Raw genomic sequence first — 72,089 nt, forward strand, 5'->3', positions numbered from 1 at the left:
GATTCACTGTGAGCAGTGAGAGTAACGAAGGAGAAGCAGCGCTCTTACGAGTGCTACGGCCCAATCAACACAGCTGAGCGGCAGGAATGTTGGGAGTCAGACCCCCACCAATCAGATATTGATGGCCTATCCTGAGGATAGGCCATCAATTTCTTATGACAGGCCAACCCCTTTATGCCACAATTTTTCCCTTGGAAGTCAATATTGCTGTACTTTCCACCAGGTTTAGCTCGACCAGTGGTGATCCGCTGGTCACTTGTGCTGGCTGCATTTTGCAAATGGCATGTTCAGTTTGGGCAACCCCTTGAAGCTGCATAATCAGGGGGCGCCAGCGAGTTATCGTAACCTAATAGAAAAGCATAGGCCTCGTGGACATTGCAGAGCCCTGTGCACGGAGGCTGTATGGCTCTGTTGGGAATGATATGTACGGAGATATTCTCCCTTAGGCTACTTTCACACGACAGTGAAAAATAGCCAAGTGATGGCCGTATTGTTAACGGCCGTCACGTGTTAATTTTCAGAACAAAGAAGTCCTATGGGTGTATTCACACAGTCGTTTTTCTAATGGCCCGTGAATACTGTCCGTCAAAAAATAGGACATGTTTTATTTTTGGCCGTTTTCATGGCACCACGGCTCCCATAGAAGTCAATGGATCAGTTTTTAATGGCTGTTTTTCAAAAATCAATCCTTGTGACGGCAGTTAAAAACTGATCCTGGCCCTCACAAGAGGACTCCCCGGGCACAGCGCTACTTTAAGCGCGGAGTCCGGGGAAGCCCTTGACGTCACTGCCCATACATGGACAGTAATGTCAGGGCTTTCAACTACGGAGTTCCCGGCCATAGCATCGCAAGCTCTTTGGCTGGGGACTCCTGTCTTAGGAAAGCCCTTGATGTCAATGTCCATATATAGACAGTGACGTCAGGGGCTCCTCCTGGAGCGGAATCCTTGGCCAGTGCGTTGGCAATGCTCTAGCTGGGGATTCCGCTCCTAGGAGCCCCAATGGCGCTATCTATAGGTAGGGAGTTTAGCGCTATCTACAGGGTGGAGTTTATGCGGCTATCTACAGGGTGGAGTGTGTGGGGCGTTATCTACAGGAGAGGTATGGCGCTATCTAGGGCGGGGTGGTGTGGTTATTTTCAAGGGGGGTATGGCACTATAGGGGCACTACCTACACGGGACACTGTGGAGCTATCTACATGAGCACTGTGTATGTCACTATAAACATAGGCACAGTAGCACTATGTGGGGACTGGCATTTTATGTGGGCACTATGGCACATTATATGTGAGCACCGTGGCACTTTGTGGGCACTGTGACACTATGTGGGCTTTATCTACAGTGGGCACTGTGGCACTAACTACCTGGGCACTGTGGTGTTTTCAGGGGGTTGGGACAAAAAAAAACCCTGACAAATGAAATCCATCAGTTTTAACGGCCATTAAAAACGGACAGAAGAACTTTAAATGGATGAAAATTTGGAGACACTGATGCAAAACGGCCATGAAAAACTGACAGTTGATCAGTTTTTAATGACTTTTTTAGTCATTTTAGGCCCCATGCACGCTTCCGTTGGCCGTCGTATGGCCGCTAATGACGGATCCGTTCACGGACCAAATGAATGAAAAGGGCGAGACTGTTCCGTCGAAAACGGACAGGAGTAGAACCTCTCCTATTTTTGTCAGAATGGCCACAAGGTTCCGTTAAAACAATGAAATTGTGCACGGCCCCATAGAAATGAATGTGTCAGGAAGATATCAGTTAAAAGAACGGATAACACTGAAGAAAATAACTGAAGTGGGAATGAAGCTTTAGAAGTAATACATATTTGTAGGACATTTTATTCACGTTTTGCAAAAAACCCTGCTGTTTTTTTTTTAAAGGTAATGTGCCCTTTTTGCATTTTTTTGTCCCCCCCTTTGACCTAAATTTTTAAAACTGCAATTTTGTTATACAAAAAAAACCTTCACATTTGTACTAACCCATGCAGTGGCAGTATTTACCACCACGCAACCAGCACAATTGCATTCGGCCCCCGGTGAGCGGGCCCTTCAGCGAATCAACTTTCAACTGTATCACCGTCCTCAGAAACAATTGATTACAATGGTGGAGCAGGGAGTAGTTAGCTCTCTGCTCCACCATCCATTTACTGACCCATGACCTCAGCACAGACTGACGCTATGACATCATCACACCAGCCTGCGCTGAACCGCTGACTGCACTGGCCTGAAAATAGGCTGCTAAAACGGCACTAGACTGGGTGAGTAATAATTGTATTATGTCAGTGCCAAGGGGCACTATTTCTTGGGGGGGGGGGGGGGGCACAGGAAACCGGGCACCACCACTACTATGTGGGGGACACAAACAGGGCATCACTATTTTGTGGGGGCCACTAAGGGGGCATCATGTGTGTGGGGAACTAACAGGGCATCACTACTGTATGGGGTACTAAGGTGATACAAGATGGGTAAATATTGTATTTTGAAATAAAAAAATCAAACAAAAAAAAAACATGTCTGATTAGGGCCCCCGGACATAACTATTCTTAGGGCCCCAGAAATGCCAAATCCGCCCCTAAACCCATGTACTAACACTTTCACCCTGCAGTTTTGCTTTATAATAAGCCTAACCTAAAGCATGATGGGATTTTAAAGCGCTGATCATAAAAGAAAAACCTGTAAAAATGCAATGTGTGAACAGGACTGGCAAAATAGTGCAGCCTAAATCCGCATAGGAAACGCTCTGGCTTGAATGAAAATATCGCATGTTTTTCAGACTTGAGGACGGGTGTCATCTCCGGCACGGATACATCTGTCAGGTAGATTTGTTTTTCCCTCCCCCGTCAGCCCGCCTCACAAAACACATCCCCCAAGCGCCATGTTCGGCAATTTCCGTCCAGTGTCGTCGCTCGGCTCGCCCAGCACTCGGCAGTTTCCGTCCCATCGGGCGGCGCCATTTTGTTTATGTGTGGAGTCGGCGGCTTAGGTGCAGTATAAGATCACATAAGGAGCGGTGACCAATCCGGCAATGGACGGGTAGGTTTTTCTTTTTTATTTTCGCCTGTGTTTACATGTAGGTGTGTGGAGTGAGTGTGTCTCTGGTGATAACGTCTATCGGTTACTAGTGTGTGATAAGCGGCGTAGTTACCTCAGGGCATTGTGTATCCCGTTATGGCGGGAAGGAGTAGTGCTTTTTGTTACACACTCCGGTATAGGCGGTCGGGAAGATGCTAGACATAACAGCTGGTGTCTACGGCCAGTGCTGAGGTCTGTGGGGGAAAGGTGCCAGGAAAGCACGCTGGAGGCGGAGGCAGGGGACAGGCCTCATGTGAAGGCCGCCTGTGTCCATAACCCTCGCTGTCACGGCAGAGCATCTTCTGCTGGACGTAGCCCGTGTCTCCTGCTTTGTGTCATTGTCTGGGCCTTCTCTTTACCCATCGTGTTATCCAGCGGCCACTTATTCTTATCACCGCAGCTCCCACAGGATTAGATACGCTGCCGACTTCACTGAACCGGATCTATTGTTCTCTGGGAGCAGCCGTTTCGGACGATGCTGACTAGTTACTGGCCTTTGTGATTAGGGTTACAGTTGGTCGTAGATCAGGATCCAATGTATTTTGGTCAATCCACAAATAATCTGAATGTCCCAGATTAATCGTGAATTGTGAGGTTACAGAGCATTATTATATAGGCGACCTGAGGCGTTTATGACGTGGATCTGACATATTCTGAGTCACATTGGAGGTAATGATGTAATAACAGGGCACAGTCTCCATTGTTGGGGGCCTCATTTCCTACATTGTGTTGCGTCTGATTGATCTGTCATAATAGTTGTTGAAAAGCCTTTAAAGAGATTGTGGCACCAGGCATCGCTTGGATTTCCTAGTCCCTATAATCTGGGTGGTGCCCACTGACACCCCCCTTAATCCTCATTTTTAGGGGTCACATAAGTGAGCATGCTCTGTATGGCACAGTGCGTTCCTGTCTGCTGATTCGTCAGGAGGAAGCATGTGATTCTTGTTAGATTCTCTCCAATCATACTTCGGATCCATTCACACGTTGAGGTGCGATTAGAATCTCATGTAAAAACTGTATGCGTCTTTAGCGTGATTTGGTGTGTATTTTTTTTTTTACCGGAACCGCACAAAATCGTAAAAAAAAAAAGCAAACATGCGGTTTTCGGATGTGTCTTTATGCTGCAGTTCTAACCGCCACGTGTTTATGGACCTTTGTCGTGGACTATCGCTGCGCAATGAATTAGCCTCCATGTGCTTTTGTCTCCGCTCAGCAAAACTGCGTGTTGTACTGCAAATCGCGGCAGATTTAAGATGCCGGTTTTGGGCACGTTCTGTGGATACATGTTCTTGTTTCACCTGTAGAAGCCGGCTATTCGGCTCCTTGAAACTGAAAAGCGCCAAAAATCGGCACCTCAAACGGCTTGCCTTTTAAAATCTGCCTCCATAATCCACCGGTAAAACAGACTTATTTTGGAGGCAGAATCGGCAAGTTTTGTTTTTTTCGCTACTAAAAAAAACCCTTAGGCCGAAGTCAGACGAATGTGGTATACGTTCCTGTGACGACCGTTGAAACAACGGCCGTCACGGCGGACACATGTATTTCAGTGGAGCCGTTGAAAAAATAATTTGTCCTATCTTGTTCCGTTTTCACGGATCCCTCGATCGAGACTAATCTACGGGTTCCGTGAAAACGGGAGGCACACGAGGGCTACTCGGACGTAAAAATGGTCGTTTTTCACGTCCGAGTTTCCCCACGTTCATCTGAATTCGGCCTTGCAGAGAGTTATAGCGGAGTCGCAGGTTGCCGCGTGCAGGTCACTGTTACATGATTATGAACCTTCTGCTTTCAGTTGACCATATTGTTGTTTTTTGGCGACTACCATAAAACTTCTCACTTCTTGGTTTCTTTTGCACAAAATCTCTGAGTTGTTGGGCCCCTTCACACGAGAAGGAAATGCTGCAGATTTTCAGTACGGAAAATCCGCAGCGTATTTTACTGTCCCAGCCACGTGGATGAGATTTCAGCAAATCTCATCCACATGCAGTTTAACGTTTTCCGCGTGGAAATCAATGTAGGGGTCAGTTCACCCGTTACGTAAATTCCGCAGCAAATATAGTAGCAGCAAAGGGGATGAGACCAAACAAATCTCACCCACACGCTGCCTAAATACTGAGTGGAAAAAACCGCTCAGAAATTGACCTGCGGTGCGAAATGTTATTCCGCAGCATCTCAATTGTTTTTGCGTAAACGCTGCATTTTTGTTTCAGGTTTTTCCATGTTGAATTCAATGGTAAAACCCGCAACAAATAGCAGTTGCGTTTTTGGTTTCGCAGGGATTCCGCCGCAAAAATCGCAACTCAGAAAAAAATAATCTTATACTTACCCAGGAGTCTGTGTCTTCCTCCTGGGATGATATTTCATCCCACGTGACCGCTGGAGCCAATCACAGGCTGCAGTGGCAGTCACATGGGATAAAACGTTCTCCCTAGAGGTTAGCTTGGATGATGTCACAGGGCCGACCACCTGGGATGATGTGACCGGCGCTGCAGCGTTCTCCTGGGATGCAATGTCATCCCAGGAGGCAGGCCAGCTAAGTGTTGCAGTTTTCTGCAGCAGACATTCTGGGCGAAAAATTGCACCACAGTTTGGTGCGGTTTTTCGCCTGGAATTCCCTGCGGCGCACAGGGGTGTACATGCTGCGTGCTATTACGCAGCGTATCTGCCCCATGTGAACTCAGCCTAGAAGGTTTGAAATCCGATGTGGAAAATCTGCAACAAAACTGCTACGTGTGTGGGGTACCCTTATATGACAGCCATAGGTGTGTGTGGTGGGTGGGGTACCCTTATATGACAGCCATAGGTGTGTGTGGTGGGTGGGGTACCCTTATATGACAGCCATAGGTGTGTGTGGTGGGTGGGGTACCCTTATATGACAGCCATAGGTGTGTGTGGTGGGTGGGGTACCCTTATATGACAGCCATAGGTGTGGGTGGGGTACCCTTATATGACAGCCATAGGTGTGAGTGGGGTACCCTTATATGACAGCCATAGGTGTGTGTGGTGGGTGGGGTACCCTTATATGACAGCCATAGGAGTGTGTGGTGGGTGGGGTACCCTTATATGACAGCCATAGGTGTGGGTGGGGTACCCTTATATGACAGCCATAGGTGTGAGTGGGGTACCCTTATATGACAGCGATAGGTGTGTGTGTGGTGGGTGGGGTACCCTTATATGACAGCCATAGGAGTGTGTGGTGGGTGGGGTACCCTTATATGACAGCCATAGGTGTGGGTGGGGTACCCTTATATGACAGCCATAGGTGTGGGTGGGGTACCCTTATATGACAGCCATAGGTGTGAGTGGGGTACCCTTATATGACAGCCATAGGTGTGTGTGGTGGGTGGGGTACCCTTATATGACAGCCATAGGTGTGTGTGGTTCTTCGGTACCTTGTATGCCTCCTGTTTTGCACAGAAGTTACTTTTGCGGAATCTCTATGTATCTCATAGGAAAATATTCTTAGCATGATCCATCTGGCGAGGTATTGCTTCTATGGGAGAATATCTCCCTAATAAGGTGTCCTACAAAGGAAGACGTGGCAGCGTACACCACGTCTGTGGCTCCGTATATTGTTCCTCTGTACAGGCTTTGTGCACACAGCTCTTCAGTGTGTGTGTGTGTGTGTGTATAAGGCCTCATTCAGACGAGTCTGTCTGCAAAAAACTCACTGTATTGTCCTTGTATCATCAGTTTTCCTCGTCCGTTTTTCTCTTTTGCAAATACCTTCTGATTTTGCTATGATCTTTCTGCCTTTCTTTAGAAACTGATTTGTGAAACACGGACAGCGCACGGATGTCAGCAGTGTACTGTCCATTGTCTTCACACAACCATTGACTTCAATGGGCGACGTGGTCCACAAAAATAGACTAGAATAAGACATGCAGTGAGTTTCTCGCAACGGATGTGTGAATAGCCCCATTAAATTGCATGGGTCAGTGTCCTGTCAGTTATTTCAACGGACAGCATACTGACGTGAAATACGCTAGTCTGAATTAGGCCTAAGGGTATGTTCACACGGCTTGTATACGGACGTAATTCGGGCGTTTTACGCCTTGATTTACGTCCGAAAATGCGGCTCGATGGCGTTGGCAAACATCTGCCCATTCATTAGAATGGGTCTTACGATGTTCTGTGCACACGGTCATTTTTTTTACGCCCCGCTGTCAAAAGGCGGGGCGCAAAAAATACGCCCGCGTCAAAGAAGTGCCGGTTGTAGAGACTTCTATGCTGATCTGAGTTCAGTACGGTTGTGGTCGTATTAGGGCTTTAGTCAAATGGTAACGTTACTGTTGTTGTTTTTACTTTTTGACATACAGCTGGTGTGTGTTCTGCATACAAATCGGCTGTATAGTTCGCTAAACCTTGTTCGGGTCCGGTACGCTCGACTAGCTGGTTCAGTGAAAGCGGGTCCTGCGTGTCTGACACCCAGGATCCACGTCTCATCCATCTCATCTAACTTCATAACTTAGATGTGATCAATTACAGGTGGATCCTGCATGTCAGAGACTAGCAGGACCCGCTGTCACTGGACCCGGCAGGAATGTAAAGTACTCTAGCCATGAGGTGGGATAAGGAAGAGAGAATTGTGTAAGATGTATAGCGAGTAGTGCCATTTTGTCACAATTTGAGCAGTTTTCATAGTCTCATGAAATTATGTGTTTTTCAACATAAATTTTCCCCCATTGACTTTTCGGCTGGGAATAAACAAAGTTAGAATTAGAATACCTGGCTATAGTAATTGTCTGTATGCAATTTAATGTATTCCTGCGAACTTTGAAAGTCTCACTACAAAAAGTGTAGCCCTGGACATTATTCTAACTTTGAATGCAGTAGTTAAACATTATCCATCGACCCTGTTTTTGAACCTTCTCACAATTTCTGTTAGGCTTTGTTCACATCTGCGTTGGGGTCCCGTTCTGACGTTCCGTTGGAGCTTTCCCTCAGAACGGGACCTTGAACAGACACAAACGGACACCAGAGGTTTCTGCTTCCATCACCATTGATTTCAATGGTGACAGATCTCGTGCCCACGGTCTGTTTGTCTCTGTTGTGCAGCAGACCCGTCATTTTGCCAGAAGCAGTAGCGTAGTCGACTGGATCTGTCACCATTGAAATCAATGGTGATGGAAGCGGAAACCTCCGGTTTCCGTTTGTCTGTTCAGGGTCCCGTTCTGACGGAAAGCTCCGTCGGAATGTCAGAACGGGAACGCAACGCAGATGTAAACGAAGCCTTAGCTATTGTTTACACAGTGCAGATTTTGCCTGCATTTTTGTAAGCCAAAGGCAGAATTGGAGCCAGGAGAAGAGACCTATAAGGCCTTACATTGTGTGTGTCCTCTGTTTAGGTTCCGTTTTTGGCCCAAGGGCTTGTTCACATGTAACGGAATTGTTGCAGAAAATTTCTGGAGCATTTCCGTTAAAACGAGTAGACGTTACGCTGAGAAAAAAACCACACCATTTTCTGTGTTTTTTTTTTGTTTTTTTTGCAGAAAATGGTGCAGATTTTGCCGCTTGTGTGTTTTTTTTTTTTGTTTTTTTTTAATGCTGTGAGATGGTGGCATCTTCTCTGAAAAACCGCAGCAATTCAGTCCACTTTCCACAGTAGGAATTGACATGCTGCGGTCCAAAAAATACACACTGTAGGTGAATTTCTGCTCGGAAATTTTACGCAGCGTGTGGATGAGATTTGTTAAAGAGGCTCTGTCACCACATTATAAGTGGCCTATCTTGTACATATGATCGGCGCTGTAATGTAGATTACATCAGTGTTTTTTATTTAGAAAAACTCATTTTTGACAGTTATGACCTATTTTAGCTTGATGCTAATGAGTTTCTTAATGGACAACTGGGCGTGTTTTACTATATGACTAAGTGGGTGTTGTGGAGAGAAGTGTGACGCTAACCAATCAGCGTCATGCACTTCTCCCCATTCATTTACACTGCAAATAGCGACCTAGCTATGTGCAGTCACATAAACACACTTTAACGCTACACATGTGTCATGACAATGAATATACATTACCTCCAGCCAGGATGTGATGTGTATTCAGAATCCTGACCACTTCTGTAGCGTCTCTGATTTACAGCATAGCAGGTGTAGTCTCGAGAGATTACGCTGTAAGCTGTCATTCACAGCGAGATCTCGCTGTGCTGTAAATCAGAGAAGCTACAGAAGTGGTCAGGATTGTGAATACACATCCCGTCCTGGCTGGAGGTAATGTATATTCATTGTCAGGACACTGCAGTAATGTTAGTGTGTGTATGTGGCTGCACATAGAGATATAGCTATATCGCTATGTGCTGTGTAAATGAATGGAGAGAAGTGTATGACGCTGATTGGTCACTGATTGGTCAGCGTCATACACTCCTCTGTACAACGCCCACTTGGTCATATAGTAAAACACGCCCAGTTGTTCATTAATAAACTCATTAGCATAAAGCTAATATAGGTCATAACTACATCAAAAATGATTGTTTTTCTAAATAAAAAAACACTGCTGTAATCTACATTACAGCGCCGATCACATCATGTACAATATAGGCCACTTATAATGTGGTGACAGAGCCTATTTAAATCTTGTCCACTTTGCTGCTACTGTATTTTTCGTTTGCAATTCCGGATGGAAAATACGCAGCAATTCCGTTACATGTGAATAAGCCCTAAGAAATACACGCCAACTCTGTACTGTGTGAGCAAGGACTGAGGATGCAGTCACGTGCGGCAGACTTTGTTGCAGAAATTCTCCGTGACTGAAAATAATTTCCATACATCGGAATGGGGTTGTTTCTACAGCAGGTACTTGGATTTCTGCAAGTTCCATTCAGATGGATGGAACTGATTTTCAGTCGCAGAAAGACTGCATCCTTAGGGTTAGTTCACACGGAAAATCCGCAGCAGGATACAGTAGCAGCAAAATGGATGAGATTTGAATCCACAGCATGTCAATTGTATTTGCGTACTCACTTCTTATATGTTGCGGGTTTTCCCCATTGAATTTAATGGGGAGATAAAACCTGCAACAAATGTCAGATGTGTTTTTTTTTTTTTTGTTTTTTTTATCGGCGGAAAAGCAGCGATTCTGCCGCAAAAAAACGCAACTCAGAGTAAAAGTAATCTTATACCCAAAATCTGTTTCTTCGTCCAGGCAGGACTCCTTGGATGAAACATCATCCCAGGAGGCCGGGCTGCAGGACGGCGGAGGGACACGTCACCATGGCTACGGAAGTATACATTTTTTTTCAGGTGCAATCTGTTGCCGTTTTTCGGCCTGAATTCCCTGCGGTGCACAGGGCGGATACTATTTGTTCTTTTAGCGCAGCCTTAGGCTAAATGCACACATTGCGAAATTTGATGCAGAATATCCGCATCTAAACCATAGGTAAGTCCGCAGGTAAAATCTCCACCTAATAGTGCGGTCTTTACATTTTGATGTGGAAATAGGTGCGTTTTTATTCCTTGGATTTTGGTGTGTTTTAAAAAAAAAAAAAAAAAATAGTCAATTACAATTCGCAAGCAGAAACGCAAGATAAATTGACATGCGGTGGATTTTAAAATACGCAACCCAGGTCAGTTTACGTGCGGAAAACAAATGCAATGTGTAGATGAGATTTCTTAATCTAATTTACTTTGCTGGTACTGTATTACGCTGCGGATTTGCAGTACAAAAATAAGTGCGACAAGCCGCACATAATACGCATTGTGTGCGTTTGGCCTTAATGATACAATCACGGGACTTCTGGTAAAAACTGCTGTTAGGCCTTATTCACACGGACCTATGTAATTCAATGGGGCTGGTCACATGGCCGCCGTTTCAATGGACCGTGTGAAGGGTCTGTGGGAAAATAGGACATGTCGTATTTTATTGCGCTTCATGCATCTCTCCATAGACTCTCTAGTCTTTGGGGGATGCGTGATAACGCAAGCCACAGCGTACAGCACGGATGCACCTCGGACGTGAAAAGCGGCTGTTTTTCACGTCCGAGATGCGCAACGCTTGTGTGAATCTAGCCTAAGACAATGTCAGCATTGTCTTGAGAAACCAATCGGATCCCAGCTTTCATCTCACCAGAGCGTATGTCAGAGAGAAATGATTGTGTGCTGTGGACAACACTGACTGTCGTAGAACAGTATTTATGGATGAGATCCATCGTATCTACTGCCAACCCATCAAAGTCAGCAATGCACACAAGCTATACTAGCAACATCCGGCAAACATTTTTCCTGTTGAAATTTGTTCTTATGTTTTCAAATATCTAAATAGTAAAAAAATGTAAAGCCGACTATGCACATGCTGTGGGCTAACAGTTATCTCTCCTATTAGCAAGCATTTTAATAGATCATGGAGGTTGAGTGACTGGGGGAAACAAAGGATCTGATGGGTAATATTCCAACCTTTATTCCACCTCTCTAAATGTCAGGGAACTGTCCTGAGTCCCCACAAATGAGCTTTTCGCCTGCTTTATATTAGGCGTCATGCACACGACCGTAGTCTTGCGGCTGTATTCTATCCGCAATTGCGGAACCACAATTGCTGATCATATAAAACAAATGCTAACCGATGAGCCAATACACACGACCATCGTTTCTATGGTCCGTGCATTGCCCGGGAGACCAGACGGCGAAAACAATAGGACATGTCATTATACGGTCCGCAATTGCGGTCCAGGCTCATTGAAATGAATGCCCATCTTGTGTGTGCACGGTCCGTGATTGCGGACAGCCTGCGGATGGCACTCCGCTATCCATCCATGCCTTAAGGACCGTGCAAACACCGCTACGACCGTCTGCAGGGTGCCTTACTTTGGGGCACGGTAGTCTCCTGCTCAGCATCCCCATTACCAGGAGCTGCTGGAAAAGATGCCTCCTGCTATGGCGGGCTCTGCGAGAGCGTGTTTTACATAGTTAGGCCTCATGCACACGACCGTAGTGTTTTTCAGGTCCGCAGATTCCAGGACAGTGTTCCGTGAAATGTCCTCCGCAGTTCATCCGTATGTAATCCGCAAAATGCGGATAAAAAAAAAAAGCCTAGGTAAAACAGGATGACGACAGAACTCATTCCCGGTCGTCGCCTAGCAACACATCCGCAAACTGCGGTTGACACATGGAGGTGTACTCGCATTTTCCATGGGCCCATTGACTTCTATGGGCATGTCCGCATCGAATTTGCAGGCCGTAATAAGACATGTCCTGAGTTTGTGCGGCACGGATTTGCGGACATGCGTGGACCCGTGAAAACACGGATAGTAATGAACACCCATAGAAATGAATGGGTCCGCAATTCTCCCGTGGATTTTCGGGGGAATTGCGGACGCAAAAACACGTTCGTGTGCATGGGGTCAAAGACTGAATTTGGCTCAGGATGGAGGACGATGATGGTGGTTTAGTCTGGGTTAGAATAATTATGTAAGAAAAGATTCTGCTCACGTCGGTCAGGTGTCGGCACATTGGCTCTATATATGCGCCTGTGTGTTGTGCACTGAAGCCGGTCAATGTTACTGAAAGTTTTTACAGAAATGCATAAGATATACTTCCACCCAGCTCAGAAACCGTATCAAGAGGCAACGTTACTACTTCATTTTATTTTTCCAACATATTTTTTTTTAAAACGCACATAGAAAATTCAATAGGATATGAATTTTAAGACGTATTCACGCCGCAATACCTGAGAATCTACCGTGTGAACATGGCTGTACTGTGTACCTCGATGTATTTAAATAAACAAGCCTTTAGGGTGAGAACACAGCTCGGTGGCCGAAACCGTGGCCACACAAATTTGCCTGTAGAACTTTTTGGTATTGCGAGCAAAATCGTGCGCCCATTCACCACCGTATTCAGGCGTGGTTTCGGCCGTCAGCTGCTTGCGAATTCTCCAGCGATCAGTAAAGTTTGGGACGGCTGCACTTGCTAAAACGTGTTGGACGGGTTGATAATGACCGTGTAGGGGGCACTAGTGAGCAATTGTTACAATTCGAATAACTTATTTAGGGTATGATCACACGGCCTATTTTTCATCTGTAAATGAGCCTATAGTAGACAAGTGGGAGGTATCACCAGTGATTCTCCTGAGGTGGAGCCTCCCCACAGCCTCTGACACTGTCCTATCAGCATGAAGCTGCTTCACACAGTGTGAGACATTCTAGAGGGAAGGGGGATCACTTCAAACAGCCATATATCGGGCTGTGGACCACCTAGAACAGCGGTTCTGGTGTCATCAAAGATCAGATTCTAATCTTTCATATGCCATCAAGATCGCCGTTCTAGTGATACAACCGTAGATGTCACCAGTTGAATACACGCTCAGGAATGTAAGCTGTATACTATATGATAACGCTTTATGCTGATTGGACAGCGTCATAGAGAAGACCTTATACCGCCCAGAGTGGAAAGAAAGAGTCTCCTCCTATTTGTCTATTAAAGCCACATCAGCATATTTACAAAAATGCTCATAACTTTGCAAATGGTTTTTTTTTAAAAACAAATTACACTGCAGGTTATCAGCATCAAAGCACCTATTAGATTAGTTAGGAGATAGGACTTTAATAAACTAGTGACAGATCCTCTTTAAACCACTATAATCAGGATGTTTTCATCAGGTTTCTTATTCACCTTGCCCTGAGTGACAAGCGTTTTGACATTAGATTGGAAATAATGACGAGACAAAGAGAAGCTTTTGGGAAGGTCCAATACGTTTTCTAACCACTGGATTAGGTTTCAGAACCACTTATTTTCTCTGCATAGACGCACCATTCATTATATTTACAACACCTACTTAACGGTCAGTGCTTCATTGAGGGTAACTTCACATGTGGCGAATTGTAGTTTCTTTTCTCCGTGTGGCTAATTATTTAAAACTTGTTTCCCCGTGGCTATTTGTGGTAAACCGTGCATGGTGTTGCGGAGCGGCAATTTGCTGCAAAGCATAAAAAAACAAAAACCATATCATTCACATGTAATGTTACCCATAGCAGATAATTTCCATACACTTTTTTTTTTTTTTTTTTTTTTAAATGATCCGTCTCAACCAATGCACATGTGTATGGCTGGTTTTTGATTTATTAATAAAATTGTATGTGCAAAAATACAGGTTTGATCATTGTGTCAAGTCATTCTTTTGTTTGTTGTAGATATCTTGCAGTGTTAGACCACTGGGCAGGTCAGAGGGAAATGGACCAGTGTATGTTCCCTGACTTAAAGATGCTCTGTCACCAGATTCTCAAATCCCTATCTCCTATTGCATGTGATCGGCGCTGCAATGTAGATAACAGTAAAGTTGTTTTTTTTTAGTTTTTTTTTTTAAAAACGTAAATTTTTGGCCAGGTTATGAGCTATTTTTTATATATATATATATATATATATATATATATATATATATATATATATATATATACACACACAAATGAGCTTTGAAATGGACAACTGGGCGTGTTTTTTTTCGTATATCCAACTGGCCGTCTATTTGTGTTTTTAACTGGGCGTGTTTACTTGTTTTACTAACTGGGCGTTGTGAATAGAAGTGTATGATGCTGACGAATCAGTGACCAATCGGCATCATGCACTCCTCTCCATTCATTTACACAGCACATAGTGTTCTTACTAGAACGATGTGCAGCCACATACACAAGTGTCCTGATAATGAATACACATGACCTCCAGCCTGGACGTCATGTGTATTCAGAATCCTGACACTTCTGAATCTTTTCTGTGAGATTCCAGCAAGCCACTCGTAATCTCGTGAGATTACGATGTAAACGAGATTTCGTTTCCCTTGCTGGAAATCACACAGAAAAGTTTCAGAAGTGTCAGGATTCTGAATACACATGACGTCCAGGCTGGATTTCATGTGTATTCATTATCAGGACACTTGTGTATGTGGCTGCACATCGTTCTAGTAAAAACACTATGGGCTATGTAAATGAATGGAGAGGAGTGCATGATGCTGATTGGTCACGGATTGGTCAGCATCATACACTTCTATTCACAACGCCCAGTTAGTAAAACAAGTAAACACGCCCAGTTAAAAACACAATACACGCCCAGTTGGACATACGGAAAAAACACGCCCAGTTATCCATTTCAAAGCTCATTTGCATATATATATATATATATATATATATATATATATATATGCAAATCTTATAACTTGGCCAAAAATGAACGTTTTTCAAAAAAAACAAAACGTTACTGTTATCTACATTGCAGCGCCGATCACATGCAATAGGAGATAGGGATTTGAGAATCTGGTGACAGAGCCTCTTTAAAGAGGCTGTGTCACCAGATTATAAGTGCCCTATCTCCTACATAATCTGATCGGCGCTGTAATGTAGATTTTGAAAAACGATCATGTTTCACAAAGGTATGAGCAATTTTAGATTTATGCTAATTAGTTTCATAATAGACAACTGGGCATTGTACAGAGGAGTGTATGACGCTGACCAATCGGCGTCGTACACTTTTCATTGGTCCAGCCCATTGTTCCAGCGTGATTGTGCAGTGAAAGAAGCTGGGCTGGAACAATGAGAAGTGTATGATGCTGATTGCTCACTGATTGGTCAGCCTCATACACTCCTCTGTACAACGCCCACTTGGTAAAAAGTAAAAACACGCCCAGTTGTCTATTAACCTGTTGCCGACATAGGACAAGCATTCTCGTCCTGTGTGAGAGCCGTCTCTGCGCGTGATCGAGAGCGGGACAATGGCTGTAATACACAGCCATGGCCCTCCTCTGACAGTGGAGAGAAGAGAAACATCCTCTCTCTGCCGTTCACCCTTTGAATGCCACGATGAAAGCTGGTTGTGGCGTTCAAGAAGAGGGGACTGCACTTTGATCGCGTCACAGAAAAGAACTGACGCAATCAAAGCCCATAACTTGTATGGCCAGACAGCCCAGGGTTCATTGAAGGACCCCAGGGCTGTCTGAACATATTTCCTGTTAGGGCATACTGAGTTATGTCCTAACAACTGCCTGTGTACAGTCACTACACAGGCTAATGTACTGGCATATAGATCTATGCCAGTACATTAGTTACAAAATCAAAATGAAAAATCCCTTTATGGGATTAAAAAAAAAAAAAGTCCCAAAACATGAAATAATATAGACATATTTGGTATTGCCACAACCTGTACAACAAATGTATAACATTATTTATGATCGGTGTATGGTGTAAAAAAAATTAAATAAATATTAAAACTGCAGCGGAACCGTTTTTTTTATTTTTTTCTTCTGCATTTTCGCCAAAATAAAAATGTATATAAATTAAACGATAATGTATTTGTACCAAAAAATGGTACCTACATAAAGTACAACTCGTCCTGCAAAAAACAAAGTCTCATACAACTACGTTGTACAAAAAATAAAAATGTTATGAGTGTCAGGATGCAAAGAGGGAAATATAAAAAAAATTGTTCTGTCCTCAAGGCCAAAATTGTCCGTGTCCTTAAAGGGAACCTGTCACCAGCATTTCACCTATTAAACCGACTATACCTGGTGGTAGTGGGTGAAAAATCATTTCTATATAACCTATAATTATCTTCTTAGTTGGCTCTGTAGCTTTAGTATTTAGCTTTTTAGTGTTCCCGCACCATATGCTAATGAGCAGAAAAGAGTCAGATCTTCATTTGAAAAGTCAGATCTTCATTTGAAAAGAGTCAAATCTTCATTCCTCAAGTCTTTCCGAGTTTACCCCGCCTCCTTACTTTTGATTGACAGCTCCTCGCCTTCCCCCAGCACACAACATCCTGCGCTTGTGCATTGATGTCCTCCTCTGGTGTGTGCGCACAAAGGCACACTGGATTATTACGATAAAAGGCGCGAAACGTTTGCAGAGCGTTATTTACAGTCGGAGGAGGAGTTTAGGAGAGGGGATAACAGCAATGAACTTTTTATAGCAGCAGCTAGTGAGAGAGAAGTAAAGTTCAATAGGTGAAATGCTGGTGACAGGTTCCCTTTAAGGTGTTAAAGTCATTAGCATAAATCTAAAATTGCTCATAACTTTGTGAAAAATGATCATTTTTCAAAATAAAAACCACTGCTGTTCTCTACATTACAGCGCCAATCACATTATGTAGGAGACAGGGCACTTATAATCTGGTGGCAGAGCCTCTTAGCCCCATGGAGGATGCATATTATCTTTGTCCAGGGCCTCTCTCGCCCTATTGTTTCCCAGTATCTATAGTAAAATGAAAGGCAGCAGCTTTATCTCTGCACAGTGTAATCCTGGCGTTTGGATATGATATCTCCTTTTAACACATTATTTGTATAATCTTATGGTTTACTCTCAGTAAAAAAGATATAGTAAAAGGGAAGCTTTGTTTTCAGGACCGTGTGGTGATGGAAGTTTCAGCCATATGGAACTGGTCCTTTGTATCCTGGCATTGATCCAGAGAGAGCAGTCAGCACATTACATAGCTCTGTCTGATGATGGAAAGGAGGAGGAGGGGGTCTGCTTATTGTGACCAGTGCACCCGCCTTAATAAATGCAGCACGATGGAGATAATTGTGCCTTGTGGTGAAAAGACAGACAAAACAATGGCCTTGGTAAGATTAGGCCTCTGAATTCGCTGTAATAACCGCTATACATTACATGGGGGTGAATGTTTTTTTTTTTTAGTTCGACTTGGACACATGAATATACGTACTACTATACACACACCCACCGTATTTCATTACATACAATGGGGTTATTGGCAGGGCATATATAGAGTTCTTTGTTCTCACTCCTCATCCCTGGATATAAACAGTGCTATTCTTGTACCAGGCTTGACCTATCCTGGTACAAGGAGCCAGGTCGCTAATACACCTTGAAATTTGCTCAAACCCCCCCCCCCCCTTTTTAATTTTTTTTTATTCTCTTCAAATTTGTATTTTTTTCTCCTATGGAGCGGCCACTAGAGAAAAAATAAGCAAAAATGATGTGTGGTGTATCTGGCACAGTTCACACAGATTTTTCAACACGGAAACTGCGTCGGAACCAGCGCGAAGAATGGGTGAAGTTGCCCCTATTGATTTCAATGGGAGACAGAGGTGTTGTCTGTTTTTTTTCACATCATGCTTTTGGCCGCTCATGGGGGGGTGGCATGTTCTCTTTTGCGGCAGTTTCAGCCTCTGATCTCTCTTTGAAATCAGTGGAAGGCAGAAAAAGCATGATTACAGTATTGGACAGTCTTTTTGTGGAGAGGCAGGGACTCCTATAATCATACATAACTATGATGCGAGGAACTCTGGCTCGCGGAATTATTTGGTCTGGGAAATGCGGCCGACATACGTAATAGTCACCTACTAATGTACTGTCTGTAGCTAAAATGCCTCTGTAAGGCTGGATTCACACGAGCATGTTCGGTCCGTAATTGACGGAACATATTTCGGTCGCAAGTCCCGGCCGAACAAACTGCAGGGAGCCGGGCTCCTAGCATCATAGTTATGATGCTAGGAGCCCGGCTCACTGCAGTGTGTTCGGTCTGGGACTTGCAGCCGAAATACGTTCCATCCTTTATGGACCGAACATGCTCGTGTGAATCCAGCCTAAGGCTTCGTTCGCATCTGCGTTCAGGTTTTCCGTTCTGCTTAGTCATATGAGTAGAACCATAATAATCCGGAGCCGCCAGATCAGTTGCGTGACGAGAACTAAAGATGGTATTACACGGCCCACGTCAGGCATTGATCCGCGTTCGTTTGCTCCTTTCACAAGGAGCTATGTATGGGGACGAGCGCTCGTTACTCTGATCGCTGTTCCCCATACATTTCTATTCTGTTTACAAAGGGAGATCTGCTGCCGACAACGATAAAAGTTTCTGCATTTAAAACTATACAATCAACCGGCGTTTTCTCATTCATCGACTGATCGTTGCCCTGGTTACACTGGGCAATTATCGGGAACGAGTGTTCTGTGAACGCTCATTTGTCCGATAATTGGCCAGTGTAAAAGGGCCGTAAGGGTGCCTGACGGACCCATTGACTTTAAAGAGGGTTTCCCGTAATCATTATTTATCACCTATCCACGGGATCCGTGCAAAATATCTGATCGGTGGGGGTCTGACCACTGGGACTCCCACTGATCACAAGAACGGGCTTACTTTGCTGTTCCTGGGAGCCCCATAGGAAAGGAGCATGCTCGGCCACTGCTCCATTCACTTCTATGGGGATACCGAGCACTATCTTCAGCTGCAGCTGTTTTAACAGAAATAGTTGGACTTTGGTAAGGGTGTATTTACACGAGTCATTTTTTCTTTGTCATGGTTTTGCAGCGGTTACAAAAATCGCGGCAAAAACTGTGACAACTCTGCGTAAATACAACCTAAGGCCGGATTTACACGAGCTCATGCGTTTTGCGCACGCAAAAAACGTGGCGTTTTGCACACGCAAAAAACGTGGCGTTTTGCGTGCGCAAAAGCCACTTAACAGCTCCGTGTGTCAGCCCCGTATGATGCGTGGCTGCATGCTTTTCACGCAGCCGCCATCATTATGACACTCTGTATGTTTGTAAACAGAAAAGCTTGTGGTTCTTTTCTGTTTGCAATCATAGTGTTACTGCTGTTGCGCGAATCACGTGCGTCCCACGAAATATAGAACATGTCGTGAGTTTTACGCAGCGGACTCACGCTGCGCAAAAATCACTGACAGTCTGCACAACCCCATAGACTAGCATAGGTCCGTGCGACGTGCGTGAAAAGCACGCGCGTTGCACGGACGTATTACACGTTCGTGTAAATCCGCCCTAAGGTTGGGTTCACTTTTTTTTTTTTGTTGTGTTTTTAGCATGTTGTTTTGGGAGATAAACTCCATGTCTCTTTATGGAAGTTCATCAACCAAAACAAAAAATGCACAGTGTGAACCAAGTATAGGGCATACAGCAATCAGCCTTAAAGAGGCTCTGTCACCAGATTTTGCAACCCCTATCTGCTATTGCAGCAGATAGGCGCTGCAATGTAGATTACAGTAACGTTTTTATTTTTAAAAAACGAGCATTTTTGGCCAAGTTATGACCATTTTTGTAGTTATGCAAATGTGGCTTGCAAAAGTACAAGTGGGTGTGTTTAAAAGTACAAGTCCAAGTGGGTGTGTATTATGTGCGTACATCGGGGCGTTTTTAATACTTGTACTAGCTGGGCGCTGTGAAGAGAAGTAACATCCTCTTCTCTTCAGAACGCCCAGCTTGTGACAGTGCAGACCTGTGACGTCACTCACAGGTCCTGCATCGTGACGGCCACATCGGCACCAGAGGCTACAGTTGATTCTGCAGCAGCATCAGCGTTTGCAGGTAAGATCGACTTACCTGCAAACGCTGATGCTGCTGCAGAATCAGCTGTAGCCTCTGGTGCCGATGTGGCCGTCACGATGCAGGACCTGTGAGTGACGTCACAGGTCTGCACTGTCACAAGCTGGGCGTTCTGAAGAGAAGAGGATGTTACTTCTCATCAGAGCGCCCAGCTAGTGAAAGTATTAAAAACGCCCCGATGTACGCACATAATACACACCCACTTGGACTTTTACTTTTAAACACACCCACTTGGACTTTTGCAAGCCTCATTTGCATAACTACAAAAATGGTCATAACTTGGCCAAAAATGCTCGTTTTTTTAAAATAAAAACGTTACTGTAATCTACATTGCAGCGCCTATCTGCTGCAATAGCAGATAGGGGTTGCAAAATCTGGTGACAGAGCCTCTTTAACAATACAACTACTGACAGGTGAAGTGAAAAATGTATTATCTCCTGTAAAGGGATGGGATTCATTAAGTAGGCAGTGACCAGTCAGTTGTTGAAATTGATGTGCTGGAAAAATGGGCAGTGTAAGGGCTCTTTTACACGGGAAGATCCCTGCCGGTAATAAGTGCCGATCTTCAATAGTGACATGTCGATCGGAGCTCATGAATCTGATCGACTTTGACAAGGGCCAATTTGTGATGTCTAGACGACTGGGTCAGAGCATCTCAAAATTGGCAGGTCTTGTGGAGTGTTCCCGGTATGCAGTGGTTGGTGCGTACTAAAAGTGGTCCAAGGAAGGACAACCAGTGAACCGGCGACGGGGTCGGCGCTGAACGCCAGCCAGTCTGGTCCAATCCTCCAGAAGATCTATTGCAGCACAAATCGCTGAAAAAGTTAATGCTGGCTATGATAGAAAGGTATCAAAACGCACAGTGCATCACCGCTTGCAGCAGACAGCTGACCCCTGTCCATTATCGAAAGTGATTACAATGGGCACATGAGCATCAAAACTGGGCCATGAAGCAGTGGAAGAAGGTGGCCTGGTCTGACAAATCACATGTTTTGGTTTTAAAAAATTTTCCCCCTCATGTATATGCATCATGTGTGCGTTGCTTATCTAAGGAAGAGTTGTATGGGACGAAGGCAAGCCAGTGCACTGCTATAGGCAATGTTAATCTTGTGCGTCGGGAAGTCTACTAATGTCCATGGGGCTCCATTAGCCCGACAGGCCTTTTTGTTTTTAATGTAATGGCGTGGTAGACTACGCTATCCCAACCTGGGGGCCCCGCTAGAGAAGTATACTGTGCGGTAGGGCTGGGCGATTTTTGCCCAAAAATAAAATCCTAGATTTTTTTTCAACACTTTGGGAGATTTTCGATTTGAATCTCGATCTTATTTTTTTTTTTTTCCAGTTTATTTAACAGTAATACTAAGAGATAATTTAATAAACTATTTTCGTCATATAAATAACTTTTCAACATATATTCCTATTATAATTGTACGTAACTTCACAACTTTTGACCTCTACAAATACTTTATCAGAAATACAGTTGGAGTAATGTCTATCTAACTGATTATAACTTCTGTGTTCCCTGGCAGGGAACAGGTTAACAGAATCTATATTATCTTATATCTAATGATACACTGTGTGCACTAACCTCCCTCTCCGGCCTTCACCACCTCAGCCGTTCTCCGACATTGCAGGCGAGAGCAGTGTAAAGTGCAGCAGGGCCAGGCAGATAGCGCCGAGCGGGCACTCTGGGGCGATATTACATTAGTGTCTGAAGTGTGGGCAGGACCCTGTGTAGTACCGGCCCCACCATGGGGTGTTAAATGAAATTAAAGGGGTTGTGTCACAAAACACATGTATCCCCTATCCACAATATAAGGGATACATGTGTGATTGCTGGGGGTCTGACCGCTGGGACCCCCAGCGATAAGGACGGGGGACCCAAGGTCCTCCGAAGTGCTTCATGAGAAGCATGGGACTTCCGGGGTCTGTGTTCAGCTTGTGTCCGGAAGCTCCATAGAAATGAATGGAGCGCCGGTCACGCATGCGCACAAGCGCGACTGGCGCTACATTCATTTTTATGAAGCTTCTGGAATCAGACCCCGGAAGTGCCATGCTTCTCATGGAGCACTTTGGGGAACTTTCGGTGCCCCATTCTCCTTATCGCTGGGGGTCTCATCGGTCGTACCCCCAGCTATCACACATGTTTAAAAAAAAAAAAAGGATTGATGGATGTAGGTGTGATCTGCAAGGAGGGTTGGTGGTGGTGCTGCGATCTGCAGCCGGGTGCTATCACTCTATACTAGGAGTTCCTGCTTCCCCGCGGAACTGCTGTTCTGTACTGTATCATTTTGTTCAGTACACAACAGCAGTTCTGTGGGGAAGCAGGGACAGAACGAGGTGGACCAGGCAGGTGGCGGGTGGAGCTTCCTCCTGCAGCACGGCGCCACTAAAAAAAACGCTAGTTGAATTCAATGGGGATCTAAAACAAGCAACAAACAGTCCGTTAAATGTATGTAGTAATGGCTAAAAGAAAAACCAAACAATTTCTGATGTATTTTCCTAAAAAAAATTGGCTCGGTTTTAGAGATGCAGCTTCTATATGTAAAGTGAATGCTTAGGCTCTCTCTATTCACATGACAGGGTCCGAGTGTCGGTCCGTTTTTCTCGGCCATTTTGCATCCGTTCCATTTTCGTCCCAGGTTGTTTCCGTTTTTAACGGCCGATTTTGACACGTTTTGCGTCTGTTTTTTTCCCTGTCCGTTTTATTTTTAAAATGAATGAATTTCATTTGTAAATTTTTTGCCAGGCACTTCCCTCTGTAGAAAATGCCACACGCTGCCCCCTGTAGGTAGTGCCACACAACACCCTTTTACATAACACCCCCCCCCCAAAGATGGCACCCCCTACCTTCCTGTAGATAGCGCCACTGTAGGGGACCGTTCCAGTAGAAGTCTGACTTCAATGTCCATATACGGAGAGTGAAGTCAGGGACTTCTGGAGCGTAAACACCGGCCACAGTGCCAGGGATTCCGCTTCAGAAGTCCCTCTGTCCATATATGGACAGTGAAGTCAGGGCCTTCTCCTGGAGCGGAAAAACACCAGAGTAGGGGACCGTGCCAAGAGAAGTCCCTGACGCTGTCCATATATAGACAGTGAAGTTGGGGACTTCAGGAGCGGAATCCCCGGCCACAGCTTCGGCAACGCTGTGGCCGGGGATTGGGGATTCTGCTCCTACAGGGAGCTAAAAAATACCCTCCTCCTCCTCACATGCACTTCGCACTGTGAGAAGGAGAAGAGAGCGAACGAGCGGCAGAAAGCTCGGCCGTCACTCTGATCACATCCGAGTGACAACCGTGCTTTACACGGCCCCATAGACTTCTATGGTAGCCGGGAGAGCTGCTGAAAATAGGGCATGCTCCATTTTTTGACGGCCCGGTTTACCAGTCTGTCAAAAAATCGGCCGTGTGAATAGCCCCATTTGGGGTCTGTTGTTCCTACTGCGGCCGTTCAAAAAACGTCCGTCGCACGGCCGGGAATCCCGGTCATGTGACTAAGGCTTTAGAAGGTGCATCTCTAAAAATAAGCAACATCGGTAATAATAATATATTTGTAATGTTGTTTGCCAATAATACATTTATTTTAAAAAAAAAAAGTGCCCTCAAAAGGTTTACGTAGCCATTAAGGGAGGACATATCTAAATAATGTGTGTAAAGGGTTGTACAGGATTCAGAAAACATGGCTGCTTAGTTCCCAAAGCAGTCCCATCCCTGTCCACAGGTTGTGTGGTATTGCAGCTTAGACCCATTCACTTCAATGGAGGTGAGCTGCAGTACCAGACCAACCTATGGACATGTGTGGCGCTGTTTCTGGAAGAAAGCATCCATGTTTTTCTAATCATTTTAGATGTTTTGCACTTTCACAAAATATTATGCACAAACGACCTCTGTGTCGTCTTTGTTCATAGAATCCTCTACTGTCTTTTCTAAGAAGTTTCCGATCATTACAAGTAGACGCTCTAGAGATGATCAGACTCTAATTAGTCAAAAAAAAGTGTGTATGTATATATATATATATATATATATATATATATATATATATATATATATATATATATATATATATAGCATTGGGATTACATAATGTTAATTTCATTATTTCTGATTGCTGCTGATAGGAAAACTTTTTAGGCAAAAGCAGCCAAACTCATAAGGCTACATGCACATGTTGCGTATTTTTCCGCAGAAGATACGCACCAAAACCGCAGGAAGTTAGCAGGTAAAAACCGCATCAGATCACACGTTTGCATTTTTCGGTGTGGTTTTTACATTTTGATGCGTACATCGGGGCGTTTTCATGCTGCAGGTTTTGGTGCGATTTTCCTCTGCACTAGGCAGATAGAATTCGCAAGCGGAAACGCAAGATAAACTGACATGCTGCGGATCCTAAAATCCGCACAGCAGGTCAATTTACGTGTGGGAAAATACTGCAGTGTGTACATGCGATTTCCTGGAATCTCATAGTCTATGCTGGTACTGTATTACGCTGCATTTATTTTCCGCACCCTAATACGTGTGGCAAAACCGCATGTAGTACGCATCGTGTGCATTGACCATAATGAAGTGTATCGTCTTCTGTACCTCCATGTGCAGTGTTTCACCTGTCACCATTAGGGCTTATTCAGATGAACGTATAATACGTCCGTGCTATGCGAGTGATTTTCACGCGCGTTGCACGGACCTATGTTAGTCAATGGGGGCGTTCAGACTGGCCGTGATTTTCACGCAGCGTATGTCCGCTGCGTAAAACTCACGACATGTCCTATATTTGGCCGTTTTTCGCGGGTCACGCACACATGTGCCGCGCGTTACAGTAGTCAAAACTGAATGAAAACTGAAAAGCACCACGTGCTTTTCTGTTTACAAACATAAAAACAGAGTGTCATAATGATGGCGGCTGCGCGAAAATTACGCAGCCGCGCATCATATGCTGCTGACACACGGAGCTTTTGCAGAGCATTTGCGCGCGCAAAAAGCACACACGTGTCAATCCGGCCTTAGACTGACTTGGCAATTTAATTGATGTCTGACCTTGTGCTGCGGTAACTTTGCTTTATAGGCATTTGTGGGTCACTGGACGTGATCATGTTTGAGTAGTCTCTGCTTCTGGCTGGTAAAAGACCACTAATCTTCACTAGTTTCTTCAGTTGTCATAATGTAGAAGCTCCCAGTCGTTCGTTGGATGCAGAAAGACACAGTATTATATTAGACACAGTGTTGTGTACCCACCGGTTCACAGTGATTTACTTGCTGTTTAATGGGCAGAACTTTCTGCCAACACAGGGCTCTGAATTGCACATACTGGCTGCAATGTAACTTCTATCAGGTCATTTTGCCAAACAGAGATTTGGTTTGTGATCCCGGCTTCTATTAATCAGGGAGTTTAATGCATTCTTTTCCTGCTGTTTTACTTCCTTGGCTCCTGTACAGGTTTGTATTCCTTTCAGATTTGATCAGTCATTGTGTGTATGGTCTACTTTAAACCTTGTTGAGCTTTTATAATAGAGGTTTATTGTTTTGGGTGTAGACGTCTTCTTCTGTTAGTGACAGTAATGTTAATATTGTTGCGTAAAGTTAAACAATAATTTTTTCTCTCCTTTTTCTTTTCTTTTACAGCATTGTTACTGATGTTGCAGTGGGCGTTAAGGTAAACATGATTTTTATTTGCTCTCGTGAATCTCCTGACTTAGGGCCTGTTCACATCACCGTTCACTTCCGTTCCGGGGTTCCGTCGGAGGGTTCTGTCGGGTGAACCCCGCAACGGATAGTGAAACTGACAGCACAGCTTCCGTTTCAGTCACCATTGATCTCAATGGTGACGGAAACATCGCTAATGCTTTCCGTTCGTCACCATTCCGGCTGGTTTCCGGTTTTCCGACGGAATTAATAGCGTAGTCGACTGCGTTATTGATTCCGTTGGAAAACCGGAAACCAGCCGGAATGGTGACGAACGGAAAGCATTAGCGATGTTTCCGTCACCATTGAGATCAATGGTGACTGAAACGGAAGCTGTGCTGTCAGTTTCACTTTCCGTTGCGGGGTTCTCCCGGCGGAAACCTCGGACGGAACCCCGGAACGGAAATGAACGGTGATGTGAACAGGCCCTTACCCATATTGTGTTCCATTCCCCCAGAATATATGCAGAGATCCAGGCATAAAACATTATTTGGGTCTAAGTTTAGAAGTTTAGGATTCAAATGGGTTTTTCTGGTTGCCAAATTAAAAATCCGCAGTGGCAATAATTTTAGTAGCCAATAAACATTTTTGGGCGCTTTTGCGGCCATTTTAGTCATTATCTGGCGCCCTAATTTCTCTTTTAGAAGCATCACTTTTAGAGAATAATTTATGCATGCTTTTAGTTATATACTTACTGAGCCATGAGCACAGGAACACTGGGCGGCCTGCAGTATATTTCAGCCACTCAGCGCTACTTTTTGCTTGCATTAACTTTTAAAGGGAATGTGTTGCTAGCAAAACATGTTTTTTTTTTTTTTAGTTAAACAGTTAGTGTGTAGGTGATTAAACATTGTTCAATTTTTTTTTATTTTTTCACGAGTCAGGAAATATTATAAATTAGATTCTAATTTATAATATTTCCCAGCGCTGGTCACTAGATGGAGCTATTCCCAAAATTGCAGCATTGCATGTGGTAAAGCAACCACATTGCTTTTTGCTGCAAAATTGGGATAAAATAACTCGCTCTAGTGAGCGCTGAGAATCCCCCCCCTCCTTTATCCTGGCTAGTGCCGGGAGAAACGAGGGTATTGAACTGTCTAACCTCCTACACTGTGTGTCGCCATTTTTTGAGCTAACACACAGTGTAGTAGGTTTACATACAGTAGTAAACACGAACATACATAGAAATCTCTTACCTGCTCCTGCCGCCGCGGCTCCCTCCGGCCCGTCCGCTCCGTCTGCTGCCGCTGCTTCATGTGCACAAGTCCGGAAGCCGCGACCGGAAGTAGTAATCTTACTGTCCGGGCGCGACTTCCGGCCCACAAGAAAATCGCGCCGGACGGCGCGTATTTCAAATTGGTCTGTGTGGGAGCGGCGCATGCGCCGTTCCCACACAGACGGCGTACACAGAAGTGGATGGGACGGGGCCCGTTCGCAGTCCCTATGGGACTGTGGCTGCCGTATTCCATGTCTGTATGTGTCGTTAATCGGCACATACAGAAATGGAAAAAAAAATGGCAGCCCCCATAGGGAAGAAAAAGTGTAAAAATAGAAAAAAGTAACACACAAACACACAAATAAATAAAAACGTTTTTAATAAAACACTAACATAAAACTGACATGAAAAAAAAAATTTTGGCGACACTGTTCTTTTAAGTTGCCACTTGGAGCTGTGATATGTCAGTTACCTGATATTTTTCTTCTCGTTGGAAGTTTATTTACTTATAGTATCTATATCTATCCTTGTTGTCATTGAAATAAGCTGCACTATCTGGTAAACTGGTGTTAGATTTGTGTTTATATACAGCAACCAATCTGAGTAAGTGTATCTGCAGTGTAAAGCATTGGGGATGGGCAGAGCAGCATGTTGAGAATCCACACCCCTACAAAGAACTTTTTACAGCATTCTTAAAGAGGCTCTGTCACCAGATTTTGCAACCCCTATCTGCTATTGCAGCAGATCGGCGCTGCAATGTAGATTACAGTAACGTTTTTATTTTTAAAAAACGAGTATTTTTGGCCAAGTTATGACCATTTTTGTATTTATGCAAATGAGGCTTGCAAAAGTCCAAGTGGGCGTGTATTATGTGCGTACATCGGGGCGTTTTTACTACTTTTACTAGCTGGGCGTTCTGACGAGAAGTATCATCCACTTCTCTTCAGAACACCCAGCTTCTGGCAGTGCAGACACACAGAGTGTTCTCGAGAGATCACGCTGTGACGTCACTCACTTCCTGCCCCAGGTCCTGCATCGTGTCGGCCACATCGGCACCAGAGGCTACAGTTGATTCTACAGCAGCATCAGCGTTTGCAGGTAAGTAGCTACATCGACTTACCTGCAAACGCCGATGCTGCTGCAGAATCAACTGTAGCCTCTGATGCCGATGTGTCCTCGCTCGTCCGACACGATGCAGGACCTGGGGCAGGAAGTGAGTGACGACACAGCGTGATCTCTCGAGAACACGCTGTGTGTCTGTGCACTGCCAGAAGCTGGGCGTTGTGAAGAGAAGTGGATGATAATTCTCGTCAGAACGCCCAGCTAGTAAAAGTAGTAAAAACGCCCCGATGTACGCACATAATACACGCCCAGTTGTACTTTTACTTTTCAACACGCCCAGTTGGACTTTTACAAGCCTCATTTGCATAAATACAAAAAAGGTCATAACTTGGCCAAAAATGCTCGTTTTTTTAAAATAAAAACGTTACTGTAATCTACATTGCAGCGCCGATCTGCTGCAATAGCAGATAGGGGCTGCAAAATCTGGTGACAGAGCCTCTTTAAAGTAGAGCTTCAATGTAAGCAGATTCTAGCTGCACACGTCCAGGAGAGGGCTTCTTACCTTTTACCATTCATTTCCCTTTTAGAGAGGTTCCGACGAGCTGCTTTCTGGAAGTGTTCTTAATGGTCCTAGTTCTAACATGACCAGCATCGTTGTGACAGGTAAGTAAACAGTTATGTTTTAATGATCACAAGTCTTGTTCTTTTGACTGTGCAAAAGTAGCATGGGTTTATAAGAACATCCAGCCTTAGTAATAAAATGGTGTTATCCAGTTTGGCACCTACCTCGGCTTCTCACACAGCACGTGGACACCCTATTCCAAACGAAAACTCTTCAGGACTCTTTAATGTAAGATTAGGCTCAGCTCACACCTCGTTTTCAGGCACGTCAGAAGGAGTATTCCCTGACGTATACCTTGATGTATGGTAGGTGTCCTTTTGGCATACGCTGCTTCGGCATACCCGTTTTACAACTGTATAGAAAAGCATGGTCTACCACGCTTTTCTATGCAGGCTAACCGTAAAAACACGTATACCACGCTTAACACGTATAACGTATGCCTCTGACACATACCAGTGGCGTGTCAGAGGCATATGTGGGGAAATACTACCGATATACACTCCGTGCCTTAAGAACAAGATGTGAACTAAGCCTTAGGCCGGATACACACGAGCGTGTTCGGTCCACGATATACGGTATGTCGGCAGTATTTCCCGGACTGAACACACTGCAGGGAGCCGGGCTCTTATCGTCACTGTTATCTATGACGCTAGGAGTCCCTGCCTCGCTGCGGGAAAACTGTCCCGTCCTGAAAACATGATTACAGCACAGGAAAGTTTTTCCCGCAGCGAGGCAGAAACTCCTAGCGTCATACATAACTATGACGATAAGAGCCCGGCTCCCTGCAGTGTGTTCGGTCTGGGAAATGCATCCGACATACGGACCATATATCGTAGACCGAACACGCTCGTGTGAATCCGGCCTTAGGCTGAGTTCACACAGAGTTTTTTGCAGGCAGGAAATTCTGCCCCAAAATTCAGTTTGGAATTGCAATGGCGTTTTTGGACGTTTTTTGGCGCGTTTTCCGATTGCGGTTTCCGTGTCAAAAAAAACTCTGTGTGAACAGGGCCTTAGCCTTTCATTGAGTCTGTTGATTCTGGTTTAATATTGTATTTTCCTAAATATCAAAACTTCCCAGCTCTCCTGAATCCTCAAGTGCAAATGTCAGTCACATGCCGTACAGACGTCTCCCGATTCAGGAAGTGTTTCTTATTAAAAATCTTGATTATGGGACTGGGCTTTGTTAGAACCCCCTCCTCCCCGCCCTACAAGTCAGTGTGAGCTGCTTCTGATTGTCACAGTTTAGAGTCACTGAACTGATAACCTGTGATAGCACGGTGTGAAAGGTCCTGGAAGGGCTGTAGCTAATGTAGCCAATCTATGGTGTCTGCAACCTACAGGTCTTTGAGCAGCTTCGCTCTGTTTTGAGAACCGCTCTGATGCAGGATCTTCACCAAACACATCTCTTGTTCTATACCATGTAACCTGTATTCTGTTGTGTCCTTTTTCTAGTCACTGGAAGCCTCTTATAAAAGTGGACTATTTTTATAAAATGTAATTAGGGCCTAGGCGTTCACATCAGCGCTCTGGTTCCGTTCAACCTTTCTGTCGGAGAAACCGATGAGCGAAGAGCCGAATGGAAACCATCGCTTCCGTTTGCATTACCATTGATTTCAATGGCAATGCTTCCATTTTAGTATGTTTCCGTTTGTTTCCATTCCGTAAAGTTTCAGTTTTTCTCACGGAAACAATAGCGCAGTCGACAGCACTATTTCCATGAAAAAAATAAACTTTACGGAACGGAAACATACTTCTACCGAATCGTTACCATTGAAATCACTAGTAATGCAAACGGAGGCGATAGTTTCCGTTCGGCTTTTTGTTCCTCTGACGGAACGGTTGAACGGAATGTAGTTAATCTGAGTCATTGTTGTATAACCTTATGAACGTGGTTTACTTAATAAGGGTAAGGCCCACACGGTGCGGTCACGGAGCGTTTATGTTGCGTTTTTAAACTGCAGCAAGTCATTTTTCAATAGAAGTCAATGGTGAAATTCTGGTTATGGACAGACGGCTGCTATTATATTACAATGTGTTTTTTGTGCATTTAACTGCATCTTCACAATGTCCGACCGCATGCGGTTAATGATCGCGCTGCCAAAGTTGTTGCTGAACTGCTTGCGGTTTTGCTAACCGTTCTGCAATGCCTTGTAATGAACTATATACAGGAAGCGCCTAACAAACTTCAACACGGGTGAAAACGATGTCCATCAATTATTTCCTTTAAAACGTAACAGAACGGCAGCATTACAGAGACAAAAAACGCATGCAGTTAACCGCATGCGGTTTTCAAAAGCAACAAAACCGCGTCAACGACACACCGTGTAGCCTCACCCTTAGGTGAAATTCACACGATCGTGTCCTATTTGCGCCCGTAAAAACGCAGCGTTTTTCCTGCATTGCAGTTCCGTGTGGCATCTGAGTAGGGTGCGTGTCTGCAGTTTTTACGCGCGTATGTCACGTGTTTTTTATGTCGGCAAAATAGTCTGTTGTTTTAACGCGCGTAACACGGACGTGAAATACGCTGGTGTGAATAAGGTTTTACATTGGTAAGTTTGTCTCTGAGGGCTGCATTCAATGATGTTAGCAATTAATTAATTATAATTTTTTTTGTCAGGACTCTTAACCATTTAGTAATTTTTAGCACGCGTTAAACGGCTACAACTTTTTTCTTTGTTGGGCTAGCGACATCATTTTTGCAATATTTTTTTTCTTTGAACAATGCAGGCTGCTTTTCTTATCATTTTTATACGCATCATTTTGCTTCTTTATGCCCTGTTCACACAGAGTTTTTATGCAGGCGGAAAAATCTGCCTCAAAATTCCTTCAAGAATTTTGAGGCAGATTTGGACCTGCTGGCAGAACATTTGCCGCGTTTTACAGCCATTGAGCACCGCGGGCAAAAAACACCGCGAAAACCGCTCTCTCTGCCTCCTATTGATTTTGATGGGAGGTCCGAGACGGAAATGCCCGAAGAAAGGGCGTGCCGCTTCTTATTCCTGCTAGTGGCTTTTACCGCTCACGGGAAAAAAAAGCTTCCGCTTCCCATTGAAATCACTGGGAGGAGATTTCGGACTTTTTTGGTGCGGTTTCCGACGCAGTTTCCACGTCAAAAACAGTGCCAAAATACTCCGTGTGAACTCCCCCTTAGGATTATTGTTTTGAAAAAAATAGATGCTTCTTTCTACTTTTTAGCAAAAAAAAATTTCTGCTAATGTTATCCTAAGGCCTTATTTACACGAGTGTGTTAAATGTCCGTGGGACGGCCGTTGAAACAGCGACCGTCCCACGGACCTATGTAATTCAATGTGGTCGTTCACACAGCCGTTGTTCCAACGAACCGTGTGAAGGGTGCGTGGAAAATAGGACATGTCCGTTCTTATCACGCATCCCTCCATAGACTCTCATCTATGGGGGATGCGAGACATCGCGTCCCGCAGCGCCGAGCACGGATGCACCTCGGCCGTGAAAAACTGTCGTTATTCACGTCCGAGGTGCGCAACGCTCGTGTAAATAAGGCCTTAAGTAGATAAATTTATTTGTGATAGTTATTGTCTAATTGTGTAATTGGGTCGGGACTAGCGTTACAACAATGATTGGTGAGGGGGGAGTTTGTTTTTTTTGCATGTAATTTTTACTTTTTTGTATTCTGTCACGTCCCTCAAGGGTCAGATAAGACCACTGAGGAGCCTTTATTATTACATTACATTTTTTAAATTATTTTTGACACTATACTTTTCCATTGTAACAGCAGCCCCAGTTACAGGGGAAATCCGCCCTGCTAAGGTATGTTAACACGGGCTATTTTCAGCCGTTTTTCGGGGTCGAAAACTGCTAAAAATGTGGTGGCTGAACGCCTCGAAACATCTGCCTATTGACTTCAATGGGGAAAACGGCATTCCATTACCACCGGGTGTTTTTTTTTGTTTTTTTTTAAATGCCTCGTAAAAAAGTGCATGTCACTTCTTGAGCCGTTTTTCATTGACTCCAGAAAAACAGCTCCAGAAACGTCCGTAAAAAACGCAAGTCGCTTAAAAACGGCTGAAAATCAGAGGCTTTTTTCCCTTGAAAAGCTTTCCGTATTTTCAGCCATTTTTTGCTAAGCATGTAAACATACCCTTGTAGTGACTATTGTCACTGTTAAGGCGGTGCTGCTTCTAGTTAGAACCAGCAGCAGCCTCCTCCTACCGGCGATCATGTGACCGGTCACATGACTACCAGGACCACTAGAGGCAGCGGCCTCTATTCTATACACAGTGCTCATTAAAAAACACTTCTGTTTTCTCTCCAGGGTCCCTGGCAGTTTCTTACTGCCAGGCACCTAACATTCAGGTGCCAGATTGCTCGGGCTGCAAGTTTAAAGAGGCTCTGTCACCAGATTTTGCAACCCCTATCTGCTATTGCAGCAGATAGGCGCTGCAATGTAGATTACAGTAACGTTTTTATTTAAAAAAAACGAGCATTTTTGGCCAAGTTATGACCATTTTTGTAGTTATGCAAATGAGGCTTGCAAAAGTCCAAGTGGGCGTGTATTATGTGCGTACATCGGGGCGTTTTTAATACTTTTACTAGCTGGGCGCTGTGAAGAGAAGTAACATCCTCTTCTCTTCAGAACGCCCAGCTTCTGACAGTGCAGATCTGTGACGTCACTCACAGGTCCTGCATCGTGACGGCCACATCGGCACCAGAGGCTACAGTTGATTCTGCAGCAGCAACAGCGTTTGCAGGTAAGTCGATCTTACCTGCAAACGCTGATGCTGCTGCAGAATCAACTGTAGCCTCTGCTGCCGATGTGGCCGTCACGATGCAGGACCTGTGAGTGACATCACAGATCTGCACTGCCAGAAGCTGGGCGTTCTGAAGAGAAGAGGATGTTACTTCTCTTCACAGCGCCCAGCTAGTAAAAGTATTAAAAACGCCCCGATGTACGCACCTAATACACGCCCACTTGGACTTTTACTTTTAAACACACCCACTTGGACTTTTGCAAGCCTCATTTGCATAATTACAAAAATGGTCATAACTTGGCCAAAAATGCTCGTTTTTTAAAAATAAAAACGTTACTGTAATCTACATTGCAGCGCCTATCTGCTGCAATAGCAGATAGGGGTTGCAAAATCTGGTGACAGAGCCTCTTTAAACCCGCGCCGTATATATAAACCTCAACCCGTTAACTGGGAAGTGATCGGTCATCCATTTTCAGCCTACACTACTTTGTTGAAGAAGTTTTCGTTCACATCTGCGTTGGGGCTCTGTTCATGGGTTCCGTTGGAGCTTTCCGTCAGTGGAATCCAAACTGAAACAATCAAAAAGCATTGGTTTTCATTTGCATCACCATTCATTTCAATGGTGACGGAACAGATGCAAATGGTTTCCCTTTGCCACCGTTGTTTAAGGGTTCCGTCGTTTTGACAGAATCAATACCGTAGTCGACTGCGGTGACCAAAGGAAACCATCACTGGATCAGTCACCTTTGAAATCAATGGTGATGTAAACGGAAACCTATGGTTTCCGTTTGTTTCAGCTTGAATTCCGTTTATGGGCTCCGCTGAGACGGAACCCATAAACGGAGCCCCGATGCAGATGTGAACGAAGCCGTACATGGATATTTGTCAATGTGTGTTGTCAACAAAATGGTTAAAGGCAGATTCAGATTGGAAGAAATTGTAGCTGTATTGTAACGCCCCCACTCCAAGTGCTCCATTATTGATTCCATAAGTTTTAACTTTCTGGGTGATGAAAAGCATCCAATTTCTCAATTGTAATTCTCATGTACTTATTTTAATTTACCTTGAAGCAGCCATCATCTGGTCCTCCAAAAGGGAGCTTCTTTTCTTTGCGTGTTCTCGCTGGATGTGAATAGCGTTTTGTAAAGGCTCACGTTTAGGACACTTTTACAAGTAAAGCTGTGCAGAATGTGCCGAGCCTTTTGTTATCCAGTAAATGGGCTTCAGACGTACAGTGTAGAATTATTCCCCATGATTATGACATTGTAAAGCATCTATTCATTTCTACTTTCCTCACTTATTCCAAGGTCATTTTCTGCTGGGAGAAGACAGTAAAGCAGGTGCAGAAATGCCCATGAGCAGAGACCTAAATGGTTTACATTGGCAGTTTTTAAACAAAACAGGAGATTTCTCTTCTGCAAGAACAAAAACCTCTTTATTGATATGTTATGGAAGTATTTTCATGGAACTTTTTAATTTTTATTTTTTTTACATTTGTTGTTTTTCACCTTTCTGCACATAAACATGGCTCACATTTGCAAGGTGCATAAATATTTAAAAATGGGAGATATTTATTATTAGAGGCTGCATCTTGTCTGCTTTTATCCTACCATTGCCAATGTTAGAAAAAAAACCTGTGTCAACACTGATCAGTTAGGCCTCATTCACACGACAGGGTTTCCCGTCCGGGTGCCGGCCGTTCATAAATCGGCCGGCACCCGGCTGCATTTGGAATAATAGACCCCTAATGGGGCTATTCACACGACCGATTTTTTTGATGGCCGGGAAAACCGGCCGTCAAAAAATAGGACGTCAAGAAATAGGACATGCTCTATTTTCGGCCGGTTGCCCGGCTCCCATAGAAGTCTATGGGGCCGGGTAATACACGGCCATCACCGGAATGTGTCCCAAGTGATGGCCGGGTTTTCCGTGGCTTGCGCTCTATCTCCTCACAGCGCCAGAGTGCATGTGAGGAGGAGGAGTTGATGCCATTCGGACGAATGGCTACGCTGTACACTGTGTGGCAGGGCCGGGGTGTACAGCAGGTGGAAGGGAGCGCTGCGCTGGCTCCCTTCCTCTCCTTGTTAAAAGCGCCCTGACCCGGCGACACCTTCCATGGCGCCGCCAGCAGCTGCTGCTGCTGCGGCTGCTACTACTGTAGCGACGCCACTATAGCAGAGCAGGGAGGTATCTCCCCGCTCTGCTATGTGTTAGCTCCATTTTAGCTCCCTGAAGGAGCGGAATCCCCGTGTGTTCGGGGATTCCGCTCCTGGACAGAGCGCTTGATGTCTCTGTCCATATCTGGGCAGTGACATCAGGGGAAACTCCTGAAGCGGAATCCCCGAAGACATGGGGATTCCCTTTCAGGAGTTGCCGCTGATGTCACTGTCCAGATCTGCCCGACCCGGAACGGATGCAAAACTTTATGCAAACCGGCCGGGCAAAATGGCCGATTTTACCGGCCGACACTCGGGCTCGGGCGGGACCCGGTCTTGTGAATCCCGCCTTAATGTTGTCATGGCTCTGTTATTAACAGAAGATATGGTGCTGATATGAACAGGGCTTGAATGTCTCCATGTAAACGACATTTTTGCATATGCTTAAAGTGCATCTGACAGCTGACTATGCTGCCCTATGTACAGCTAGCTACAGGTCCGTACGGCTATTCAAAATGGCACAAAAAAAGTTTTTTTGCCGTTTGAGTTATAGGAGTGATGAAAGAATACAACGGACTCATAGTTATTATTCTGCTGTATTTGAGGGGAGACCTTCCCCCGCCCATCTCGACAGTGACTGACAGGCTGCTGCGTTTGCACAAATATACAGCAGCCTGTCAGTCACTGCGGGGGAGGCAGGGGGAGCCCTCCTCTCATGAATACAGTGAGCTCATAACTAGGAGTCCGCTGTATTCTTTCATCACTCCTATTACCCAAGCGGCACAAACGTTTTGGATAATAGGAGTACGAGTCTGTAGCTGTAATATGCTGCCACATCCACTTTAAGTAAGGACTTAACCATGTTAGGAAAATATTGTCCACTTTACAGGGGCTGTGTTTTTTTTTTTTTTTTTGCAAATGCCTTACTAGGACATGTGCAACTATTTGGAGAATCCCCTGTTCGCGACCCCTCTTGTTAGCTGAAGCCATAAGTGTCACACAGGTCTTGGCATTGGGGGATGTCGAGGTAACTGATGAACTATCGTCCTGATCAGTGTTTATTTCTATGAGCTCTCAGGCAGTCATTTCCCAACAGTGGCAATATTAGTAAAATGAGCAATGAGATAGTACTTGCACAACCCAGGAAAAATTTGATTCTGGCCCCTCCTAGCAGCAAAATTCGAAGCAATACTGGAATCTAGAGTATGAAAAAGGGATGTACATATTGCAAAGTACGCTGATTGTGTGACTTCTTTAAGATGAGTTTGTTAATTTGCACTTCTATTTATTCTTTTTTTCAGCCAATGGAAACGATAACAAAAAGTTTAAAGGGGATGATAAAATGGAAAGTTCACCTTCCCGGGTGCTTCATATCCGAAAACTTCCTGGTGAAGTTACAGAGACTGAAGTCATTGCTTTGGGTTTGCCCTTTGGGAAAGTAACAAATATCCTAATGTTAAAAGGAAAAAATCAGGTAATGTAATGCAAAATGAAACTCAACTGCTGCATCATTTTCTACATGCCTAATGGGTGCTGTCAGAAGGTCAATGACTCTTTGAATGATTCTTTGAATACATAGACATTGCCTGAGATTACAAAAGAGTTTTTTTGTGTTTTGTTTTTTCCCCCAGAAACTGCACCACTCTTGTCTTTCATATCAGATGAGGCACATGTTCAAGAAAGGTGCTGTTTCTGGGGGGAATAAAAGCAGACCTTTGTTTTTAATCTCAGACAAACCCCTTAAGTACTAGGTACAAAGTCTGAAAAAGCATTCATGTGGAACCCCCTTTCCCCATGGGAGCGAAAACTAGAGAAGCATCTGCCATCGGACTGCGGGACTGTAGTAGACCTTTAACTTTTTGTTGTCCAACTACTTGATCGAGTGTGTCTATCCCAGACAGCCACGTCCATGCATAGTGGAGTGCGGCTTTCTCCTGGGATACAGATTATACTGTAAGTCCCTTTTTTTACAGTATAGTTGGTGAATTACACAGCACTGCTATATTTTGGAAACCTTCAGGGCAAAAATGTTCCAATAAGTACCTAATATAATGGGAAAAAATGACTTCTATGTCTTCTATTTTATCTTGATACTTAATGTTTGCCTAATTTCAGTCTCTTGCTGTTTTAGGCTTTTTTGGAATTGGCAACAGAAGAAGCAGCTGCCACAATGGTTAATTATTATACTTCAATGACGCCTCACTTACGTAACCAACCAATCTATATTCAGTACTCTAACCATAAAGAACTTAAAACAGACAGTGCACTAAACCAGGTATTTATGTTGTAAGACTTTATTAATTGCATAGCCTTTTTTTTCTTGGGTGTCGAAAGCTTCAGTTTTGTCTACGCTGGTCTTTTCCAATCCTAAGGTTTACAATAATCTGTTATGCAATGTATTGTTTTTTTTTGTATTATTTAAGATGAACCGGTGCCTTTTGTCCATGTAAGGGCCTGTTCATATCAGCGTCGGTCTTCTGTTCATCGGTTCCGTTCAACCTTTCTGTCGGAGGAACCGATGAACGGAAAGCCAAACGCTAACCATAGCTTCTGCTTGCATTACCATTGATTTCAATGTTTAATGCTTCCGATCCATAAAGTTTCCGTTTTTTTTATTTATTTTCTTAGAATTTTTTTTAGTGGAAACAATATGTAGTCTACTACGCTATTGTTTCTGCGAAATTGAACAGAAACTTTACAGAACGGAAACCAACTGCAACGGAAGCATTACCATTGAAATCAATGGTAATGCAAACATAAGCTACGGTTTCCATTCATCGGCCCCTCTGACAGAAAGGTTGAATTGAAACCCGACAGTGATGTGAACTTAGCCTTACAACCGTTGTGAAAATGACCATATGGAAATCAAGGTCAAATTGCACTCCTATGTCAGTCCTTCAGTATTTTAGGAGGGGGTTAGGATCTATTCAGTGTTCGGTGTATGTTGGCGTTATACATCAGGAACATTTCTCGGTGTACACCTCTGACATAAGGTATAGTGGCATATGTTGCCCACAGTCTCCCATGTAAAAAGTATACCGCGCGGTATCCATATTTTTTTTTTTTTTTTCAGTGGGATGCCTGTATGGAATTACATTGTTGACCTACGTTAAAGGAAAAAAAAAAAAGTATACCACATAAACCTCAACTGATTCTAAAAGGGCGTTTTTTTTAGTATCCATCTGTGAATGGGGCCCTATGAAATACGTTCAGTGTATGCGGTGTGAATAGACCTGTAGGTCTTGTTTACACAGTGCAGATCTGCTGTAAATTTTGCATGTACTTTCTAAGCCAAAACCAAGAACGGAACCTAGACAGAAGAAATACATAAACAACGGCCTTATAGGTCTGTTCTCCTGGATCCAATTCTGGTTTTGGTTTAAAGAATGCATGCAATATCTGCAGCAAATCTGCACAGTGTGAACAAGGCCTTCTACTGAAAGATGAGCCCCTTCAGTGCTACTGACTGAGGAGGAAAAATGGTTATGGGATTCTCTTTAGTTTGATCCCTCCCCTTGATTAGAACTTTAGCGCCAGTTTTGTATGTTCGTTTGCATCTGTCAATATATTCTTATGGGGATTCTTCATTAAAGAGACTCTGTCACCACATTATAAGTGGCCTATATTGTACGTGATGAGATCGGCGCTGTAATGTAGATTACAGCAGTGTTTTTTTTATTTAGAAAAACAATCATTTTTGACTGAGAAACTCATTAGCATAAAGCTAATATAGGTCATAACTCAATGGACAACTGGGCGTGTTTTACTATATGACAAAGTGGGCGTTGTGGAGAGAAGTGTATGACGCTGACCAATCAGTGACCAATCAGCGTCATACACTCCTCCCCATTCATTTACACAGCACATAGTGATATAGCTATATCGCTATGTGCAGCCTCATACACACACTAACATTACTGCAGTGTCCTGACAATGAATATACATTACCTCCAGCCAGGACATGATGTGTATTCACAATCCTGACCACTTCTCTGCACTTCTCTGTGAGACTACAGCCCAGCACAGCGAGATCTCGCTGTGAATGACCGCTTACAGCGTAATCTCGCTCCAATAACAGAAATTTCTCTGTTTATATGGAATACAGCAGATCTATTTTTTCCTAATCTTGGAAATCCCCCTTTAACCTAATACATTCATGGTTACTCAGCAGTGCATTTGACGTCATGTTACAAACCAGTTCGCTACAACCACGTAGCCGAAGCTTCTAAATAAATATTCACTATTTGTATTAATTTCACTGAAAAAAATAACCTCCGTATAGTGTAAAATATATATCAATCCTCAATCTAATATTATTGGTCCAAACATGGAAACAAAACCTTTGAATAACTAGTTATTTATAATCGAGGTGTGTGATGTACTGCATTAGTGACGTTTTGCCTGCAGATGCAGGGTATGGACGCAGTACAGTTTGTTACGCTTTGCATCTGGTGAACACCAAGTTCTGGACTTTGTTTTTCTTCTATATTGCAAAGTAAATGTCGTCTTGACATTTGTCGTGGCAGAATCAAAATTGTAATGCAAAAAAAAAAAAAACTTTGAAGGCGCAGATGCTAATGTTGTAAGTCAGAATGTATTTACAGTGTAATACATGTTAAGAGAAAGCCTTCCTATAATAGCATTATCGTTCACTGACATTTAAAAACCGTCTCCTTCTATATAATTCTCTGTACTGTCCTATAATACATGGTGTCTGCAAATTCCCTCTTATTCACTCGTACAATGCAGCTGATGTTTTCCCACCATCTCAACGACGTTTGTGTTTTCTTTTAGCGTGCCCAAGCAGTGCTTCAGGCGGTGTCGAATGTTCAGACTACAAATTCTATTGTGGGTAATACTGCAGGAAGTGAGACTACAGTGTCCTCCGCACAGAGCCCAGTGCTGAGAATAATCATTGACAACATGTACTACCCGGTAACACTTGATGTCCTTCACCAGGTTCGTGCAGCAAATGGTTCTGTTTCTTTTCATGAATTTGATTTGTACAAGTAACGATGCGTTTAACATTACCCGTTTTTTGACCCTTTAGATCTTTTCAAAGTTTGGTACGGTGTTGAAGATAATCACGTTCACAAAAAACAATCAGTTTCAAGCGCTGCTGCAATATGCAGACCCAACAAATGCACAACAAGCCAAGCTGGTAGGTAACCGCGTGGTATAATTATTATAACGTGCGGTTTATTGCTTATGGATGGGAAAAGGAATAATCATTTATTCAGCCCTATAATTCTGCCGCAATGTGTGATTCGTGAAATAAAACGTTTTGGTTTTTTTTGTGTGCAGGCTTTAGATGGTCAGAATATCTATAATGCTTGTTGCACCCTCCGGATTGATTTTTCCAAGCTGGTGAACCTAAATGTGAAGTACAACAATGACAAAAGTCGGGACTACACACGTCCGGATTTGCCGTCTGGGGATGGGCAGCCTGCATTAGATCCGGCTATAGCTGCAGCATTTGCCAAGGAAACATCACTTCTAGGTATACCTTTCAAGTGTCTCTCCACAATAGTTATAGTCCCAAGAACACGCTTCTATCTTGGTGTTTTCCCTAATATGGCTTGTTTCATAACCCTAATGTTTGTGCGCTCTGTGTAACGCTTCCAGTCGTCTGTACTGTATAGCGATGTTTTATGTGGCTTCAGTTCTGTTCCAGATTCCTCTTGTTAACCTAATATGGCGCTCTGGCTGGCCGTCTGCTTACATAAATTAAGAGCGTGATGTAAACTGTTCTGTGCATCTGGAAATATTCACCTCTGATTACCTTGGGACGACTACATTACAGTGGTATTTAGAACGAGGCTTTTCAGTCGTGTTATTGTTCACCGCTGCTTTCATACAGTAGAGTTTGCTTTATATCCGTGTTCAGAGACGACTGCAGGCCACAAAAGAGCTTTACAGGCGCAACTTCCACTACCTCCCAATAGCTCTCATTAAATTCCGACATGCTCGAACCATTGCGGTGTTCAGGCTGTCAAGCAAAAAAAGATATTCATCCTTTTTAATTCCTAATTTTTCTGTTTTATCACATGCTAAAGAGTCACTTACTGTAGAAATGTCATTAGTGTGATTGGTTTTATGTGTAAATAATGAATAAATGCTACCAGCGCACCCCTATTAATGCAGACTTGCTCTTAGGCGCAAAATTATAAGGGTAGCCTATTGGCAAGAGCTCGGATAAATCTATGTATATAAAGTCTAGCTACACACTGACCCTTATCGAGATTGATTTGGCCTAATAATTTGCTTTATAATACATCATGTACCCCATTCCATCCATAATCCCTCTAAACATTGAAGCTGGGAGAGCAGCCAATGCCGTCGTTCAGGCTACAGGTACCTGCTGCGTAACCCACTGCCTAGTCTTTCACCTTCGTCCTTCTTTTGTAGAGTAACTAGACTTTTGATGAGGAATTTTAATTTTTCACGAGTGTTTCAATTTTGCAGCTGTTCCTGGTGCCCTGAGTCCATTAGGAATGCCGAATGCAGCTGCCGCTGCTGCTGCCGCCGCCGCCGCGGGCCGTGTTGGTATGCATGGTGTTACATCGGCTGGCAACACTGTTCTCCTTGTAAGCAATCTGAATGAAGAGGTCAGTGACACACATTCGTGTTAAATGCGTGTAAATATAACTCTTCTCTTTCTGCTGTTTTCTTTTTAACCAAACACAGCATCTTTATTTTATTATTTGCAAAACATTCTACTTTGCACATCGGAGAAATTCAACTAATTGGGCTAAAGTGGAAAAATGTACCCAGGTGAAGTGTAGTTTTTTGCAGTGAATCGACCACCATGGCTAAGCATACGTTCTGGTTTACCTGAAAGCTTCGAGTCCTGCTTTTAATGTCTCCATTCATTGTACTTAACATATCATCTGTATGAGTTATGACCAGGCGTGCGTCTTGTTTCCTTCTAGTATTTTCTGAGTTGCCTTTTATTATATGCTTCATCCTTTTATTTTTTTGCTCTTTTTGTTATTATTTCTACAATTTTCAATTGGTATCGACTGCTCTAATACATTTTTCTTTCAAGGTTCTTCCAAAGATTTTGATGAAGCTCTCTTCCTGTCTTAGTAATCTTATTCTTTACAGTTTCTGACCATATTCTCACCTTCTCTGTTGCTATATCTGTCTCTCCTCTCCCAGTACGGCCATGTTTACTCTACTTCATTTCTGTTTGGATGCTGAGTATACTGGAATGAAATGTGGGAAGTTTGAGGACCTGTATTTCCTGATGGCTGCTTTTTTCATGTTCAATCTATATGTGCTGCCATGTTCTAGACTGAAGGTGGACATCTTGCTGCTCTCTGGGTATTTCTTTGAGAGGCCTAGATCCTGGAGTGAAGCAAGTTGTCTTCCTCCAGTCTAAAACTTTTCTGTCCATTTCTGTGCCAACTATGGCAAGCCTAGGTCACGTGTATATTGTAGGTCTCTCGTCATTTTACATGTCGAAATATTTTAGCCAGCCATCCACTTAGAGACTTCCTATTCATTTCAAAGCCAGCCATGCTTTATGCAGTGAAATGTAAAGCATTTTGTTTTATAGCATTCCTACCCCACGTCAGAACAGACTAGTAATGTGAACTCTGATATGAATGTGTTTTTTTTTTTTGGTTTTTTTTTTCCCCCCATATTTGTCTTGGATGACTACATTTTAGTTTTTCTTGTACAGTACATAAGCCAACCATTATTCTGACCAAACTCCTGCATTTCCTTTGTACTGACCTTTATTTTATTTTCTCCCCACTTCTTTTTTTATTTTGCATCATCTCCCAACCCCTCCCTTCCTTCCCTTTTTACACCCTTTTCCTCCTTGTGTATCACCGTCTTCCTGTTTCTTATTGTTTTCCAAATACTGTTGTCAAACTCTTCCCATCTTGTGTGTCTGTCCCTCCTCCCCCACCCCCCTCCCCTCCCCTCCCCTATGTTCATGCTTCCTTGCTTGAACAATATGTTCCTCGGACCAACTTGCCCCAATTAACTGCCTTGAACCATGATCCATGACCACCTTCACCATTCTACGGGAACCACCCTTCGTTATGGATGATCTGTTCATCTCCGCTCTTCCTCGACTCTTCTCTCTTCTTGTCTTACGCTGCTTGCTCTTCTCTCCTTCTAAAGATGGTTTCGCCCCAAAGTCTGTTTACCCTCTTCGGTATGTTATTGTTAGCACTATACTTTTATAATTAATTTCATTTTTATTTCACTTTATTTTTTATAATTTTTTTTATTTGTAGTTAGCACTTTGGCAATTTTGAATAGTCATTTAATTTTATTTTCTGCTTTTTATTTACAATTTTTTTTCTCATTGTTCTTGTTCTTTTTAAAATCTCACCATAGTCACTATTATTTTAATGCATGTGAATTTTTTTTGCATGTTCTTTTAATTTGTCATTCACATAGCTTTGAGGGTATATCAAATATATTCTTATCCAAAATTCACTGTTCAAGATCGGCTTTCATTCTTGTGTATGTTAGGTCTGGTTGAATGATACTTTTGGTGTCTGGTTGTTTCATTTGACCTTTTCAAATCTAAAGTTGATATCCAAGCTCCTATTTGCTATTTACATACTGTTTGTTTTTCCTTTTGAATTTTAATAAAAGGTGTTTATGGAGATGTGCAGCGCGTGAAGATTTTATACAATAAGAAAGACAGTGCTCTTATACAGATGGCTGATGGCAACCAGTCACAACTGGGTAAGATGTCTTATTGCATTAAGCACTTAAGAGAACGGCCATTTTTTTCTCTCTTTTTCGAAACTCGGGGCATTTGATTTCCCTCGAGTAGTGAAATACAAGGTGAAGAAAAGGTCATCAAGTAAAAAGTTTATGCCTCCTTCACAAACAGAGATGCATAATGAGGTGTCAGAGCTAAACCCAGAAGAGTTTGCAGCCCATTTTAAGGCTATGTTCACACAGAGTTTTTTGCATGTGGAATTTCTGCCTCAAAATTCAGTTTGGAAGTTTTGAGGCAGATTTTCCTCTCCCTGCACGCCTATTTTCGTGGCCATTGAGCGCCGCGGGCATAAAACGCCACGGAATATACTTTCTCTGCCTCCCATTGAAGTCAATGGGAGGTCAGAGGCGTAAACGCTTGAAGATAGGGCATGTCGCTTCTTTTTCCTGCGAGGCGCTGTTTCCGCGTCAAAAAGCTCTGTGTGAACATAGCCTTACCAAGCAAAAAACTGTTCAGCTTAGTTGGCACACTTAACACCACAATTTCTGATGTAGCAGAGCTATGTTTGTCATTATTCTCAGGGTGTTATTATTAGATATTTTGGTACAGCCTGACAATTTCATTTGGATCAAAGTATATCTAATGTCTCTACTGGACTTTCATTCCTTTAGAGTGGAAAGTTATCTGCCCTTTCCTTTACACAATGAATATGCTTCGTTGTCAGTGGGACATGGATGAAACTGTGTAAACAGTCTTAGGCCCCATGCACACGAACGTAAAAATGCCCGTAATTACGGCACGTTTTTACGGCCCCATGGACTTCTATTGGCCACGGGTACCTCCCCGTATGCTTATAGAACTTGTCCTATTTTGTAATTACGGCACGGGCAGGCCCATAGAAGTCTATGGGGCACCCGTAATTACGGGAGGGTTGCTAGGCGACGTCTCAGTAAATAGTCACTGTCCAGGGCACTGAAAGTGTTAAACGATCGGCAGTAACTGTTTCAGCACCCTGGACAGTGGCTACCAATCACAATATAGATCAACCTGTAAAAAAAAAGACGTTCATACTTACCCAGAACTCCCTGCTTCTTCCTCCAGTCCGGCCTCCTGGGATGACGTTTCAGCCCATGTGACCGCTGCAGCCAATCACAGGCTGCAGCGGTCACATGGACTGCCGCGTCATCAATGGAGGTCGGGCTGGATGTCGAAAGAGGGACGCGTCACCAAGACAACGGCCGGGTAAGTATGAATTTCTTTTACTTTTATAACGGAAGGGGCTATCCCTTCTCTCTATCCTGCACTGATAGAGAGAAGGTCAGCCGATTAGTGCAGTGCAATTTTGCAGAGAAAACGTGACCGTAAATACGGGTGGAATACGGGTGACACCGGACCCATATTTATGGGCACGGGTCCGTAAATACTGGTGGAATACATGTGACCAAGGACCCGTATTTACGGGAGGACAAAAATACGTTCTTGTGCATGAGGCCTTACCCTGCTTTCTTCTCCACACTGGCATCCAATATTGGGTATATCAGAGACTGAATTTGGAAATCTACATATGAAAGGGGTTTCACTTGAATGCGACCAGAACTGCAATCCGGCTATGGATGTGTACAGCGCTTTTCCTTGTAAACTATGAAGTCTGTGGTGTTCGTCACCATGGCTCCTTCAGTCAGCTGATCTGTGGGGGTGCCAGGAGTCGGACCCCCACCGATCTGATATTAAAGACCTATCTTAAGGATAGACCATCAGTATAAAAAGTCTCAGAAAACCCCTTTAAAGACTTTGAACACTTCAGGTTCAGTCTAAGGGTATGTGCACACGTATTGACTAAAAACGTCTGAAAATACGGAGCTGTTTTCAAGGGAAAACAGCCCCTGATTTTCAGACGTTTTTTGAGCAACTCGCGTTTTTCGCTCCAATAACGTCCAAAGAAGTGTCCTGCACTTCTCTGACGAGGCAGTCATTTTACGCGTCGTCGTTTGACAGCTGTCAAACGACGACGTATAAATGACAGGTCGTCGGCACAGTATGTCGGCAAACCCATTCAAATGAATGGGCAGATGTTTGCCGACGTATTGGAGCCATATTTTCAGGCATAAATCGAGGCATAATACGCCTCGTTTACGCCTGAAAATAGGTCGTGTGAACCCAGCCTTATAGGAGCACTTTTTGGAGAAATTCAGAGTCCTTTTCATTCTGGAAGCTGCAGCTACTGGGGAGGATCAAACTTGTTTGTATGTCTGTTTTTAACACCCTAATGTAATCATGAGCAGGATGTCTTCACTCACGAAGCGTGACTGGGTTTCCTCATTACTACATGATTTGGAGAAGGATATTTATTCTCTCTAAGGGTTGAATGAAGCTCTGCCTGGGGTAAGAAGAATACAGGACCTGTATAGCTTCGTTCACATATCCGTTAGGGCTCTATTCTGATGTTCCGTCTGAGCTTTCCGTCAGAACGGAGCCCTGACTGAAACAAATGGAAACCACAGGTTTTTGTTTCCATCACCATTGATTTCAATGGTGACGAATCCGGTGCAAATGGTTCCCGTTTTGTCTCAGTTTTCAAGGGTGCAAATGCAGCCTAAGTCCTGAAACAAGCACTTCATTCATGCTGCATTAGCAGAGCAGGCCAGTATACCGGAAGTGCTGTGAGAATTGTCCTAGACATGACACTGCTCTATAGGCCTCCATACCCTGCCTGGCCTACCGATGATGATTAGGAGAAGGTTGGGTAGGTTTGGTGAACAGTTTTTAACAAAACTTTTCTTTTAGTTTTTGCCTGGGATAATGAGATACTGTAAGGCCTGGTTCACAGTTTTTTGACATGCAGATAAAGTCTGCCCTTAAAATGCCTTCCGGAATTTTGAGGTAGGCTTTGAATTGCCAGCATTGTTTGACACTTTTTTGTATTTATTTTTCTTCGCGTTTTTTGTCCATGGTCATTAAATCTAATACAAAAGATCTGTAGTCATCCGCATATCCTGCACGCTGCCTGCAAATATGGTCGGTAGTGCATCCGTTTTTACGGATCCGCAAAAAAAAAAAAAATAAAAAAAAAAAGGTAGGCTACAAATGATGTTACCAACATGTCCCAACCACTTGAAAAGGTCACGTAATTGCTCAGGTGCCATTTTCTTGGGGAATCTCCTTCCGTCGCATAGCAACGCTTCCGCAATTATGGACGGCTATGGATGCACATGCGTAGCAGTCCGCAATTCGCAATTTTGCACACGTCCATAGACTGGGAGGGTTCGTTCCGCAATTGCAGACAGGAATAGGACATGTTCCGTATTTTGCGGATCATTTCTACGGCCTGGAAATGCATCCCTAAATATACTGAAAGGTGTCCGTGGCCTATAGAAAGGAATGGGTCCGCAGATTATCCGTAATTACGGATATAAACTACGTTCATGTACGTGGGGCCTTGGTATACATTTCTGTTGTAGTAAAAGTAGCTACAAAATGCTGAACATTGTCCTTTAGTATGATTCATTTAATGGAATCAATTTTCTTATTTTTGGTAACTCAAAAGTCAAGTATTGGAATTAATTTTCCTTTTCATTTTAATAGTAGATTTTATCGGACACCGTATTGCCAAATTAACCTTGAATTACACTCTCTTAGGCTAGATTCACACGATATGTAAACTAGCCCCTGTACTGTCGGGCGTTTCTGTATATGGACACTCAGGGGCTGTGATAGTCAGCACTCAATCAGCTATGGGCAGTGTCAGAGCGGCGTGCGCGCGCTCTCTCCTCTCTTGCAAGATGACACAGTCTTCTCATCACTGGCTGACCGTAGCATGAGAGGGGAGGAGAGTGCTCGCGCACACACGCAGCAGAGGGATCACACCATAGAAGCCGCTCTGACACTGTCTGCAGCTGACTACCACTGCCCTTTCTGTGCACAGAAACGCTCCCCTGACCGTACAGGGGCTAATTTACATATCGGGCACCAATTATAACGGCACCGATCTCTGCAGAACGGCGGAGGCTACACAGCTAATTAAAAGTGCCCCAAAGTCTTTGCAGCAGCGACTATAAGATGGTGCACTGAGCTGCCCATGTCTGGGGTAGTGAAGGGTTCTCCAAGTTACTGTGTGTGCTATGTGCCAGTAATTATTTTGAGTAATCGACAGATAATTGTATTGAAATGTTTTGGCTTAGAAATACTGTTCTTTTTTTATTAGCTAATGCATGTCACGTCTGATATTTTAATAATAATATTTATTTCTCAGCTATGAGTCATCTAAACGGACAGAAGATGTACGGAAAGATTATCAGGGTTACGTTGTCCAAACATCAAACCGTACAGCTACCTCGGGAAGGGCTTGATGATCAAGGGCTAACAAAAGATTTTGGCAACTCTCCTCTACATCGTTTCAAGAAGCCCGGTTCTAAAAATTTCCAAAATATCTTCCCACCCTCTGCAACTCTTCATTTGTCAAACATTCCGTAAGTGACGGCACATGTTACAGCCATGGATCAGCTTTGTTTTTTTCTCTAAAACATTACAGATTACCAATTTTGGGAGTTTTTGAACAAACGTGATTTATTTTTAATTTAATTTTTTTGCCCCTTTAGGCAAACCATTACCGAAGATGACTTGCGCACACTGTTTACCAACACAGGGGGAACTGTTAAAGCTTTCAAATTCTTTCAGTAAGTAATATTATAATGTAATTTTTTAGATGGATAAAGGCATTTTGATATTTACAAAAAAATATATAAAAGGTTGTTTTTATGAGAGCCAGTGAACTATGTTTTTTGAAAATACCAGCATAAGGCATTTTTCTCACCAAATGGTTAATGTTTAATGCCAACCTACTGGATAACAACAGTTAAAGAGAACCTTTCATCTGCCTATACATGTGCCGCATGTAATGGGCAGGGCTGCACAAGCGCTGGGGCACTTTACTTTTTTTTTGCTAGCCTCCTCCGTTATTTAGTTATTGGTGCTGTTCTATTTGGCCCCTGATATTTAAATAACCCCCTGAACTGTCAATGGGGCGTGTTTTTGTCTATACCGTGATTATGGGTTTCACCACAATTGCTGTAAGGCTGCAGCATTAAGGGCAAGTGTTAACTTGCATTTTGCTATGGTGCGGCTCTCTGCTACCCCATTACCACCCCATGTGAATGTACTCCAAAAACTTGTACTGTGATGTACCCACCCCAGCCATAGAAGGCTTTACGGAGAGGGCTCTATTCTGACTTCTAGAAAGTAAAAAGTCAGGCTCGTCTTGTTGTTGCTGGCCGTTGACTTTAGGTACTAGCTTCTAGACCTGGCTAAGAATTGATGTATATGCAGCAGTTTATTGACTTTTTGTCTTCTGAATTTTCTCGTTTTAGGGACCATAAAATGGCCCTCCTTCAGATGTCTACTGTGGAAGAAGCTATACAGGCATTGATTGACCTCCACAACTACAACATTGGTGATAATCACCATCTGAGAGTTTCGTTCTCCAAGTCTACCATTTAAAAGAAGGAAAAAAAGCTGAAAAACAAACAGAGCGTCTGGGTTTTATGGCATTGTTCAGTGTATTGTCACCAATAGACTGGTCTCCACTTTTCTGAACAGAGTCTATGTTGTTCTTCACTCTGTTTTATCATTCCTTGGTTCATTACTTTGATTTAAAATGCAGTTAACATTTAGCTGCAAAGGTTGTAGAAGGTGACTAGGGAAGCCATTTGTGTTTTAAGTTTCCATTTCAACTTCTTTTCTTTGTTTTTTTTTATCCATGGACATGTGCCTTATGAAAATTGTGTATTTTTTTTCCTTAAGTGTTACCATTTTAGAACACAGGTGAATCATCATGGGCACATTGTTACATGTGTATAAATACATTATGCACCAGGAGATGTGTAAAAAGGTTAAGCTTTGGTTCTATTTTCCCTCTTTTTTTTTTTTTTTTTCCTTACCCTCCTCCCAAAACCCCTCTCCCTCTGTTACTTTTTAGTTGCCCTGTTACGTGTGGGTTTCCTGTTAAAATTAAATCCTGTGTTTTTTGTTTTTTTTTTCCCTTTTGGCTACACTATAGAAAACTTTGTGGAATCTTAACCTTTTTGCACATACTCTTGTGAGACGTATCATTTAAATGTTGGCACTAAAGTAATGTCTTGTTTGTGGCTGAATATTTTCTGTAGTTTTTGAAGTTGACATGACTGATGTGCATTTAACTATATATTGCCATCTTCTGTTTGTAATTCTACTTGGATATAGTTGTGGATTTCTGAGCATGTGCAGACTGGTCAAGCAATTTCAGAAACAGGTGCATGTGTTTTTACTATGGCAGGGAGAGCCTTCGACAAATGAAGAGAATAGTGGCAGTTTTTGATAACTGACAACCAGGTGGGACCAAAGTTTATGTGCCTTTAGTCTTAATTTTCCTTGCATTGTAATATTATGTTTTAATAAAGAACTTCAGAAATATTTTGTATTTAGAAACAGACCGGACTTATAGACATGGCTCAGAATCTACAGGCTGCAGTCAAGATAACGGCTTCTCTTTTCACTGAGCCGTTAACTTGATTCTGTTCAGGACAAGTACATTTTTTTAAAATTTGATGTATTTGGTTACAATCCATAGATTCGGTTTATGTAGGAAATAAATGGTCATGTATATTTTCTATTAGTTGAGTTTTTACATCTTTAGAAATGTAAAATTCAGTCTAGTTTGGTTGCGGCACAATTAAAAATTAATTTTCTAACAAAGTTGGAAGGTTTGACGGTGGTTTTGATTTCATCTTGTGTGTATTCTGCTTACCTCTGTAGCATGCTCAATAAACACTTCTGTAGCTCTGTATTCTCTCTTCTGTCTCTCTCTTGCTGCCTCTTCTTTCCTCAGCTCTGTTTCTTTCTATTGTGCTTCTAAATTCACACTTCTCTACCAGGGTGGGAAATATTTACATCTTCCTTAACTGGCATAAAAGGCTTTCATAACACTTATGTGCCGAGAATAAAGATTTGATCCAAGCAAAGCAAGCTAATCCTTTCCCACTCTGTTGAAAATCCTGCTTTTATAGACCTTTTATGATTGTTTCATTTTAGATCTCTCATTTTCTAACTTGCCCGCTCCATTCCCCTTTTTCTGGTTTGATCCCCTGCATCTATTGACATTGAAATAGAAAAATAGTTTCCCTAATTTTATTGTTTAAAAGTTCAGACTTTAAAATCTCATCCATAAAAGAAAACTCCCCCTTTTTTTTTTTTTTTCGATAATTCAGTGGAAAATATATACACAAAGTTGAGAAACTGTAAAAACTTTGATTTACGTGACTTTTGCAAATTTGAGCTAAATATCTTTATATCAACCGTAGGTAAAGTAACCATTCTGCTGGTTTTTAGAAGCTGTATGTGGGTTTTATCCATGGTCAAAACACATTCATCGGACTGTATGTGTCCACCTTTGGACATCATTGCACAGTTAGCATAAAATTAAATGGGTTTTCTCTTCATTAGAAGTGCTGGCATATTTCTAGTATATGCCATCACTGCCTGATCGGTGGGGGGGGGGGGGGTCTGACTGCCGAGACCCACCAATTTTCAGAATGAAGCGCGGTTTCTCCTTTATAGATTTTTCCTTGCACGACACCACTCCGGCTTTCTGGCTGTGCAGGGTAATACAACACAACTATGTGGCAGTTTCCTGAAAAAATAAATTAAAAGCTGAAGGGTCCTCAGTCCCTTCATTATTGGGATCAGCAGGGGTCCCAGAGTCTGACCCCCACTGATTATAATGTTATGGCATGTCCGGATTTAACACAGGCCGTTACTTCAATGCAGAGATCTATATATTCTACAACGTTATTCAGCGCTTATTGGCGCTCAGAGGCGGCCATACCTTTTATCTACTGTAACTGTGAGTGGTCAAAGATCCCATAATTCACTGCTGTCTGATGACCGGAATCCAGCAGAATATTAATTGTAATTTTCCGTCCGACAAAACTGATAACTAAAGTGTCCGTGAAATCCAGTGACTTGTAAAGACTGCTGGTAATAAGACTAATAATGATTTTCAAATTTGGTTGGTTGGATGGTTTTTGCTCTGGCGTTGAACCTGAGCCTATTAGAATGATTGTAATTAATGGGTTAAAGCCAGGCTTTTAAACTGACCAGAAGTACAGATTATTTGGCCAATATAACGATATAGTATTACCACGTATATGATCTATAAATGTTAAAGTTATTAACATTCAAATATTTTCTGCCTGTGTTCGAAATGTCTTTCCTATGTAGGTAAAAAACTGCTGAATAGCCAATAGTTCAGATAACAAAGTGGGCACAATCCTTCTTAAAGCCATGGAAAATCTTTGCATAGTATGAAAAAAACGAAGTATCATTGCCCAGATTTAAAAGTAATAGAATTTCACCAACTTTATGTACATCAAGTGCAAATGTAGACTGACCGTGGATATATCCGTATGTAATAAACTCACCAATAAATGAGTTCAAAAATAAAACTTGTAAGATTTACCTTCGGGCACGGCATGTCCAATAAATGAATCTCCATGAGGCTGATGGAATTTGCAGGAAAATAAGAATCTATCTGCACCCAGGAGACTGACATCTGGGAAAGAAGCTGTCTAAGATGCTTAGAAGGTCAATGAGATGCATATCTTAGCAGCCGTAGCTTCTTGACCAGATCACTAACAATTCCATGTCTGATTGGTTGACTTTCATTTTGAACTTTTCCAGCATTAACATTGGGGAAGGGATAGAGGAAAAAAAAATAAAAAACAAACAAAACTGCAATTTAAAACACCCATTCAACAGATTAGTGTTTAAGATGTAGAGAGGAAAAGGCAAGTTAACATTGCATTAAATGTTGTTTTTTTTCCCCTAGGACTTTGATATTGATGGCCTATCCTATCACTATCAGATTGGTGAGGGTCAGACTCCTGACACACCCACCGATCAGCTGACTTAAAGGGGTCGTGGCGCTCGTCAGGCACAGCGCTGTATATCTGGTAGTGGCTGTGCCTGGTATTGCATCTCTGTCCTATTCACTCAAATGTGTGGTGCTGTGCCTAGTAAACAATGAAGGGTACGCGATGCTGACCGGAGCACCGCGGCCCGTTCACTCAGCTGGTGGCGGTGGCAGGAGTTTGATCCTTGCTGATCTGGTATTGATGGCCTATCCTGGAAAACCCCTTTAATGTCCTAAAGTGATGGAGTTCATGGAGAATTTTGTTTGCCATCGTTCCTCCAAGTTTCATGTTCACAGTTCATTTGGGTTTTTCCTGAATAGCTTCCATTTGTAGTTGTAACTACACTACCTCCCTGCACTCATTATTTCATATGCGACTTAAAACATCAGTATAGGACTTGCTTTGTCCCCTCTATCAACATTCATTACCTGGGTAAATTTGTACCTTCCTCAGTCTTTACCTTATACTATGTCTTGCCGTTTTCTCTACTATTTGCCTCTACGCTATTTTTCTATCTGAAATCTATATTGCTTCTTCTATAACTTTCCCTACTGCATACAGCTCTACTGTTACGTCTTTCTCTTATTTCAATGAATCTACAAAATTATCATCATGTATTTTAATAGGATTATTGACTCCAACAAAGTTTATAAAATTCTGATATACTGTAGCTGCAAGGGAGAAGTGGGGTTTCAATACTACTTGCCCCCTCTGCCCCTTCTCTGCTTTTAGTAGTTTAGATTTCTGTGAATGTCCCCAATAGGGCTTTATACATGCACGCGCTGCAGAAACCACCCCATTCAGATGTAAATAAAGGATATTTCAGTCGCAGAAACTGATTGGATTCAAAAAAGAAAATAATAATAGGCCGAAGAACCTCTTTGCAACACTTCTAATATTAAAATGGCACCTATTACATAAGACACTTGGTAATAAAGGAAATACATTGACGAAGGTGGCCAATACTTGTACCGTAGAATAATACTTTTTAGGAAAATTAGATTTTTACACTACACAAGTTCCAGCATATCTCCTTTTTTCTTTTTTTTTTTTACATTTATTCCATGTAGAATTATGAAATCTAGTATTTTATATGAATATAGTATGGTAGAACTATAGACATTTTTGGTGGGTGAACACATGTAATCCATTCTGTTGCCTTGATTGGCAATGGATACCTGAAATACAGCATTCAGTTTTATGTCACGGATCTTCTGTTGGAAGGAGCTTCATTCCTGATTTACTTCCTGCTGCTTATATTGCACCAACTTTTTCTACGGTGCTTTAGAGAGTGTCATCATTCATTTAAGTCCCTGTCCCCAATGGAGCTCACAATCTAACTTCTGTACCTCAGATACAGACGGCTTATTTTCGGCCATTTTTGGGGCCTTGAGCGGCCGAAAACTGCCAGCAGAACGCCTCCAAACATCTGCCCATTGATTTCAATGGGAAAACGGCGTTCTGTTCCGATAGGGTTTTTTTTACGCGGCATTTTGAAAAAACGGCACGTAAAAAGACGCGCCGTAAAAAGAAGTGCGTGTCACTTGAGACGTTTTTGGAGCCGTTTTTCATTGACTCTAGAAAAACGGCCGTGTAAAACACTAGTTTGCTTAAAAAACGGCCGAAAATCAGGAGCTTTTTTTCCCTTTAAAACAGCTCCGTGTTTTCAGACGTTTTTTGTTAAGCGTGTGAACATGCCCTTAGGCCTGATTCAGACAAACGTTGAGAAACTCGGACGTGAGAAACAGCAGTTTTTCACGTCTGCGCTGCCCTTGTGCGGGTCCCATTTTCACGGATCCCAATAGACTTGAGGGATCTGTGAAAATGGCCGAAAATAGGAAATGTTCTATTTTTAAATGGACCCTTCACACGGTCCGTTGAAACAGCGGCTGTGTGTGAACGGCCCCAATGAAATACATGCATCCGTGTGACGACCGATGTTTTAACAGCCATCACACGGACGTATTCTACGTTCATCTGAATAAGGCCTTGGATTAATTTGCTTCCAATGAAATTAACATGATCAGTAATCGTGGGTTTTTTGTTTTGTTTTTTTTTCAAATGAAGGAAATATTGGGATAACATACGGCCCTGGACCCCCTCGCTGCAAGGCAAAAGTGCTGACCACTGATCCACCACGCATTATTTCATGTAGTGAAACCATTCTAATGTCCTGAACAAGTGGATCATGCTGGTTTCCTGTCTAATGGGAGGTGTATGCCAGTTGATATAGCAGGATGTGCACCTGCAGTCTTAGTGCTGATACCATTTCTTGTGTTAAAGGCATAATCCAAGCAAAACAAAGAAAGGCACAATTAGATATTGACTCCAAGATTTACCTAACCGCCTCATTATTTCATTTGCATTGTTTTTGTATTTCATTGGTAGGCCCGTCACTTTTACTATAACTAACATGAGCTACGAATTCACTTTGTGGCGCGCAGACACCCCAAGATGCAACAAATGTATTACAAATCTAACATCTTGCTCCAGAGGGCTTCAGTCTAAGGGTATGTTCACACGACAGCTTCCATTACGGATGAAATCACTGAGCTGTTTTCAGGAGAAAACAGCTCCGGAATTTCAGACGTAATGGCATGTTGCAGGCGTTTTTCGCTGCGTCCATTGCGGACGTAATTGGAGCTGTTTTTCTATGGAGTCAATGGAAAACGGCTCCAATTACGTCCCAAGAAGTGACATGCACTTCTTTGACGCAGGCATCTTTTTTACCGTCGGCGCAGAACATCGTAAAGCCCATTCAAATGAATGGGCAGATGTTTGCCGGCACATTGGAGCCGTATTTTCGGACGTAATTCGAGGTTAAAACGCCCGAATTACGTCCGTAAATAGGGTGTGTGAACCCAGTCTAGGGGTATGCTCAGACGGCATAGGTTTGAGGCAGAAAAATACAAGGCTGATTTTAAGAGAAAACAGTCTCTGATTACGTGTTTTTTTGAGTCGATTTTCAAAACGTTTTTGACTTTTGAAGCGTTTTTGGAGTGTTATTTGAGGTGTATTTTGGAAGCGTTTTTGGTATGGTCAATGGAAAATCAGCTTGTAAAACATTTTAAGAACTAACCTACCCTAAGGGTATGATCACACAGCTTATTTTCAGGCATATTTTTGAGCGTAAAACGCTCATATTACGCTCCAAAATACACTTGAAATATGGCGGCAAACTGCTTCCTATTGATTTCAATGTGAAATACACAAGTTCACGAGGCATATTTTTACGCTGCTGAATTAAAAAAATAGCTCGTAAAAATAAGTTTGTAAAAAAGTGACGTCACGCCTTGAAGCATTTTACTTTGACGGTACAAAAGACGCTTTGAAAATACGCTTCATAATACGCTTGAAAAACACTTGCAAATATCTAATCAGCTTCACAAACGCCTGGATATAGAGGCTGTTTCCTTTCTAAATCAGCCTGGTATTTTTCAGTCTCCACAGCTGTGGTACCTGCACCCATCACCAGACCGGTGGTACCCAAACCCCCTCCCACCTGGTAAGGCGGCCGACAGCTTTCTTGGCTGCTTCTATAACTATCAAAGGAGACAGTCGGGCACCAATTGATTCTCTGCCTGGATCCAGCAGTTTCCTGACCAGCCGAGATGTGGTCGGGTGACGGTAGGTGCAGGTCCCAGAGCTAGAACCTGCATCTGTCAGACATTTATGGTATGTCCCATGGATATGCCATACATGTCTTCGATGGGAATAACCCTTTAACCGCAGCTTATTACAGTGCCTTATGAAAGTATTCAACCCCCTTGGTGTTTTTCCTGTTTTGTTGCATTACAACCTGGAATTAAAATTGATTTTCAAGGGGTTTGTACCATTTGTTTTGGTTGATGAACTTCCACTGAGTGACATTGAGTGTATCTACCGAAACAAAAAAATGCATGTAAGAATTACAACAAGAACGGACCGTGTGAACCCAGCCTAACTGACGCAAACAATAATTTAGACAAAAAACTTAAATATGCATAAATATTCACCCTCTGAAAATCAATATTTTGTCGAGCACCTTTTGCTGCAATTTCAGATGCAAGTCTCTTGGGGTATGAGACTATTCGTTAATAACATCTATACACTGGGATTGTTGCCCGTTCTTCCAGGCCAAACTGCTTTAACTCCTAGTGAGATGAGTTGCTTTGGGGTCCGGTATATTCAAGTCATGCCATAGATTCTCAATTGGATTGAGGTCTGGGCTTTGAGTAGGCCATTCCTAGACATTTAAAGGTTTCCCCTTAAACCACTCCAGTGTAGCTTTATATTACAAAGCACAAGAAAAGAGTCCAATACTATCATATATCTAAAAATACCATACTTTATTAAATAACATTAAAATGCCAACTATAAAAGCACAGATCTAAAAAGAGGACTCAAGTAAAAAAAATCACATTGTCACAAAAACAGGTGGCTGGTAGTAATCCTGACCATACCATACAAATACAGTAGTGTAAAAAAAAAAATGTGAGTTTTAAAAAAGCAAATAAAGCGCAAAATCATAACAAATTTTATTTGCCTTAATGCGCTGGAAATGTATCTAGTTTGTGTTAATCCTTTAGGCCTCAGGCCCACTTCAGTTATTTTCTTCAGGGTGCGACCCATTTTTTTAAGTGATAGCATCCTGACCCATTCATTTCTATGGGGCCATGCACACTTTCGTAGTTTATACAGGTCTGTTCCATCAAAACTAGTGCATGTCCTACTTTTGTCCATCATTCAGTGACTGGGGCACATTGAAGTCTGTGGGTTCATCAAAAAAACGGACGGCGCACAGAAGACATCAATGATCCGTTAAGCAATGGCAGGGCGTGCCAAAGTTCCCTGCGTCCAACACACAATATGGATTTTAACTGACCGTTTAAAACGGAAGACAAACAGAAAGAAGCACAACATCCATTTAAAATGGAACGGACGCGGAGTGACAATGGAAACCACACGGATGTCACAATGGACACACAGATCCGGTTTAAACGGACGTGAAAACGGTGAAGGATGTGTGCATGAGGCCTAACAGAAAGTAAAGAAAAAGGCTGTTAAAAAAAAATAGCAGTGCCCGCATTCTTCTTCAAAAATGCCAAAATTTAATTTTTAAACTGAAAAAATGTTTCAGATTTCACTTTACTGAACTAATATTTAGTGACATAACCATTGTTTCTGAGAACTCCTTGACATCTGTGTTACATGGAGTCGACCAACTTCTGGCACTTCTGATCAGGTATCCAGTCCAGGAAGATCGGACGACATTCCACAGTTCTGCATTTTTGGGTTTTGCCTCATAAGCCATATTTTTTATGTCACCCCACAAGTTCTCAAAGGGATTGAGGTCAGGGGATTATGCTGGCCACTCCATTACCTCAATACTGTTGATCTCCTAAAGTATTTTGATATGTTCAAACTGATCCATGATCCCTTGTAGGCGATAAATAGGCCCAACACCGTGGTACGAGAAACATCCCTATATTATGATTTTTGCAGCACCATGCTTTACTGTCTTCACAGTGAACTGTGGCTTGAATTCCGTGCTCGGGGGTCGTCTGACATACTGTCTGCGGCCACTAGACCCAAAAAGAAAAATTTTGCTTTCATCAGTCCACAAAATGTTGCGCCATTTCTCTTTGGGCCAGTCAATGTGTTCCTTGGCAAATTTTAACCTATTCAGGACGTTTTTTTTCCAACAACGGGACTTTGCGGGGAGTTCCTCCTGGTAACTTGGCTTCACTGAGGGTATGTTCACATGGCCCATTTTCGGCCGTTTCTCAAACCGTAAACGCCTGAAAAACGGCCGAAAATTCGGAAGCAGAACGCCTCCATACATCTGGCCATTGATTTCAATGGGAAAAACCGCACTCTGTTCCAACCTGCCGTTTTTCTACAAGGCTGCGTAAAAAAATGGCCGCGAAAAAGAAGTGCAAGTCACTTCTTTGGACGTTTTTGGAGCTGTTTTTCATTGAATCTATAGAAAACAGCTCCAAAAACGGCCGTGAAAAATGCGAGTGGCTTAAAAAAACGTCGCAAAATCAGGAGCTGTTTTCCCTTGAAAAACAGCTCCATATTTTCAGACGTTTTTAGTCTAGTGTGTGAACATACCCTTAATAGTCTTCTGATTGTAGCAGTACTCACTGGTAACTTCAGATCTTCTCTGATCTTTCTGGAGGTGATCATTGGCTGAGCCTTTGCCATTTTGGCTATTCTTCGATCCATTTGAACAGTAGTTCCCCGCTTCCTTCCGCGTCTTTCAGGTTTTGGTTGCCACTTCAAGGCATTTGAGATTATTTTAGTTTAGCAGCCTATAATTTGCTGCACTTCTCTATATGTTTTTCCATTTCCCATTTTTCCCAGTATTTCAGAAGGAAATGCACTATAACTAACATGTAACATTTGCCACCCTCCTACCTTAAATAGGGGCCAAAATTGACACCTGTTATTCCACAGAATGAGTGACTTTACCAATTTAACTCCTCTTCTATTATTTTGAACAAGCCCCTTACAATTAATTATTCAATTACTCAGAATGAGCGCCATTCATGACCTAATTGTTGGCTTTGGTTTTTTTCTACTATACTTACAAGCAAATTATTTGCTATGTAGAAATATCACCAAAAACATTGAGTTATCAGGTTAATGATGTTGGGCTGCTATTGTTTTTTTTGTTTTTTTTAACTACTGCATATATCATTTGTTTAGCACAATTTTGTATCCGTATCTCATGGAGAGGACAATGGGGAAGGTACCAGACATATACACCGTGCTGATAAGTAAACCATACACTCTATCCTACCATGGGTCACCAGGCATCAGTGAAAAGTAAAATATATGTATATAGCCTAAAGCAGAAATGCCTATAACAGCAATCACTCAGTAATATAAATAATCTAATTTACCCCTATTTTATACCCTGTGAACTGCAAACACAGGTGTGCAAGATCCAGAGATGGTGCCAGTGGTCTCTCGGCGCATGGGCCCAGCTTGGCCAGAAGTGAGGCACTCCCTCTGCGTTTCCGGTCCTCGGTGGTGTGGCGCATGCCTGAGCCCCTGATGTGTCATTGGGGGCCCGAGTATGTGCGCATGTTTCCCCTTAAATTACTCCATTGCAGCTTTATCAGTTTAGGGTCATTGTTTTGCTGTAAGGAGAACCCCTGTCTGAAATCAAACGTCGCAGTCCAAATGCATTTACTGCTTAGTTAGGATCATGGCAAAAAACGCATGTTGATTGCAACGTGAAAACCCAGACTTAAGATTTTGCTTTACAAATGAACAGTCCCAGCACAACTGATTTTCATAACGAAGTATCCCCTGGTTCCCACATGTTACTACTATCAACCATTTTATATGGGAAACTTTCTTTATCTAATACTCATAATTTTAGAAAAATAAAATCTTAGAATTTTGTAAAACATCAAACCTTTTAAAGCAATCCAATATTTTGTAGGCTGGAAGGCAGAAGAAGAAAACGTTGGACTTGATTTGATTATGTCTTAATCCCAATTCCAACCCCACTATATTTCTTCACATTGTGCAGTAGCGCGAGGTGATTGTGGGACGTGTGGTTTTACCTTTTTCATTAAAATTCATCTCTTGCTCTGACTTTTTATTCACCGTCCATTAAGGTAACATAATTAAATCAGCAATTTTGTAACTTGTGCTATGTTAGTAGACATTATGGTAATCACCTGCATGACATTGCTCAGCCAGGTGAGCCGGTTTAAAATGTAAATAAGTTTAGAGCCCATGAATTTAGCTGATGAGGAGCAAAATTTAATGTTAATTGATTTATTGAAATATTTCTCGTTAGTAATTGACCTAAAAACTGTTGTTTATGATATTGTTTATGTATTTTTGTTTAGAATCTATTAATGAGGTCTTTAGTAAGTATTCCCTTATAGAATGACCCTTTGATACAAGCTTTATTTCTGGTGTAGAAGTTTGCCAAAGGGGTTCTGGGGTAATTTTTCCTATGTTTAGTGCAGTGCTGTAATGAATATGTTCCAAGAGGTTAAAGCATTTTAATATGTACATTTATGCAAAGAAAAGCTGTGCTTTAAAAGCAAAAATCTAAATTAAACATTTATCTATAATTTCGTATGAATGGAGCATAGTGGCACAAACCAGGACAGATGGGCACAATGCTTGTTTCTTCATTTCCTTCTCATACACTGTAGATAGCGTCGTGTTAGCGGCAGAAAGTGAGTGCGGTTCCATGTCTCTCTATGTTGCGTGTTTGTGGGATCCTGCACAAACCCGCAGTGTTGCCAAACTGAACGAGGAGGAGGTAGCTGCCCGGTCTGCGGGAGCCGGACCGTGAGAGGGCCAGAGAGTGCCGGGAGCAGTGCCTGGGTCAGCGGTGTCCGTCTGTGATCCTGTGGGGCTGCCGCGCTGATAGCCGGGAGTAGCGTCCTTGCAGAGAGAGTAGGAGGCAGAGAAAGTGCCAGGAGCGGTGTCCAGGTCAGTCATCCGGCGAGGTTGCCGCGTTGAGAGAGTCGGAGGCAGAGAGAAAGAAAGCCGGACCGTGGTAAGGCTGCCAACTTAAGAGAGGAGGAAGGAGAGAGGAGGAGGTGGTGAAGGCCCTCAACAGCAGAGAGCAGAAGGCTACATACCGGATCAAGAAAGTTCCGGAGATGGTGCTCTAAAGGAGTCCCGGAGGCAGCAAACCGGTCCTAGAAAGAATGGAAGGTGGAGGTATGGTCCTGGAGAGTGTGGATGGGAGAGCAGCTGGCCATGGTCACGGTGCAGGAGGCATGTTGGAGGATGACACCGCACCTGGTGCAGGGATCTCTGATGTCAACTATGCCTGTCCCACCAATACTGCCGACACAGAGACTGACAAGGAGAGTAGTGCAAAGGAGGATGGAGGGATTGGGAGGGCTGCTGATCAATGCTGCCTCCTGTGTTTTCCTTGTTGCCCCTATTAATGATGCCACCTGGGAGGTTTGATCCTGTATTCCGCCATTTCGACTGGGGAACACATTGGATGGAATAGATACTAAGGTCGTTGAACGTCTGAAGGGACATCCGTGCTATGGAAGGACACAGGAAAAGGCTGATGTTGATTTTATACCCAAAGCACAGACTTTTAATAATTTTATTACTGTTAGTATGGTCAGAAATATTGTGATTAGATATTCTAGGAGAGCGTTATTGGGGATAGGAAATAATATGCCAAAGTCTGTTACTTCATTTAAAAAGGTTCTTATTGAAATATGTCGGCCTTTTAGGGGTTGTAGGGCAGGGCGTGAGGTAAGGGAAAAAAGGAATCGGTATAAACCAGCGGTTCCCTAGATATTAATGGGGAATATACGATCGATAGGTTGCAATGGGGATGTTTGTCCGTGATGTTAGGGAATGTTGTCTTCTTGCTTTTACGGAGATGTGGCTGCACGATGCTATCCCGGACACAAGTATTGGAGTCCCTTCGGTTTGAAGTTGCACGAGTTGGTAGAGATTTTAAGAGTACTGGGAAGAAGAAAGGGAGTGGTGTGGTATTGTATAGTAATAGGCAGCATCAACTTATATATTATACAATTATAAAATAAAAAATATAATAGTACTCACCAGTTAAATCCTTCGCTTCTCCAGCACTGATGCTATGGCTGTCCCCTGCAGTTTCTTTGTTTACTTTCCAGGAGCGATGATGTGCTGTATCGGCACGTTACCGCTGCAGCCAATCACTGACATCGGCGGTGATGCCCGTAAGTATAAACAAAGACCACCAGAGCGGCGGGGGATTTAATAGATAAGTGTTGTTTGTTTGTTTTTTTGTAACACTTGCTGCTGCCAGTTTTATTTTTTTTATTTTTATCTTGGACGACCCCTTTAATTTTGATGGATTCAGATTCTGACATTAATTCTATATGTATGTCATTGACATGACATCCTTTGTTCTGCTGCGGGATTAGCCACTGCCAATATAATCTGGTGGCGGCTTGTCTCCCTCTCACCATTGAAATAAGCATTCACGCATAGCTTGATTTATGGGGAGGTCATGAGAGATAACTGTCGACTGAATGATGGTTTGGCCAACAGTTATCAGCAGAAGTTCATAAATAGGGGTCACTGATCACCACAATCTTACTGTAGTTTGATCAGCACTCGTCGTAGTTATGGGGATTTTTGTTCTGCTCCGTCCAGTTTCATTCTTTGCTTTGATTGCTTCTGTAATGGCGCTTTCCATGTTTCATTCAGTCCCGTTCTTACGCAATCATTCCAATAGACAGGATATTATAATATTGTTCTGTTGTTTTCTTGATCTAAGGCTCTGTTCACATCTGCGCTAAGAATTAGGAAAACAATGGTGTCTGATGGACCCCTTTGAATTAATGGGTTGTATTGGGTTTCTGTCAGGGTGTCCGTCATTTGACCGGAAAAAATAGCGCAGCCTTCTTCATTTTTTTTTCCAACAGTATTGATGTAATCTACGATGGAGGCTCCAACACAAATGTGAACAGAGCCTAACTCATGTAAGAGATGTCCCTTTGAGAAAAACCTACTAATAGTATCTTGCAGATTGTACAATGATCAGATGTAAACAGGAAATACAATCTTCCCAATTTAAATCAGACTATTAATCCTAGATGAACATCTGACTGGCTGTGGGATCTGGAGCAGCTGCATACTAAAAGCGTTGTGTCTGGGCTGTTACCACTTGGCATTCATATAAATGATGATGATACTTTTGGCAATAGTTGCACTTGAATGCCAATAGCCTGTGGTGTGTTCTGTTTTAGTAAACCTATTCATTGTTCAGAGACTTTTTAATGGTTGCATTAATGCTCACTGTTTTGCCAAATGCATTATGGAGTATGGCCAGAATGGGGGAATATTTGATTCTTTTATAGTGTTAACCCCACACACTTGTCACTGTGTGATTATGTGAGGTATAAGGATATCTTTGGAACGGAGCAGTGGTAGGCAATCTGCGACTCTCCAACTTGTATTGGGTTTTATTTGTGCATTATAACCCATTAAGCCAAGATAGCTCAGTAGGTTTACCAGCAGTTCTATCAAAAATTTTAGACAACACATTGTGATATTATCATGAGTTGTGCCAAATGTCAAACTCGTCTTTGCTGCACTGACAAGTGCCTACAAGATGTATTCATGCCCTTGAAATTTTTCACAGTGGATTTTTGAATTAGGTTTCTTTTAACACATACAAAAAGAAAAAGATTCTTTATTGTCAAAGTGATGGCACATTGTGTATTATATTGTTTGTATTTACACATTGCTGTGTTTTGTTTTTGTTTTTTTGCAAAATGTGGCAAAAACTCAAGAAATTACAGCAACCTAAATCAGGGCAACATTGGAGTCATGGAGATCTACCAAAATAAAATGGAAGTTTCCTAAGATCTACCACTCGGTCACAAACTGTACTAAGGAAATGCAAGTGCTTGTAGCACCCTTATTGTCTTGTCTGTTTTTTTTACTTTTTCTTCTTTAATAATGCCACCAGAGTGCCACCATAACAGTATCACCACAGTTTTCCTATTATTAGACCTGTCACAAAGCCACCATTAACAATGCCACCAAAGTGCCTCCATATTCAGTGTCACTAGAGTGCCCCAATTTACAGTGCCACCATAGTAATCCTATTAAAATTGCCACCACAGTGCCCCCATTAACAGTGCCACTAAAATGCCCCTGTTAACAATGCCACCACAATAGCCACATTTACAGGCCCACAGTTGTGCCCAACTAACCCCTTCCCAACATCGGAGACAGGGTGGGGGAGTATAGAGCGGGCTCATAGGCTGAGCCCGCTCCATAGAACGATGGTGTCAGCTTTATGTAACAGTTGACACTTTAGTGTAACGAGTGGGATCCTGCTTGTTTAACCCCTTAGATGTCGCGGTCATAAGTGACCGTGGTATCTAAGCCGTTAGAAACAGAGGGGCGGACCCGTCTGACGTGCCAGCGCACCCTCCCCACACGCGACGCGGGGTGTTAATGGTTGGCATGGCAGCCTGGGGGCCTAATATGAGACTGTCATTAGTAGGGGGATTAGTAAAATAATGTTAAATACAGTTAAATAAAAAAAAAATTATATATAAAAAAACTAAAAATATAAAAAGTTTTAAAAAAAACATTTTCCCCGTAAATAGGAAAATATTGTCCAAACTATTACAATATAAAATGATTTAACCCACACGATGAATGCAATAAAAAAAAAATTAACCGCCAAAATCGCTGTTTTTTTGGTCACTTCATCTCCCACAAAAAGTTAAATTGATCAAAAAGTATCATGCACCGCAAAATGGTACCAATGTAAACTACAGCTTACCCTACAAAAAAATAAGCCCTCATACCACCCAAATTGACAGAAAAAATAATTATAAGAAATTATTATAATATGGCGACAAAACACACATTTTATTTTTAACAATCAGTTTTTTCCTTGTAAAAGTGGTAAAATATATAAAAAAAAACTATATAAATTTGGTATCTCTGTAATCATATTGATCCACAGAAGAAAGTTAACATGCCATTTTTACTGCATGGTGAATGCCGTAAAACGAAACCCCCCAATTTTTCCAATTCGACACCACAAATAAATTTTTGCCAGTTTCCCACTACATTATATGGTACAATAAATGGTGCCGTGAAAATCTAGAACTTGTCTCGCAAAGAACAACCCCTCATATGGCTTTATCGACAAAAGTTATAACTTTTGGAAGGTGGGAAGGAAAAAACGAAAGTGAAAATTCGAAAAATGTCTGTGGCGGGAAGGGTTAACAATGCACCCATAGTGCCTTCATTTACAGTGCCATCTGAGTGCCTTCATTGATAATACCACCAAAGTGCCCCCATTAACAATGCCACCACAGTGCCCCATTTACAGTGCCACCTGAGTGTCTTCATTGATAATGCCACCAAAGGACCCCCATTAACATTGCATCAAATTCCCCCATGTACAGGGCATCAGAGTGTCTTCACTGCCAACCAGCAGCAACTTACATGACTGTAATGTGGTTGCAGGTCCTTTATAAGTGGGAGGTTTTTCTTCTCCCTGGTGGAGCTGCAGCAATATGATAGGTGGTAGCAGGGGCGTAGCTAAAGGCTCATGGGCCCGGGTGCAAGAATTCAGCTTGGGCCCCCCTACAACTCCCCAACACCACCATCATCATCAGACCCCTGTGCGCGCCTATGCCCAGACGCCTTGCCCAACAGCCCCCATAGTATAATGCCCCCACACAGTATAATGCTCCCATAGCTTCCCCCACACAGTATAATGCCCCATAACGTATAATGCCCCCCCATAACAGCCCCATACCGTATAATGTTCCCCATATCAGCCCCCCATACAGTATAATTCCCCCATGCAGTATAATGTCCCCATCTTATCAGCCCCCATGTAGTATAATGCCCCTCCATCTTATCAGCCCCCATGCAGTATAATACCCCCATATGTGTATAATAGAAAAATAACATAATTACTTACCTATCCCCGTTCCCACTTCGGGTGGAGGATCCTTCGCCTCCTCCGGTGTGTACTATGAGTGACTCAGCGCAGGCAGGTGCGATGATGTCGCTACATCCCGCCTGCCTGCGTCCAGCCGCTCAAGGCACAGTGAATGCTGGATCAAGGAGATGTCAGCTGCTTGCTCCAGGATTGAATGGAACCGGGACCTCGATGAGTGACTCGCGACCACCCGGAGGTCTTCACACGAACCCCCAGGGGGACGCGACCCACAGTGTAGGGATGTCACGATACCAAAATTTGGACTTTGATACCGATAGGTCGTTTACTTTGCCAACAGTAAAAGTTCTTTCGTTTTCTAATGTGAGGCACGAGGTGTGATGAATTTTGAATGTGCCTCACATTAATAGTAATTAACCCCATGATGTTTCTCAGTCATAATGGGTTAATGTGTAAGGTACATGATGGTGTTAATTACTATTAATGTGAGGCACATTGAGGTTAAATTCATCATCGCACCTCGTGCCCCACAATAAGTGATAGAGGGCAGTTTGTTTTTTTTTACAGCGTACACATAATAAGTGATGTAGTGAGACTTATTTTAATGTTTATTGTAAAAAAGGTGTATGTGTATTTTTTTAAAATTGAACATTACTTTATGTTTTTACTTTATTTTTAAACTTTAATGTACCGGTATATATCTATATTACTGTACATTAGCCTGTGTACTGATAGTACACAGGCAGTTGTTAGGACATACCTAAGTATGCCCTAACAACAGGAAATATGGCAAGACAGCCCTGGGGTCCTTCACTGGACCCTGGGCTGTCTGCCCATATATGGTATGTCCCTCAATCGCGTCACAGGAATTCCCTGTGACATGATCTAAGGGGCATCCCCCCTTCTCACTTTCCCCTGAATGCTGCAGTCCGCTGTGATTGCAGCATTCAGGGGAATAGCGGCGGAGAGGAGAGGTTTCTCTGATCTCCGCCGTTATAGAGCGGGGCTGCGGCTGTGTAATACAGCCATTGCCCCGCTCCTGACAGGAAGTGCGCACATGGTCAGCATGAGGAGATGCAGCCGGCGCTGCACTAATGAGCGGCGGTTCAGGCACTGAAGACAGAACATGGGGGTGTTTTGTAGAGCGCCCGCCATATTCTGTCTTCAGTGCCGCAGATCATACTGCAGTTGATACACTGACAGAATAAAAAGGTTGATTCCATATAATAGAGATATCTGCAGCTAAAGAAGCCTTGAAGTCAGCAGATAGTTTAATAGGTACTTTTATTTAAAAAAAAAATATGGCGATGTGATTTCCCAATATGCACCTACGGGGTCTTGCTGCCCCATAAGCTTGCCGGTCCCATGATAACGGTTGCAGTAGAACATTATGCTTTACATCCAGCTTGTAGGTCCCTGGCTGCTGCCTAGGTCTTTGGCTCCTGCCCAGATGCTGACACGCACCAGTCCAGCACTGACACTTCATTAGGAACGCAGCTCTTCATATTGGGAATACATATCCGATTAGCCGTAAAACACATCATTTCTTTAAGTGTCGGTTTAACACCGCGCATCCCAACAGACTAATGTATTGTCCTATTAGCTTCTTATTTGTGTGATGTCAGGACTCAGGAGCGGGGCAGTGACTGTATTACACAGCCGCAGCCCCGCTCTCATAGTCATGTGTACTATACTGTATTGTGTTGTATTGTGCAGTTTGCGGTGGGGAGAGGAGGGGGGATCTGTGATTTAACGGCCCCCCCCCTCTCCACCGCAAACAGCTCAATACAACACAATACATTACAAGGCATCACAATACATTACATTACAATACAATACAAAACATTACATTACAGACTTCAGCTTACCTGGAGTCCTCCGCACCGACTCTTCCACTGCTCTGTCTGGAAGACGTGTCACGTGACAACACGGTCACATGGTACACTAAGTGTACCATGTGACCGTAACCAGGAAGTGCCGGCTTCACGGCACAGAAGATTTATTTAGGAAGTATGCTGTATGGCAACGGGGGCCCGTGGCCCCCCCAGGCTTAGGAGGCAACTGCGACCGCTGCGACCCCTATAGCTACGCCACTGGGTGGTAGGTCTGCAGCAGTGTAGTCTTATGTTGGAAGGGACCTAGTGTAATGCTGCTAACTGAACTGACGCTACAGTTGGGGAGCTCACCCCCTTCCCAAGCTCCTCTGCACTAGCAATATGTCGGCGCTTCATGGGGCTTCATGGTAACAAGTACACCCGGCACTCAGCACTGCAGAATAAACTTTATTCTGCCATACTGGCTGCAGCACTCACAATCTACTTGGCACTCGTCAACGATTGACTTGTCGATCACGATCTATGGTTTGTTGACCTCTGCCTTAAATCATCCCTAGAACAACCAATTGGATGTAGAAGTCACATAATTAGTCAAATGGAAATCACTACGTGAAGTCAAAGCTTTTCAAGAGATTGCATCATAAGTATACCTTGAAGGTTTGACTGTTGATAAATCGGTTTCTTGAAAAAACCAACACAATAAAGACAAATGAACATGCCAATAAACTATTTTACATTATTTTTGTAAAGTACTAGTTGGAATGAATTTCTATGCCACATAGTGCCCTATATCTGCCTTTCACAAAAACTTAGTGACCCACAAAGAAGTCACTAGTGAGGGATGCCGCCAAGAGATCTGTGACAAGTCGGCATGAGTTACAAGTTTATATCATTAAGAGACTAAGCTTGTTGTTTGGGTGCGTTACTAGTTGACCCTTTTTGGCAGAGTGAGAAAAGCCACTATGGTCACAACTCATATGACCTCTCATCAATAGTTTGTGAAAAATCATTTTGAAGACTCTAAAATTAAGTGGAAAAGGGGTTCTATGGCCTGATGAGACCAAAACTGAGCTTTTTGGATGTTAAAGAATGTAATATTTTGTGTAAACCAGACTGGAAACACCCTCTGTCCTGTAAAGCTTAATGGTGGCGGCATTATGGAGGGCATGAGAAGGTACAGGGAACTCCTGGTGGACAATTTTGGAAAGACTTGGATTTATTGTCCTGCAAGACAACAAACATAAACATAAAGCCAAAGTTGCAGAAGATTTTTAAACACCAATATCAATGTTCTGGGGATGTCCAGTCAAAACCTAAAACAAATTCCAGTTTGTCTCTGGATTTCAAAAAAGTTGTTAAATAGCTTGAAAAGTTTTATAGGAATGGAGGAAAAACTTAGATAGTTCTCCACAATACTCAAGGCTGTTATTGCTGCCAAAGTAAAGACTTATTTACATGGGGGATAGAACGCTCGTTCCCGATCATTAGTCTGTGTAAACATAGCAGCGATCAGCCGACAAACGAGCAAATGATCATTTGTCGGCTGATCGCATCTTTTATGCAGCCTTAGATATAATCGTTGTTGGCAGCACATCTCCCCGTGTAAAAAGAGAACGTGCTGCCAACAATATGCAAACTGTGTGGGGACTGAAAGAGCGTATTACCGATCGTTCACCCCCATACAGTTTGCATTAGCCCATGTAAAAGGGCCTTTAAACGAGTGCCGATCAACTTGTTATATCTTCGATAGGCAGTGTAAAGGGACCTTAGAAAAATTCATTTTTTACACTATTTTCAGGCATTTGAATATAATTTTCAGGGTTGGAATCCCCTTTAAAATCACCTGATATTTATCTTTTTTTCACTTGTGGTTTGTTAATCTGTAATCTACAGTTATTCTGTCCTTGATGTAATAGAATAGACCTCTACATGCACTGATTTCCTGCAGAGCCTGTGAAGACAGAGCTGAAGAGGCAGAACTGCAGTGGGGAGAAACCTGAACCAATGATCAAGCAGGAGGTGTTCTTCAGACTTCCACAGACTCCCTGTAGCCACTGTAGCTATAGCCGACAACTCTGCCCTAATGTAGCTATAGACCACAACTCTGCACTAAGGAAAGTAAATGGCAGGTAAGTATCACCTATAGGTACTGACTTACATATAATTTTTGGTCACGATTAAACATCCACTTAAATTGTTTTCCAACTACCACTTTCCTGTATAAGGTAAACCCTGCATTAATATAGGAATTTAATCCTCTTCTGTTTATGCTGTCAGTATACCATAAGTGCCATAGGGGGTGATGGGAAGAATAAATGGTGAACTGTTGGGGGACACAGAATCCCAAGACAAAATGTGGCGGAATGAGCACTTTTTATTAATCAGAGAGTAGACAGTGAACTTGAAAGATTGGTGTGAATATTATGCTGATAACGGATTAGTAAAGAAGATGTGACAATAAAATGAACCTTGAAGCGGTGACATGAGACTTAAATAATCCAGTGACAAGAAAACTGGCAAATGTGACAGACTATATAAGCAGTTGTGGGAAGATTATCAGAGTACAGGTGTTATAAAAAAAACAGGATAATACAAGAGATCAAAGCACAATCTGCTCTCGCACTGAATGATGTACGGACTCAATTTGTCTACAGACATTTCTAGCAGAGAGCAGAGATTTATGCTGAAGCTTAAAGGGTTATTCCCATCTCAGTGGATGTGCCAAAAATGTCTGATAGATGTGGGGCGCAGGTCCGGGACTCGCACCTATATCGAGAACTAGGGTCACCCAGTCCTGCCTGGTGAGGTGGCCGCCTGCTGACGAGTTGACCACAGATGTGCACGGTTTTCCCCATTCTGTTCAATGGGCGTTATGGATACAGTCGAGCAGTGCTGTGCAAAACCTGTGCAAAATCAATGGAAAGATTTATCAATAGTGTTGTAGGATTTATGCAGAACGTATGGAGAATTTGTTGAAAATCGCATGTTATGTACTTTTCTTGCCCTTACGCTACCTCATGGCTGGCATACATATACAGCAATATTTTTTTACCAAAAAATAAATAAATCTGGCAAATTTTTCCTCCTTTTAGCCGTGCCCATTTTTCACTTAAAAACGGTCAAGGTAGGTGTAAAATGTGTCTAAAATACATCATTCATGTGGTGCATGACTTGTTCTCCATTTTTTTGTTATAATTTACAACATGATTTTGCTTAGTTAATCTCCCCCAGTATGTGCACCACTTCTCCGATAACTAAATTGCAGAGAATAAGATGCTCATCAAACCAGTATGCCAATTGCCCTGGTGAATCGCAACCAGTAATTGTGAGCCATGGAAATTATTGTCGAAGTCCTTTAATGGTGGCAATAGGCCACCTTGTCTGACAGGCCTTTT

General features: G+C 42.8%; 1 protein-coding gene across 1 annotated transcript; it reads left to right on the top strand.

Annotated features, from left to right (window-relative positions):
- The first annotated feature begins 2,924 nt into the window (after positions 1-2,924).
- PTBP2 (polypyrimidine tract binding protein 2) lies at positions 2,925-51,223 on the top strand. Its single transcript, XM_075833171.1, has 14 exons — positions 2,925-3,034; positions 25,963-25,993; positions 28,888-28,963; positions 37,107-37,279; positions 37,937-38,080; positions 40,600-40,764; positions 40,856-40,966; positions 41,110-41,305; positions 42,271-42,413; positions 43,942-43,975; positions 44,425-44,517; positions 48,747-48,963; positions 49,093-49,170; positions 49,861-51,223. The coding sequence occupies exons 1-14, from the start codon at positions 3,027-3,029 to the stop codon at positions 49,988-49,990; spliced, it is 1,599 nt and encodes a 532-aa protein (XP_075689286.1). The 5' UTR covers positions 2,925-3,026; the 3' UTR covers positions 49,991-51,223.
- Positions 51,224-72,089: the final 20,866 nt, after the last annotated feature.

This window comes from Rhinoderma darwinii, chromosome 7 (genome assembly GCF_050947455.1).
Source record: "Rhinoderma darwinii isolate aRhiDar2 chromosome 7, aRhiDar2.hap1, whole genome shotgun sequence".
NCBI classification, from domain to species: domain Eukaryota; kingdom Metazoa; phylum Chordata; class Amphibia; order Anura; family Rhinodermatidae; genus Rhinoderma; species Rhinoderma darwinii.

What these genes read in the sequence shown, in the direction of transcription:
- PTBP2 (XM_075833171.1), top strand. An exon ending in CAGACAGTGCACTAAACCAG is followed by an intron (nt 38,081 to 40,599) that starts GTATTTATGTTG and finishes GTTTTCTTTTAG; the next exon opens with CGTGCCCAAGCAGTGCTTCA. An exon ending in TGGCAACCAGTCACAACTGG is followed by an intron (nt 44,518 to 48,746) that starts GTAAGATGTCTT and finishes TTTATTTCTCAG; the next exon opens with CTATGAGTCATCTAAACGGA.